Source organism: Tachypleus tridentatus, chromosome 7 (genome assembly GCF_004210375.1).
Source record: "Tachypleus tridentatus isolate NWPU-2018 chromosome 7, ASM421037v1, whole genome shotgun sequence".
In the NCBI taxonomy this organism is placed as follows: domain Eukaryota; kingdom Metazoa; phylum Arthropoda; class Merostomata; order Xiphosura; family Limulidae; genus Tachypleus; species Tachypleus tridentatus.
In genome coordinates, this window is record NC_134831.1 from 115593632 (window position 1) to 115662164 (window position 68533).

The 68533-nt window shown below is 35.0% G+C and overlaps 1 protein-coding gene across 1 annotated transcript; it reads right to left on the reverse strand.

Annotated features, from left to right (window-relative positions):
- Positions 1-26950: 26950 nt before the first annotated feature.
- On the reverse strand, positions 26951-59302 carry LOC143257784 (sodium- and chloride-dependent glycine transporter 2-like). Its single transcript, XM_076516817.1, has 11 exons — positions 59297-59302; positions 57844-58073; positions 54527-54659; positions 52068-52202; positions 50633-50736; positions 43585-43822; positions 38631-38759; positions 37255-37354; positions 36460-36569; positions 34475-34645; positions 26951-28801 (listed from the first exon to the last, which is right to left on the reverse strand). Exons 1-11 carry the CDS (start codon positions 59300-59302, stop codon positions 28646-28648), a joined length of 1512 nt encoding a protein of 503 aa, XP_076372932.1. The 3' UTR covers positions 26951-28645.
- Between the last annotated feature and the right edge of the window lie 9231 nt (positions 59303-68533).

Here is a 68533-nt window from a genome sequence, read left to right on the forward strand (position 1 = left end):
TCAGTAATAAAACCAACAATACTCTAACTTCAACTCGTTTCTTATTAATGTAACTAACTAACAAACTCAATAATCAAACCAACAATACTCCAACTTCAACTCGTTTCTTATTAATGTAACCAACTAACAAACTCAATAATCAAACCAACAATACTCCAACTTCAACTCGTTTCTTATTAATGTAACCGACTAACAAACTCAATAATAAAACCAACAATACTCTAACTTCAACTCGTTTCTTATTAATGTAACCGACTAACAAACTCAATAATCAAACCAACAATACTCTAGTCCATAGGTTTTGAAACTATGCTTCGCGGAGCCCTTGGGCTTCACCACAGTTATCTGGGTCTCCGCGAAGAAATTTTAGAATGTTAATTTTTTTCCTAAAATTATAAAATTGAATTAGAATACGCTGTACAAAAAAAGCAAAATATATCTTTAATACAACGCGTTTATCGCGTATTGGGCCTTTCAATATTTTATTTTGCCTAATGCTAGACGACTTTATTTCGCTCAGGGGAAGTTCTGGCGGTGAAAGTATTAATAGAATATCAATTAACTTACTCAGTAGCGCCACCTGTTGCTACTAGATGTGGCACCATCTCAAGATAGACTAGTAATTTTCGTATGAAAATCAGATCTGGATTAGCGGCTATATCCCGAACGAAATGAAACATGACGTCAAATCTGAAACATGTCCAAATATAAAACATTGTGATGAAATTAGATACAGTATCAATTGTTTCAATTTCAAAGTATGTTTATATAAAGTATAATTATATTCATGACAGTTATAATTGGTAATTGTTAGGTTTGGTTGGATTCGTTGTTGTTTAATAAGACATACCTGGCATCAATTATCTTTATGACGCCATACGCCCGTATCACATCATGTTTCATTTTGTTCGAGACTTAGACGCACGTCAGATCTGATTTAATATTTTGTTATTTGGCTTAAAAATATCTGTTGAAAAACAAAACGAAATTGTAAAAATAACAGGTTCACCTTTTCCTGTAGAAAAATGTATTGTTTTATTGGACTAGTCTTTTTTTGTTTGTCACAAATCTTTATTTCTGCCTTTGTTATGGTAACACTGACCTTAGGTCAGTGTGTTATTCTATGATAACAAAATTCAAGTGCTTGAACGAGCTTTCATTAAGAAGCTGTTTTGTGTCCGTGAAAATACTTTTGAAGTGTAACAGACACAAGAATGTGTTTTTAGGCAAATTAGCAATTAGCTGCCACTCTTATAATGAATAAGTGGCTGAAAATCAGTAATAAATCTGATACGAGTAAAAATCCTTAGGCCTAAACGAATTCATCGGCGTTATCGTCGAGTGAAGCACTTCAACTCAGGATGATGCAAGAAGCACAGAAACAACAAATAACAGAAAGTATGATGGAAGTTTTATTGTTTTACATGGACAGGTAATTTATCTGGTGCTAGAGACCGATTGTTTCTTGAAGTAAACTTCATCTGGTGCTAGAGACTGACTGTTTCTTGAAGTAAACTTCATCTGGTGCTAGAGACTGACTGTTTCTTGAAGTAAACTTCATCTGGTGCTAGAGACTGACTGTTTCTATTATTAGTGTATAATTTATTAAGGCTATGGAATGTTTTTTTTTCTTTCTGATGTGAAGCTTCGCAGGTCTAAAAAGTTTGGGAACCCCTGATTTAGCCTGGCCCGGCATGGTCAAGCGTGTTAGTACGTGCGACTCGTTTTCAAAGGGTCGCGGATTCGAATCCGGGTCGCACGAAATATGCCCGCCCTTCCAACCGTGGGGGCCTTATAAATTGAAGGTCAATCCCACTATTCGTTGGTAAAAGAGTAACCCAAGAGTTGGCAGTGGGTGGTGATGACTAGCTGCCTTCCCTCTAGTCTTACACTCTTAAATTAGGGACGGCTAACACACATAGCCCTCCAGTAGCTTTGTGTGAAATTTCAAAACAAACCTGATCTAGCCTAACTCATATCTTACAAAAATATCACTCGAATCACTTGTTTACACAACCATACAGTAAAGTAATCCAATAAAACTAATGAAAACAGAATAGTAAATAAAAAATAAAATTCGCTTTGTTACACTAATTTTCGTTCTGCTAATAACATTTTGGAATAAGTGATAAATAATTATATTATTTGAATTGGTAACTTACGAACCCTTAGTATAGAAATGTGGGGCCTAGAAACATCATTTTGTAGTTAAAATATTGCTTATTAATTTATTTTATCAGTAAAAACATGGAAGAAAAGACATGTCTTTAAAGTTTTCGGTTGTACAACATAACAACAAAATGAAACACAAAATGAAAAGAATTCAAGTAATTCGCTTACTGTGCTCCAATCATGTTGTTCTAAAATGTATGAGAACGCCATCTAGTTACGTTAACCTACAACACAAAATATATTTCCTTTGTTTTTACACTATTTTCTCCGGCTTCATAAAACGTTAATATTAGTAGTGTAGACTTTGATAACTTCCCCTGATTGCGTTCTCGGCAAAAACAAAACAAAACTAATAACAGTTTCCATTCTCTCCTCCTTTAACATTTTGACTGCAGTTGGCGTTTACCAACCCTTTACAAAATTTAAATACCTTACAAACTTTAAAGTTGGTTATAAAAACGTATGCTAAGGGATTTAAAATAAGTATCCAACCGTGACTGGTACCATGTAGAGTACACCACTCATTGACTCATGTCAAAGTGTTCCATATATTGTGTTTCTTTCTTCTGAAACCATAACAATGTCTGGATTATAGATGAGTCTACATTTGGAGCATTGCATTCAAACTGGAGTTTCTTACCTTAGGATGGACAATGAATTGTTGGAAAGGATTACTAGATGAAAGTTACTAGATGATACCTCGGATGGAAGAGTTTAAACTTATTGTTATTTCAAAAGAGAAAAGTCAGAGAAGATCTTGATGAAGTGATTAAGATCGTAAAGGGAATTCATAATGATGGTGTAACATTTGTAAAGGGAATTCATAATAATGATGTATCATTTGTAAAGGGAATTCATAATGATGATGTATCATTTGTAAAGGGAATTCATAATGATGATGTATCATTTGAAAAGTGAATTCATAATGATGATGTATCATTTTCTTTTCACATCTAACAGTCAGATGGAAGGACTACGGAGCACAAATGTAAGTTTCTGCAGGGAAGAAGCTATTTTTAACAAATGCATCTTTATTTTGTTGACAGGCTAGATGACCTCTTGAATGAGTTGGCTTCATACGTGGTTCATTTAGTTAATTTAAGGGGATTTCTGTTTTTAGAGTTTAGTTCAATTTAGTAGATAGAACAACCTAGATAGATCAAAAGGTTCTTTGTTTTCCTTTAATAATATATTCTTCAAACTTTAAGGACAACTGTATCCATGTCTGAATTAAGTCGTGACACGTGTGCTGTTTGTTTTTTGAATTTCGCACAAAGCTACTTGAGGGCTATCTGTGCTAGCCGTCCCTAATTTAGCAGTGTAAGACTAGAGGGAAGGCAGCTAGGCATCACCACCCACCGCCAATTCTTGGGCTACTCTTTTACCAACGAATAGTGGGATTGACCGTAACATTATAACGCCCCCACGGCTGAAAGGGCGAGCATGTTTGGCGCGACGGGGATGCGAACCCGCGACCCTCAGATTACGAGTCGCACGCCTTAACACGCTTGGCCATGCCGGGCCTTGTTTGTTTGTTTTTTTGAATTTCGTGCAAAGCTACACGAGGTCTATCTGCGCTAGTTGTCCCTAATTTAGTAGTGTAAGATTAGAGGGAAGACAGCTAGTCATCACCATCCACCGCCAACTCTTGGGCTACTCTTTTACCAACGAATAGTTGGATTGACCAGCACATTATAACGCCCCCACGGCTGATAAGGCGAGCATGTTTGGTGCGACCGGAATTCGAGTCCACAACCTTCAGATTACGATTCGAACGCCTTAACCCACTTGGCCTTGCCGGGCCACATGTTTTGTCAACAATAAACGTTACACCTAACACAAATGTTTATATGATCAAATTATATGAATACAGATACGAAATAAAACTTAACCTGCAATTCCCACAATCATTGTGATAAGGACCTGGAATGCAGCTAATCGGATACCAACTTTGTTTGTGGATTCCATGTTCTACACAGGAATCACCAAATGTCAAACATGGGTTCCATTTTATTCTCAAATATCACGAAATTTAAGTCGTGGATGCCATGTTATACTAAAGGTTTACCAAATTTCAAACATGAATTCCATGTTATACTTAAATCAACAAATGTGAAACATGGGTTAAATGTTCTACCCACGAAACACCAAATTTCTAACGTGGATCCCATGTTATACCCAAGGATCTACAATTCAAATATGGGTTCCATGTTATACCCTGGTATTTATAGATTAGTGATCGGTAAAAATATAAACTATTAGAGAAGTTATATTGTAAATACACAAACAATAGAAATAATGTAAGGCCTGGCATGGCCAAGCGCGTAAGGCGTTCGACTTATAATCTGAGGGTCGCGGGTTTGAATCCGGTCGCACCAAACATTCTCGTCCTTTCAGCCGTGGGGGCGTTATAAGTGACGATCAATCCCACTATTCGTTGGTAAAAGAGTAGCCCAAGAGTTGGCGGTGGGTGGTGATGACTAGCTGCCTTCCCTCTAGTCTTACACTGCTAAATTAGGGACGGCTAGCACAGATAGCCCTCGAGTAGCTTTGTGCGAAATTCCAAAACAAACAAACAAACAGAAATAATGTATTAAAAATTGTGAACGAAGATGTGAGCTACTGGGCAGACGCAGTGATTTGAATATGGACAGATGAATTAGGCTTAGTGAATACTGAATTTTAATTTTCATATAACGTAGATATCATTTTTATTGAAACTGCCATTAAAATATAAGTGATACATTTTTTCTTAAGTTTTCTAAATATCAATTGGCAATATGTATTTATAAAGTACTTTATAGCCAAAATTCATGTAATATTCGGTATACATTGTACCAAAATCAGTTCAGAACACATGACACTTCAATACTATTTAATAACTTGTTTTTTTCCGAATGTTCAGAAAACATTTGCGATTTCTAACAAAGGCAAATCTCAAATATTATATTTATACAGGTACCACATAGAGGTAACTCGATATACAGGTATTATATAGAGGTAGTTTCACGTACAGGTACCACATACAAGTAAGTTGGTAATGACAATTATCATTTCAAAGATGTCGTACAATAAAAAATGTTTAGGATATTTATCAACTAATAATTTCTCAGAATGTTTCTATTTATTAACCTCTTGGGTACAGGGTTTCCCCGAGGGAGAAAGTTAACACTATAGAGGAACCAACTTCTCTTGAAGTCTTTGAAGCCCACAAAACTCGTTTTCATTCTAGCTATAGAAAGACAGAACCTAGCGACAGGTAACAACCTGGCATGAAGCTACTTGGCACCTTGCCAGTTACGGGATATTGTATCTTGTTAGTGAAGTTTTAATTCAAATGAGACGTCTCCCAGACACAGGACCTTGAGTGTTATCGCGCGCTTGAGAAAACAAGGTGTTTATTACTACGTTATCGTAATCAAGACAACTAATAATTAAATAATAAGACATAAAAATTAACATTTCACATTTTTAATGAACCATTTGCTGCTTAATATTAACAAGGTGATCCTCCCTCACTGTGGGGAGCCATCTACCGGCAGAATAAATTATGGCAGTCGGGAGTGGTTGTGGGTTTGGAAGCATGAGTTTGGAGGTTTCTAGGCGGGTTTTAAAAGAAACCGTTTGACGCTGCCTGCAGAATTGGTAAATGTGGTACTTTTTGGGGTGGGGTTGGAAGGTTTTCGTTTCTATCTTGATATGATATAAACAGACCGAAGAAGTTAACCTTGGATTGCAAGCCCTAAAAGAAAGTTTTTATTATGACCATGTTGCTAGGATCGTCATGTTACAGACAAACAGCGAATCTAATAAAACCTTGTGGACGGCGGGATCTGGGGTTACCTATCGCCATATTTTATTCAGATTGTGAACAAGGAACTAACCAATCATTTCTTTTATAGACATTCGATCTCTGTAATGAAAGGTAAGTAGGTAAGAAGCATGTCTCACACACTATAATAAAAATATATCCCTAAGTTGCTTTATTATTACTATATAGAATGTAATAGAAACATGACATCCAACAACAAAGTCACTAACAATACGTTCTTGGGAATATTTCATTAACGATAAAAGTTCACCATCTTTAGCACTCTTCAACAGTTTGTAACTCATTAATTAAATATATGTAACACAAGAATTACTGAGATGTTAAAGAAATAGAGATTGTTTAATTCTTAGGCCAAGCGTGATTAACGTACCGGGATGCGTATTGGAAGGTTTGAGGTTCTGACCGAGATACTACTCAACACGATCCACATTTTAGCGTGAGACGCGTTACAAAACTGACGGCCAGTATTTTTATTCTGTTCAAGTTTATGGTTGATTCTGGTTGAGGAAACTAAAGTACCGCCCAACAAATACACAGATCAGTTATTTAATGTTTAATTGATTTCGAAAAGCGAATAAAAACAAAAAAAAGGTTTTGACGTAAATAATTCCCCAAAAAATATTTTTACTAAAACGCATATATTTATAGTTTTTGCTGCACTCGGAAAATGTCTATTATTAAATTTGTTCTTTAAACGCGGACCTAATTTGAATATTTATTAAAAACAGGTTTCTGTCGTAAGGCGCGTAGATACAGCGTTCAAGGTCAAGATAAAAGTTTAAACAAATAATGACGTACGAAAGAAAATGTTTTGAATCCCTCGACTAGTTTAAATCTGTGCCTAAGAAACATGTAGAGAAGAAACTTAGAGAACAGAGAAAATAAACTTGCTGTGTTTCTTACTGCGATAATAATGCATTAATCTAGTGTTACTGGAACAATGACACATCAATCTAGTGTTACTGAAACAATGACACATCAATCTAGTGATACTGAAACAATGATACATCAATCTAGTGTTACTGAAACAATGACACATCAATCTAGTGATACTGAAACAATGATACATCAATCTAGTGTTACTGAAACAATGATACATCAATCTGGTGTTACTGGAACAATGACACATCAATCTAGTGTTACTGAAGCAATGACACATCAATCTAGTGTTACTGGAACAATGACACATCAATCTAGTGTTACTGGAACAATGACACATCAATCTAGTGTTACTGGAACAATGACACATCAATCTAGTGTTACTGAAACAATGACACATCAATCTAGTGATACAGAAACAATGATACATCAATCTAGTGTTACTGAAACAATGACACATCAATCTAGTGTTACTGGAGCAATGATACATCAATCTAGTGTTACTGAAACAATGATACATCAATCTAGTGTTACTGAAACAATGATACAATCTAGTGTTACTGAAACAATGACACATCAATCTAGTGTTACTGAAACAATGACACATCAATCTAGTGTTGCTGAAACAATGATACATCAATCTAGTGTTACTGGAACAATGACACATCAATCTAGTGTTACTGGAACAATGACACATCAATCTAGTGTTACTGGAACAATGATACATCAATCTAGTGTTACTGGAACAATGATACATCAATCTAGTGTTACTGAAACAATGACACATCAATCTAGTGTTACTGGAACAATGATACATCAATCTAGTGTTACTGGAACAATGATAAATCAATCTATTGTTACTGAAACAATGATACATCAATCTAGTGTTACTGAAACAATGATACATCAATCTAGTGTTACTGGAACAATGATACATCAATCTAGTGTTACTGGAACAATGACAATCAATCTAGTGTTACTGGAACAATGATACATCAATATAGTGTTACTGGAACAATGATACATCAATCTAGTGTTACTGGAACAATGACACATCAATCTAGTATTACTGAAACAATGATACATCAATCTAGTGTTACTGGAACAATGACACATCAATCTAGTGTTACTGAAACAATGATACATCAATCTAGTGTTACTGGAACAATGACACATTAATCTAGTGTTACTGAAACAATGATACATCAATCTAGTGTTACTGAAACAATGATACATCAATCTAGTGTTACTGGAACAATGATACATCAATCTAGTGTTACTGGAACAATGACACATCAATCTAGTGTTACTGAAACAATGATACATCAATCTAGTGTTACTGAAACAATGACACATCAATCTAGTGTTACTGGAACAATGACACATCAATCTAGTGTTACTGGAACAATGATACATCAACGTAGTAATACTGAAACAATGACACAGCAATTTAGTGTTACTGGAACAATGATACATCAATCTAGTGTTAGTGGAACAATGACACATCAATCTAGTGTTAGTGGAACAATGACACATCAATCTAGTGTTAGTGGAACAATGACACATCAATCTAGTGTTACTGAAACAATGACACATCAATCTAGTGTTACTGGAACAATGACACATCAATCTAGTGTTACTGAAACAATGATACATCAATCTAGTGCTACTGAAACAATGATACATCAATCCAGTGTTACTGGAACAATGATACAACAATCTAGTGTTACTGGAACAATGACACATCAATCCAGTGTTACTGAAACAATGATACATCAATCTATTGTTACTGAAACAATGACACATCAATCTAGTGTTACTGAAACAATGACACATCAATCTATTGTTACTGAAACAATGACACATCAATCTAGTGTTACTGAAACAATGATACATAAACGTAGTGATACTGAAACAATGATACATCAATCTAGTGTTACTGGAACAATGATACATCAATCCAGTGGTACTGGAACAATGATACATCAATCTAGTGTTACTGGAACAATGATACATCAACGTAGTGATACTGAAACAATGATACATCAATCTAGTGTTACTAGAACAATGGTACATCAATCTGGTGTTACTGGAACAATGACACATCAATCTAGTGTTACTGGAACAATGGTACATCAATCTGGTGTTACTGGAACAATGACACATCAATCTAGTGTTACTGGAACAATGGTATATCAATCTGGTGTTACTGGAACAATGACACATCAATCTAGTGTTACTGGAACAATAGTGCATCAATCTGGTGTTACTGGAACAATGATACATCAATCTAGTGTTACTGAAACAATGATACATCAATATAGTGTTACTGGAACAATGATACATCAATCTAGTGTTACTGGAACAATGACACATCAATCTACTATTACTGAAACAATGATACATCAATCTAGTGTTACTGGAACAATGACACATTAATCTAGTGTTACTGAAACAATGATACATCAATCTAGTGTTACTGAAACAATGATACATCAATCTAGTGTTACTGAAACAATGATACATCAATCTAGTGTTACTGAAACAATGACACATCAATCTAGTGTTACTGAAACAATGATACATCAATCTAGTGCTACTGAAACAATGATACATCAATCCAGTGTTACTGGAACAATGATACAACAATCTAGTGTTACTGGAACAATGACACATCAATCCAGTGTTACTGAAACAATGATACATCAATCTATTGTTACTGAAACAATGACACATCAATCTATTGTTACTGAAACAATGACACATCAATCTAGTGTTACTGAAACAATGATACATAAACGTAGTGATACTGAAACAATGATACATCAATCTAGTGTTACTGGAACAATGATACATCAATCCAGTGGTACTGGAACAATGATACATCAATCTAGTGTTACTGGAACAATGATACATCAACGTAGTGATACTGAAACAATGATACATCAATCTAGTGTTACTAGAACAATGGTACATCAATCTGGTGTTACTGGAACAATGACACATCAATCTAGTGTTACTGGAACAATGGTACATCAATCTGGTGTTACTGGAACAATGACACATCAATCTAGTGTTACTGGAACAATGGTACATCAATCTGGTGTTACTGGAACAATGACACATCAATCTAGTGTTACTGGAACAATAGTGCATCAATCTGGTGTTACTGGAACAATGATACATCAAGCTAGTGTTACTGGAACAATGGTACATCAGTCTAGTCTTAAATGTGTACAGAAGAACATACTGTAGCAGATACCCGCTGTAAAACTTCAAGATAAATTTAGATAACTAGATGTATATATGAAACTATAGATGGCCTAGAAACAACTGTTTCATCAAATTTATTATTTTTCTCTTTCTGTTGTCTCCACCAAAAGAAATATGTTGAAACCAAAGGAATAACCATTGCCATTTAACAAAAAGCAGCACCAATGTATATCCATCTATTACTTCCACAACTGACTGAGGTGAAGCCAACTCAGTGATGTGCACAAAAATGTGGGGATGTCCCACACTTGTCCATTAAAATGTGGGAACTCTCCACATATATATTTGAAATGTAAAAATGTCTAATACGTCTCTAAATGTCTAGAGATACCTCAGAGATATTCGTTGAAAACTGAAGATATCCTAAAATGCTGATCAAAATGTAGAGATAACCCTATATCCATAAAATGTGAAGATATCATATATATTTCTTTTAAAATATGGAGATATTCATCTGATGTCTATAAAATTTTGTGTTGCGTTTTATACTATCAGCAAACTTAATGTTCATTGGTATTTAAATTAGAAGTTCTTTATTTCCGTCAGTGACCAGTATTAATAGAAGCTTATTATAAGAGTTTGGTTATCAAATCACCAGTTTTTTTGGAACTTCGTGTTAATCACGTGTTTAGTATTGATCTATGTTCTGAGAAGTTCAGACACTTCATTCGTTTCGGAATATCCAGCAAAAATATACACGTGCTTATAGCTGTCCCTCTATTAAACTAGAGTGAAGGCAGCTAATAGCTGTCCCTCTATTAAACTAGATTGAAGGCAGCTAATCAATGGCACCTCTGGCCAACTATTGAGCCACGTTTTTCTGACCAAATGGTGACATTTGACAGTCGTTTTTATAACGCACATATGAAACAAAAATGACAAGTTTGTGTCTGCTACAACGAGTCGCGAAACACGTTGCACATACATCACAGTCCGGGCACACCAACTACTGAGCCACATGCATCATAGTCCGGGCACACCAACTACTGAGCCACATACATCACAGTCCGGGCACACCAACTACTGAGCCACATACATCACAGTCCGGGCACACCAACTACTGAGCCACATACATCACAGTCCGGGCACATCAACTACTGAGCCACATACATCACAGTCCGGGCACACCAACTACTGAGCCACATACATCACAGTCCGGGCACACCAACTACTGAGCCACATACATCACAGTCCGGGCACACCAACTACTGAGCCACATACATCACAGTCCGGGCACACCAACTACTGAGCCACATACATCACAGTCCGGGCACACCAACTACTGAGCCACATACATCACAGTCCGGGCACACCAACTACTGAGCCACATACATCACAGTCCGGGCACACCAACTACTGAGCCACATACATCACAGTCCGGGCACATCAACTACTGAGCCCCATACATCACAGTCCGGGCACACCAACTACTGAGCCAAGCTCAATCCAGGCTCAAACTTTTGGGCTTGCAAGATCTTTTAGATGTTATATTTTAAAGCGGAGCAGAAAAATTAATTTATTTTGGAATTATAAGTTATGTACATAAGATAAATATAAAACAACAGCTAAAAATTAATACTTTGTGAACATGCGAATATCATTTGGTGTTTGTGTTTTTGAATTTTACGCAAAGCTACACGAGGAGTATCTGCGGTAGCCGTCCCTAATTTAGCAGTGTAAGACTAGAGGGAAGGCAGGTAGACATCACCACCCACCGCCAACTCTTGGGCTACTCTTTTACCAACGAATAGTGGGATTGATCGTCACTTATAACGCCCCCACGGCTGAAAGGACGAGAATGTTTGGTGCGACCGGGATTCAAACCCGCGACCCTCAGATTACAAGTCGCACGCCGTAACCCACCTGGCCATGCTGGGCTTATCATTTGATGTAAAATTAACTTCAGCATAATTTCAAACAAATTCCGATAGGGGGCATTACTCTTGTGGCCTTCTTTAAAGTTAAGTAAAAACAAAATGCAAGATAAATTTTAAACGTTACACACCTGAATGGTACTGACTCTGTTAATTATAATTTAACAGCAGTGTGTGCAAAAAAATAAACTTCAAACACTTTAGAAGTTAGAGAAGGAAACAAAAGTATAGAGGGGGTTAGGTTTATTTGATGGACTGAAGGGAGAAAATGTGTGCAACAAATTTAAAAGTAGGGGGAAGAGGGGTCGCCACACAACAAGTCACGTGTTTCACGTAACCTTAACCCACATTGGTTAATCTCAGATTTGACACGTTACCCGAAGATCACATCAAAATGGTGGCCTTAAGGCCTAATATAAACACTAATTATACTTTCTGTATAGTAATTTTCGCGCAAAGCTACACTATCTACGCTAGTTGTCTGTAATTTAGCAGTGTAAGACTAGAGGGAAGGCAGCTAATCATCACCACCTACCGCCGAATCTTGCAATACTCTTTTACTAACGAACAGTGGGATTGATCGTCACGTTGTAACGCCCTAACGGCTGAAAAGAAGAACATGGTTGGCAAGACGTGGATTCGAGCGCCCTCACAACCAGTCCACCAATTAACTAGCCTTTATGCTATCAGGAAGGAAAAACGTACACGAGTTTGTTTTAGAATGCTTACGTCAAGCTACATATTGAAGCTATCTGCACATAGCTGTCCAACAAAGACACACGAGATGCAACTAAACAAATCACTACTACAAATGAAAAAAGCCAACACAATTTCACAAACATTTTATTCCTACCTACGTAAAACCGACTCACGCACACCACAAATATACGGCATCCCCAAACCTTTTAAACCAGATTGTTCATTACGACCAATAATGTCCACTTATGAATCGTTTAATTACAATCTTGGTAAATACATAGCATGGACATTCTCCAAATATGTAACATCACCCAGCTCATTCATCAAAGACGTTTTTAATTTCAAGTCTAATCTAAATCAACTTAATCATAAAGCCTTAATGGCCAGTTTCGATGTTATATCCCTCTTTACAGAAGTTCCAACCACTGAAGCCTGCAAGATAGCCTTAGAACTCTATATCCGAGACCCTAACCCATCTATAGACATTCCCAGCAACCAATTAGCAACCCTCATAGAATTCACCACGATAAATACAAACTTCATGTTCAACAACCACAACTATATACAAACAAATGGCCTAAGCATGGGCAACCCAGTATCACCAGTTCTAGCCAATATTTTTATGACACAAGTTGAAACACAAGCAATTAACACAGCATTACATCCACCACTATACTGGTACAGATATGTAGATGACACGGTTGTGGGATGCAGATCTACAGAACACACACTTAATTTTTTCAATCACATTAACTCTATACATCCCAACATTAACTTCACATGTGAACAGGAAGAAAGCAATCAAATATCATTTCTTAACCTCAAAGTTACAAGAACCGACACACAATTCAAAACAGAAATCCACCGAAAAATCACCCATACTGGACTATACATTCCTTGGGACTCAGCACATGAAACAAAACAAAAACTCAAGATACTAAGAAACCAAATAAACACGGCCATAAAACTATTCTCACCAGATAAAATTAATGATGAATTAGATAAAATAAAACAATACTTCATCAACATCAATAAGTTTCCTCCACAAACCGTAGAAAACATTATACGCACATACCCAGACAGAAAGCAAAATCAACCAACTAAAGTAAATATATCTCACGAATAAAAACATCACGAAACCATATACTGCTGCATACCATATATTCCTGACATCAGCAGACAAATAACCAACATTTGGCAAAAACTAGTAACAAAATATGACATTCCAGTTAATACCAAATTTATTCAAAAACCAGGCACAAAACTGAGGTCTATACTATGTAAAAACTACACTGACAAACACCACACCAACATTATTTATAAAATACTTACCTATACAACAACTTAAACCCAAAATAAACCAATATAAAGGAACGCCTTTATACCTATATTAAATATAATAAAATAAATAATATAAAATTATACATTCAAACATCTAACACCGCCCTCTACATTCCGACACTCAGTTACACAACCCCTACCAAACATGTGGTCAGCTTCCGGTCAGTTACCTCTTTCTTTCTTTGTGAACCTGACGATGACCGAAGAAGGTCGAAACGTTGTTCGCTCTTCTACATAAAATATTTTCTCAACCCAAACTAGCCGTTTTTGTATATATGTAGCTGTCCCTAATTTTGAACTGATAGAACATTACTGTTGTTTGTTCGAATAATAGAGCTGTCACTCTTATAGCGCACCGACAACTTTAAAGTGCGGAGCGCGTTTTTTCGGAAAAGTGCCTCGAGCCATAAATACTCGAATTTGGAATCCAGGTAAGCTACCTAATCGACTATGCCCATTTCGTTCTCGACGTTGTGAAAACTCGTCCACAACGCTTTTCGCCCACCAATAGATTGCTTATTTCTACAAGCCCTCAATAAATCTCATTTGCATAACCGTGCTGAGTGTAGCCCAATGGTTAGAGTACCAAATTGTGGGTCTAAAAGTTTGAAGCTCGTGTCCCTTCACCATAACATGAGACCACGAGTGCGTTATTAGGGCGAGAGTCAAATACCACCACTTATTCAAATAAGACTAACCCGAGGGTTGGCAGTGGGTACTGTTGACCAGATGCATTTTTTATAGCACACTGCTTGCTCTTCAGAAAGTCTTTGCGACCATATAAAAAAAAAAGAAACGCCATTTCAGAGAACCATAAAGTGAATACTAAGTTACTAAAGAGGGTTAGTAAGCTATCAAAATATAGAAAAAAACATGATGTTTGTTTCTTAAAAAGCAGTTAGACCGTAGGAAACTAATACAAAGCAAATTCGGTTTAATCTTTTGGTGGCACTGCACGACTATGATTTAAAAAACTGAATTAACCTAAATAACATTGTTTGTGTTCTTGAAACACGTACTAAAGTGGATCACAAAAATCAAAGTTAATATCTAAGGTGCCTTTAGCCTCGCACAACCACCTGGTTCAGGTGTTTCACCCAAGTGTGGACTCGTTCTGTAGAACAATGTCATCGGTTTTGGATTCTTATCACAAGATTGAAGCTGTTATTCAAATGTCTACCGATATAGAACTAATACAAATATGCGAAAATGAAACAGCATCGTCTTTAAAAACCGGTCACTATATCAGTAAATATTCAGCCTTAATTAGGAGTGTTACACGATAACCAACACGTTCCCTCGTGACTTGCTGACACGATTCGTGAGTGAATAGAAAAAACTGCGGGGTTCCTTTACTTCTAAACCTTCATACAACAGGTCGTGATACATTACTCGGTTCTAGACCTTCATACAACAGGTCGTGATACATTACTCGGTTCTAGACCTTCATACAACAGGTCGTGATACATTACTCGGTTCTAGACCTTCATACAACAGGTCGTGATACATTACTTGATTCTAGACCTTCATACAACAGGTCGTGATACATTACTCGGTTCTAAACCTTCATACAACAGGTCATGATACATTACTCGGTTCCAGACCTTCATACAACAGGTCGTGATACATTACTCGGTTCTAGACCTTCATACAACAGGTCGTGATACATTACTCGGTTCCAGACCTTCATACAACAGGTCGTGATACATTACTCGGTTCTAGACCTTCATACAACAGGTCGTGATACATTACTCGGTTCCAGACCTTCATTCAAGAGGTCGTGTTTTACTACTGGGTTCTAGACTTCTATTCAAAGGGTCGTGTTTTATTCCAGACCTTCATTCAAAAGGTCGTGTTTTACTTCTGGGTTCTAGACTTCTATTCAAAAGGTCGTGTTTTATTCCAGACTTTCATTCAAGAGGTCGTGTTTTACTACGGGGTTCTAGACTTCCATTCAAAAGGTCGTGTTTTACTATGCGGTTCAATAGTTGTGAGTATATATAGGTGATGAATATTATAAGCGTTTTACAGTACGAATGTAGTGTGATCAGGCTTTATCATCGTACTTACTTTTAGCCGCGGCATTTTGGCTCATAAAACGACTTCGAGTTTTTCAATTCCAAATTTTTGGTTCATAGCTCCGTCATCATTTGACATCTGATATCTAATTACAGTCTTGGACATAGGATGTCAAATTCTTTCGATTGATGCATTTAACTCGTAGATTACTTTAATCTAATCCTACCTAAAAGAATTTCAGTTTGAGGGTAGGCTGGTAGAAATTCTGAGCGGTAGTAAAATCAAATCGGGTATATGCGTTTGCTATTGCTGGCGCACGAAAATGTGGCTTGTAAAAAGTCTCATAGGCTAATTTACTCTAATCCTGCCTACAAAAATGTTAAGTGTAGAGATTATTGAAGACTCTCTCTTGTTTAATTCTCCAATGAAGCATTGGCTCTAATAAAAAACAAACAGTAATAGTTTAGGTTCTTATTGAAGATAAAAATATATCAGTTTACCATAAACGTCGTTTTTTTTAATATTATACTGAAATACCTTTCTGTTGCAAAGAAAAAAAAATACTTTTTTGAAATATATTTTCGTAACTTACAAACAGATACGTTACCTAGTAGTAACATAACTTATAAACAGATACGTTACCTGGTAGTAACATAACTTACAAACAGATACGTTACCTAGTAGTAACATAACTTACAAACAGATACGTTACCTGGTAGTAACATAACTTACAAACAGATACGTTACCTGGTAGTAACATAACTTACAAACAGATACGTTACCTGGTAGTAACATAACTTACAAACAGATACGCCACCTGGATGTAACATAACTTACAAACTGATACGTTACCTGGTAGTAACATAACTTACAAACAGATACGTTACCTAGTAGTAACATAACTTACAAACAGATACGCTACCTGGTAGTAACATAACTTACAAACAAATACGCCACCTGGATGTAACATTGTTTAACTGACGAAACAACAAAATTAATTCCATGGTTGATTTGAACTGTTACTTTGAAGTAAGGATATTAAACTAGATCAATACGTTAAGATGGGCAGTAGAGGGTTAACTGTCGATGGTTTATAAACCAGAAATATCACTCATCCAGGGAAATAATAGGTGCAAAAAAATACCCAGTTTTGTGTAGTATTGGTTAACGTTCATGGGAAGCCCCTTGATACTGGAGGAACTGGAACAAAAAATACACGAACGAGATTAAAGGAGCAGAAATATGTGACAAGCTTTTCTTCTTCTGACAGTAGCTCTAACGTTCGGTAACGGGATTCGAAACCACGACTCCTGAACCATAACCACCAAGCCCGGGGAATATGACAAGCCAAAACCAAGCTAAATAAACGAACACCATTCATTCATTTATATTTAACAATAACAGTAATATCTGGTTCTTACTTACTGACTAACTTTAATATCACATTGTTATCCTTGTTGTTTCCTTGGTTTAAAGCTACACAGTAGGCTATCTAAAGTCTGTCTATTGCGAGGAATCGAACTTCGGATTGTTTCCGTTATAGATCCTCAGATTTACCTTTGAGCCATCGGAAAGTCGAGAGAAAATATCCAGACGTCTACATCGTCAAAGGTGTTCGGGTGTTTTCTACTACGAACGGTCTGTCTATATAATACAGTTGAGATGTTTACTAGCTGTATACCACGTTATCTGTCTGGTGTAAATATCAGACAGAATTTACATACCATACAGAGACCCAAACTTCTTTAATAAAGCAGTGTTCACATTTCATCGAAGATGCAGAAATTGTGAATATTATTTAACATTACCCATCCTGATATATTTTCAAATTCCAGTTTAACACCATTAGCATAGAGTTCAGACACCATTTTAACACTATGAGCATAGAGTCCAGACACCTGTTTAACACCATGTGCACAATGACAGAGTACAATGACCACAGACTGAAGACAAGTTTACTGTGGTGTGCTTATGAAATAAAAACACGTAAAGATTAGAATAAACTGATTCATTAGTTGTGTACCCTTATTATTAACGGTGTTTTCGACCGTAATCCCAATAAAACTTCACAAGATTCGGCTAGCATAAAATATTTAGGTCAGCTCTAAATCCAGATAATAAGCTAAAAATGTAAACTAATCAAAACATATATACAGTTTTTTTATGATTCTGCAATGTCGTAACCTGTGTCCTATATATTGGAAATCTTCATTTAATAACACTTTGAAATATTAGTTTATTAATGTTTGACTGTTTTGGTTTGTTTCATATCTAACAAAGTAATAAATTAAAACTACTAATATATCGTTGTTTTTATTTAGAACTTAAACATTTCTATCTGATCTACTTACTGTAAACCTCTCACAGATGATTGGAACATTATCTTGTTCAAAACGCGTAAAAAAATATTTTTACATTTTGGTCTGTAAATACAGCAAACTGTCATAAATCTCAGTGGCACAGGAACCTTCATTAAATTAATTACCTGAGTTATGTGCACTTTAACTCATGGTAATATACGTAATTCAAAAACAAATCCACATTTTTCTATATTATGTGACGATAACCAATGGTGGAATTTTTTCATAATTTAAGTAATTTATACGTATTGTCATGGTAACATTTATGGATACAGAAAACCACGAATCCTTGTCATAATAAACAGTGTTGAAATTTGATATATATATATATTCTTTGGGACTGATTTTCAAAGGTTAACAATAGATACAGAGGACCACCAGTAAAGTCTGGTATTTGTTTATAGTGTTATGGTTATTGTAACAAAGTAAACTTCGTTGACATAAACTTTATCCTCACACAAACTTTAACCTGGAAAGTCAATACAATTACGTAATTGTTTACAAGATTTGACTATATTTGTTTATGCTAAAATCTGCTAAGTGACCTTTAAGATTAAATATATACAAGTTCAGTAAAGAGAGATGTCTGAGAAACTTCATCTCTTACCCACGTTTCGATTGTTGACCGCTGGTAGTAGTGGTTAGCACGAGATGTTGGTATAACGAGCCAGAGTCGTGATAATAGGTGACTTAACAGGATTTAGGGTTAGCATTTTGAAGACAAACTAAAACCGAAAAGATTCAGTAATACTCTAAATTTGTTCAGTAAAATATCAACCCGAAAAATATACTTGAATCCATGTTGCTATTCTTAAAAAAGAAGAAAGAAAGAAACACGAAATAGGCTCACATGACATTAGTGATACTATGGCGATAACCAAGTGGGACACAGCCTAGGTAAGTTTGAAGTCATTCAGTACTCTCGGAACCAGGCGACCGACTGACCTACCTCGTAAAAGAGAGGAAACACAAAACGTTAGGACTAGTTTGCAACCGCTAGCTAACGCAGTGTTTACACTCTGGGAATACAACGCCCTAAATACAATGTTTGGAGCTCGTGCTCTTCCATCGACTGCAGCAAATTACTTTATCCGTTGTTTTCTGTACAATAATGAAAGGATTAATTTAGTTCTTAATTTTCCACCAGAGGAATTCGATACAATTGTAATAAGATATTAAACCTGAGAATCTTTATGTTTACTTATTATAAAAACAATAATAACTACAACATCGAATTACAGTATAACACTTATGACAGTAAACAATGAACAAAAGTTTCTTAATTAGAAATGGTGTCTATTCTCCAGACAACTTACTAAAGTGTGTATTCTCCAGACAACTTACTAAAGTGTGTATTCTCCAGACAACTTACTAAAGTAAATATCGTCTAGGAGACAGCAATATTTACTGACTGAATATCATAGAGTAAATAGCCATACTTACTAACTGAATATCGCACAGTAAATAGCCATACTTACTAACTGAATATCGCACAGTAAATAGCCATACTTACTTACTGAATATCGTACAGTAAATAACCATACTTACTAACTGAATATCGTACAGTAACTAGCCATACTTACTAACTGAATATTGTACAGTAAATAGCCATACTTACTTACTGAATATCGTACAGTAAATAACCATACTTACTAACTGAATATCGTACAGTAACTAGCCATACTTACTGACTGAATATCGTACAGTAAACAGCCGTATTTACTAACTAAGTATTCACTAGATTAAATTCTGTTATTTACAAGTTTATTACAAGCCTTTCGGGCCCGGCATGGCCAAACGTGTGAAGGCGTGTGACTCGTAATCTGAGGGTCGCGGGTTCGCATCCCCGTGGCGCCAAACATGCTCGCCCTCTCAGCCGTGGGGGCGTTATAATGTCCAAGTCAATCCCACTATTCGTTGGTAAAAGAGTAGCCCAAGAGTTGGCAGTTGGTAGTGATGACTAGCTGCCTTCCCACCACTAAATTAGGAACGGCTAGCACAGATAGCCCTCGAGTAGCTTTGTGCGAAATTCAAAAACAAAACAAAAAAATACAAGTCTTTCTAAGTCCACCACAGGTATCAGTCACTGAGTTTTAGTTGCGACTGTTGTTACTAGGGTTATTATAGAGTTCGTTTAGTTTTTTCTTGGTTTACTCCGGGGAACATACACGTAAAGTACAAATGTGGGGGTTTACTACGATGTGAACCCTCGTTGACCTCATTAAACGTTTTTTAATAATTTTTTTCATCCCCAAATGGCGTGCGAGGTTGTAACATTTACGGATTTTCTAATAACATGAGTCAGACAAACGAATTTCAACAAAAGTATCACTACTCAGTTATTTATTTGCAGAGTAAATTAGCGATTTTCAATTATCAATCAGTTCCTTCCATTGAATGTTGTGTAATAGAAAAAATAAAATTTATTAATCGTCATGTAACTTGTGGATCAAAGCAGTTGTTAACAGTATATAGACAAATATATATAAAAAAGGGCTGTTATGGATTGAGAACATTTTGTATGTAGAGGAGTGAACAACATTTCGACCTTATTCGGTCATCATCAGGTTCACAAAGAAAGGAAGAGGTAACTGACCGATAGCTGACCACATGTTTGAAGGGGGTTGTGTAATTGAGTGTATAGATGTAGAGAGCATGCTTACTTAGGTGTTTGATTATATTTATTAAAATAGGTATAAAGGTGTTCCTTTGTATCGGTTTATTTTGGGCTTGAGTTGTTGTATAAGTAAGGCTTCTTTAATTTTCCATTTGTTTATGTTTGTTTATTTATTTAGTACTTGGGTATGTTTTATGGTTATGTTGTGTTTATTTGATTTGCAGTGTTCGAAAACGTGTAAAGGTGACTTTTTGTGTTCTCAACCCATACCAGCCGTTTTCACATGTATATGTTTTCTACAAGCGGGTTTTCTCGTCATCACGGAGTATATTGACAAGTGTGTAATTTTAGGGTTAAGTAAACAGAAATGGTTTCTAATGTTTTTAGGCAGTTTTAGTATTGTCAGTAACAGACAAGTAACATCTACTTAACTCTATTTTTAACTGAGTTGTTTCACCTCAGTTATCGTCCTGTTATTATTAATTCACAGTGTTTGTTCGAAGTTGTATTTTTACAAAATGGTTTTGTCTTTTCCTTACAGATTACGGGTTCAGATACCTGCAGAAAATAAGTTTCTTATGGCGTTGCGTAACAAAAACTACCCACACGTCACTTTTTGAACAATGTGATATATTCGAATATATTCAGTTGAAACGTATAACTTGTAATTTGTAGTCGTTGTTGACGGAAGTTACACTTAAAGTCATGTTTGTTCTATTACAATTAAAGTGTTTTATCGCACTGATTACGCGTCTGCCGATTCGAGAGTGGTGTTTCTACTCGCCGCGGCCCGGCATGGCCAAGCGCGTAAGGCGTGCGACTCGTAATCCGAGGGTCGCGGGTTCGCGCCCGCGTCGCGCTAAACATGCTCGCCCTCCCAGCCGTGGGGGCGTTATAATGTGACGGTCAATCCCACTATTCGTTGGTAAAAGAGTAGCCCAAGAGTTGGTGGTGGGTGGTGATGACTAGTTGCCTTCCCTCTAGTCTTACACTACTAAATTAGGGACGGCTAGCACAGATAGCCTTCGAGTAGCTTTGTGCGAAATTCCAAAACAAACAAACAAACGCACTGATTAATGGGCTGCTAAAACATTGAACTACATCACTACATGTGCAGTATTTTTTGGTTTGGATGAGCTAGCTTTTAACTTTTAGTAATCTCAAATACGTGGAATGTTTGGATAGTTTTCTATTAAGTACCGCAACATTAGTAAAGTAATTTGTTTTTAGCTACACAATGGACTACCTGTGCTATGTCCATCACAGGTGCCCCCCGCTAGTACAGCGGTATGTCTCCGGATTTACAACGCTAAAATCAGGGGTTCGATTCCCCTCGGTAGGTTGAGCAGATAGCCCAATGTGACTTTGCTATAAGAAAAACAAACCATCACAGGTATCGAAATCCGGCTTCTAAAGGTGTGAGTCCATAGACATACCGCTGTGCCACTGGGAGGCGAGTGAAACACCCAAACTGTCAGTTATATCTTCAAAGGTTCAAGAGTGTTTGTGTTGAATCCTAGACACCAAAGTTTCTGAAAAACATACTGTCCGGAAACTCTGTAGAATATATTTTTGTTACTTATTAAAATGTTCATATATAGTTACCTTTAAGTCATGGTTCTATTTGTTTCTAGTTAAGTACAACTATAAATAATGGGCTATCTGTACTCTTCCAACCACGGGTATCGAAACCTAGTTTCTAGCGGTATAAGACCGCAGACTTACTGGGATTTCTCCAAGCCCGTTCCCTTGGCTGTGGTTTCGCTAGATAGTAGATAGGGACAGTGGGAATCTCGTTAATACATTCACGCTGTGCCACTAGGGGGATTGATAATTCAGAAGTATAATTTTAAAATTGAATTCTACACCATGACACCATATACACAATTGTGTGACAATTATTACCTGTTCAAATAAGTTTGGTTTATAATATTCACAGTAAAACAGCCTGCATAGTTAAGTTTAAAAACAATTTGGCCAAAGTTTTGGCATATTCAACTTTGTGTACAGAGTTCAAAAGTGACGTGTTAAAGGTTGAATAACTTAATATTTTTCAAGAAGCTTGTTTATACTGCACTCTCTGATGGTCACGTGTCTATTTTCAAATATTGTTCATTTCGCCATCTACCGTCTGTTGATCATATTTCTATATCCACATGTTGTTCATTGCGCCCTCTACTCTCTGGTGGTCACTTGTCTCTACTCAAATGTTGTTCAGTGCCCTCTACCGTCCGTTAATCACGTTTCTATATTCATGTTCTGTTCATTATGTCCTCTACTCACTAGCAGACACCTGTCTATATTCAACTGGTGTTCATTACGATCCCTTGTGTCTGTTCATCACATTTCTAGTCTCATGCTGTTCACTGTGGTTGCATGCATAACTATATTCACCTGCTGTAAACTGCGCCATCTACTGTACAGATGCCACATGAATACATGCTGTCATAATGGTTCTTTTTTATACCAGTTATGAACAAAATAATTGTCATTTTACACCTTCAAAGACACAAATATGGATCATAAATACACGATATACGTCGTACCGAGAATATGTATATATATTCAAACTTAAAAAAAATGTAGAAAAAATATGGGAAAATAGATCAACATTTGAATCAAATTCCTTTTTCGATATTAAAACAAATATATTTACTGACACCAGCGTTTTCTAATACATTTTTTATTCTTATTTTTACAAGAAGTTCTGCTGAATAACATGATTAAATACAGTATGAAAGCCTATATTAAACCAACGAGTTATCTGACTTTACAATAACAACAGCTAAAGTACTGTTCAGAACCTAATTATAAGAGTATTCGTATGAACATCAACATATATACAGCATTAATACTATGTTGTTGGATTTTTTTACATATATTTAAACAACTTCCTTCAAATAACAGAAGACTTAGATATACCATAATATAATTAATTAAATTATATCCTTCAGTAATCAGCATATGGTTGATCAATGGTTAGTTTCTTTTGACTTACACTATTCCCGCTAAGTGTTAACACCAGCAATTGAGCACATTATTTGGTTAACCCTGAAACAACATGGACGTAGGATTAAATAGAGCTGCAGAAAAATTAACAACAAATTAAATTATGTGTTTTGCCTGTAGAGGGCTTGCTTTTAGTTATGCCAGAGGAATCCACCAAAGTTTATTGTTTGTTTTATTAAAGCCAGAGCTAAGATTCATTTGTAAAATGTCGAGCAATGTTTACCGAACTTTCACGTCACACCTTTGTTTTAAATATCTGTCAGAAAAGTTTTACTTCCAAGATGTCATAATAGTTTATTTTTGTTTCAGATATTTATTCAAACGAATAGGTTATTAACCAGATGAGGTGTCGGGTATTATATGTTAAATAATTTAAGTGGGCTTAGGAATAAATGTCTGTCAATGTTCAGGTAATTCAAGTAGTTTTGGAAAAATGTGGATTTTGGTATTTGAGCTGAAACTGAAGAGATGCGCTTACATAACCTGCGATTTTTAAGTTGTTTCCAGCGCTTTAGGGCCCAATATGGCCAGGTGATTAGGGCGCTCGATTCGTAATCTGAGGGTTGCGGGTTCGAATCCCCGTCACATCAAACTTGCGGGTCCTTTCAACCCTGGGGGCGTTATAATAAGTGGTCAATTCCATTATTCGTTGGTAAAAGCTTATCGCAAGAGTTGGTGGTGATTACTATCTAATCTGCCTTCCCTCTTGTCTTACTCTGCTAAATTATTAACGGCTAGCGCTTTGAAGACTGTCGAAAATTAGAAGAAACGACCGTACTGGTCACATTCTACGTGGAAACAACTGAAATTATCATAAATGACTCAAAACCCACAAACGTTTTTTTTTATACAAAATTATCGAAAGTTAAAAACAATTCCCTTACTTTCCTACCCAAAAACTAACTGTACGGATCCTTTCCCATACTTTCTTACCCACAAACTAACTGTACGGATCTTTTCCCTTAATTTCCCACCCACAAACTAACTGTACGGATCTTTTCCATTACTTTCCTACCCACAAACTAATTGTACGGATCTTTTCCCTTACTTTCCTACCCACAAACTAACTGTACGGATCTTTTCCCTTACTTTCCTACCCACAAACTAACTGTATGGATCTTTTCCTTTACTTTCCTACCCACACACTAAATGTACGGATATTTCCCTTACTTTCCTACCCGCAAACTAAGTGTACGAATCTTTTCCCTTATTTTCCTACCCACAAACTAACTGTGCGGATCTTTTTCCTTACTTTCCTACCCACAAACTAACTGTAATGAATATTTTCCTTACTTTTCCTACCCACAAGCTAACTGTGGCTGAATCTTTTTCCTTACTTTCCTACCCACAAACTAATTGTGCGAATCTTTTCCCTTACTTTCCTACCCACAAGCTAACTGTACGAATCTTTTCCCTTACTTTCCTACCCACAAACTAACTGTATGAATCTTTTCCCTTACTTTCCTACCCACAAACTAACTGTACGAATCTTTTCCCTTACTTTCCTACCCAAACTAACTGTGCTGAATTTTTTCCCTTACTTTTCCTACCCACAAACTAACTGTAATGGATCTTTTTCCTTACTTTCCTACCCACAAACTAACTGTAATGAATATTTTCCTTACTTTCCTACCCACAAGCTAACTGTAATGAATCTTTTCCCCATTTCTTTCCTACCCACAAACTAATTGTGCGAATTTTTTCCTTACTTTTCCTACCCACAAGCTAACTGTAATGAATCTTTTCCTTACTTTTCCTACCCACAAACTAACTGTATGAATTTTTCCTTATTTTCCTACCCACAAACTAACTGTAATGAATTTTTTCCTTATTTTCCTACCCACAAATCCAAAGGTTATGGATCTTTTTCCCATTACTTTCCTACCCACAAACTAACTGTACGGATCTTTTTCCCTTACTTTTCTACCCACAAACTAAATGTAATGGATCTTTTCCTTACTTCTTCCTACCCACAAACTAACTGTGCGAATCTTTTCCTTACTTTCCTACCCACAAACTAAATGTAATGGATCTTTTTCCTTACTTTCCTACCCACAAACTAAATGTAATGGATCTTTTCCTTACTTTCCTACCCACAAACTAAATGTAATGGATCTTTTTTCCTTACTTTCCTACCCACAAACTAAATGTAATGGATCTTTTCCTTACTTTCCTACCCACAAACTAACTGTAATGAATTTTTTCCTTACTTTCCCACCTACAAACTAACTGTAATGGATCTTTTTCCTTACTTTTCCTACCTACAAACTAACTGTAATGGATCTTTTCCCTTACTTTTTCTACCCACAAACTAACTGTATTGAATCTTTTCCTTACTTTCTTCCTACCCACAAACTAACTGTACGGAATCTTTTCCCCTTACTCTTCCAGCTACAAACTAACTGTAATGAATCTTTTTCCTTACTTTTCCTACCCACAAACTAACTGTAATGGATCTTTTCCCTTACTTTCTTACCCACAAACTAACTGTAATGAATCTTTTCCTTTACTTTCCTACCTACAAACTAACTGTAATGGATCTTTACCCTTATTTTCCTACTGACAAACTAACTGTACGAATTTTTTCCTTACTTTCCTACCCACAAACTAATTGTAATGAATATTTTCCTTACTTTCCTACCCACAAGCTAACTGTAATGAATTTTTTCCTTATTTTCCTACCTATAAACTAATTAGAATTTTTCCTTACTTTCCTACCCACAAGCTAACTGTAATGAATTTTTTCCTTACTTTCCTACCCACAAACTAACTGTATGAATTTTTTTCCTTACTTTTCCTACCCACAAACTAACTGTACGAATTTTTTCCTTACTTCTCCTACCCACAAACTAACTGTGCTGAATTTTTTCCTTACTTTCCTACTCACAAACTAACTGTACGGATCTTTTCCCTTACTTTCCTACCCACAAACTAACTGTACGAATCTTTCCCTTTACTTTCCTACCTACAAACTAACTGTACGGATCTTTACCCTTACTTTCCTACCCACAAACTAACTGTATGAATCTTTTCCCTTACTTTCCTACCCACAAACTAACTGTACGAATCTTTTCCCTTACTCTCCTACCCACAAACTAACTGTACGAATCTTTTCCCTTACTTTCCTACTCACAAACTAACTGTACGGATCTTTTTTCCTTCCTTATCGTTTATCCTTTCGAAGAAATTATCTCTACATTTCTTTATCTCTTTGTTTATTCTTAAGGATAATCGGTTTTATATTTCTTTCCATCTTTGTTATCCTAACAGGATTGCAAGAACATGTAATTACTTTTGTTCAGTTTCCTTACAAACCTTTAATACTAAATATCTGTGTTTGATATCCTTACTGAAAAATAACTGTACTTAGAAAAATATCTCTTTTCTTGTGAAATTCAAGAATACATATTTATCTCTCTTCTGAAATCACTGAGATGTGATAATTATAATACAAGTATTGCTACAGAAGTTATATGGAACATATCCATTTTCTTTCGTATCTTTAAAGGAATTTAAAATTACATATAAATATCTTTCCTCTGATTCATGACTGTATTATCAGTATGCAAAAACTATCTAAAAACAGATTTGTGAATCCTGATAACAAATGTCTTCTTATTTGCAAAACTTTTAAGGAAACATGTCTTGTATTCCAAATTAAAATGGAGGTACTTTAAATTATGCAACGACACAAATTCACTCGTGAAAAGTTTTGAAAAATATAGTTAAAAATAAAGACACAAATCAGACTAATCTTCAGAAACTAACGTTGTTAGTTTCCTTTGGAGCAAAGCCACATTGAGCTATCTGCTGTGTATATCGCAGGGAATCAAAACCAGGATTCTAACGTTGTAAGTCTGCAAACTTACTGCTGATCCCACCAGGGGACTGTGGTCAAAGTATGTCATTGAAGTCCATGAAATAATTCTGGTTACTTCCATTTCGACTTAATATCTGTTTGGTAACAACTACAGTTTTTTTTTGTCGTATTAACTAACTAACCAACTTGGCAGATATTTTGGTTTAATATAAAACAAGCCCAACAGGTGCTAGGGAGACAAGTAGGGGGCGCTTAGAATCTGTTGTTCCCGTTCTGTCTTTTTCTCATATTTCTCCAAACGTTATATTTTACATACATAATTATATGTAACACCTAGAAATTATATGAGGGTTGGTTTTTTTACTGTAACAGAGAAAAATAAGTTCATTTAATATATTTTTTTGTACAAATGTATTCGGTTCGATTTCTGAAAAGTTAAGAAACGAGTTTTACGTTTGTGAGAAGGTTATGAGATACGGATTATAAAGATATAATAAACAAGTTAAACAGAATAAACACGGAATTAGAAAACCATAAACATGTTTCTTGTACTTGTTAATAATTGGTTTCAAACACTTTGCTCGAATCTTATGAGTACTGTATTTCAATTTGTCTATTCTACAAACTTCTAAACGTTCTTTCGTAAAAGTTATTTAAACTGAAAACACACGAGTTACATAAATCAAATAAAACATGTTACATATCACTCGCCCATGGTACGTTTTAAAGTTTCATTGATTTCCCCTTATTTCATATAGATGATTCCAAGCTGTAGGTAACTTTCGTATGAGAATCCATGGATAATACTTCACCAATCACTCCGTTCTCTTCTGTATCACCTGATTTCAGCATTGTATCGACAGCAGGGCCCCAGTCATTCCTGGGAGACAGAAGAGTCAGGAAACGCTGGAAAACAAACAGCTAAAACGTCACGTGCTGAACAGTTCAAAGTTGTTTAAACAGACACGTAATATTTTAGTTCAGAAAAAGTTCATTTATTCTTCAAACAAATATGATATCAACGAAAACTGAAACCATTATTCCGAATCGGCAGACATTTCATCTCGGTTGAAATACAACAAAAAATTATTGTCAGATTAAATCCATGACTCACTCCTCAACTAGAACCAAACGCACAGTTGTCACATTAATCTATGACTCACTTCTCAACTAGTACCACACACACAGTTATTAGATTCAATCTCTGACTCACTCCTCAACTAGCACCACACACAGAGTTGTTACATTCAATCTCTGACTCACTCCTCAAATAGTACCAAACGCACAGTTGTTATATTCAATCTCTGACTCACTCCTCAACTCGTACCAACGAACAGTTGTTACATTCAATCTCTTACTGACTCCTCAATTAGTACCAAACTCACAGTTATTACATTCAATCTCTGACTCACTCCTCAACTAGTACCAAATGCACAGTTGTTACATTCCATCTCTAACTCACTCCTCAACTAACACCACACACAGAGTTGTTACATTCAATTTCTGACTCACTCCTCAACTAGTACCACACACAGTTATTACATTCAATCCCTGACTCACTCCTCAGCTAGTACCACACACACAGTTATTACATTCAATCTCTGACTCACTCCTCAACTAGTACCACACACAGTTATTACATTCAATCCCTGACTCACTCCTCAGCTAGTACCACACACACAGTTATTACATTCAATCTCTGACTCACTCCTCAACTAGTACCAAATGCACAGTTGTTACATTCAATCTCTGACTCACTCCTCAACTAGTACCACACACAGTTGTTACATTCAATCTCTGACTCACTCCTCAACTAGTACCACACACAGTTGTTACATTCAATCTCTGACAAACTCCTCAAGTAGCACAAAACGCAGAGTTGTTACATTCAATCTCTGACAAACTCCTCAACTAGTAACACACACAGTTATTACATTCCATCTCTTACTGACTCCTCAACTAACACCAAACGCACAGCTGTTACATTCAATCTCTGACAAATTCCTCAACTCGTACCAAACGCACAGCTGTCACATTTAATGTCTGACTCACTGAACTAGTACCAAAAAACAGTTGTTACATTCAATCTATTACTCACTCCTCAGCTAGTACCAAATACACAGTTTTTAGATTCCATCTCTGACTCACTCTTCAACTAGTACCAAACGCACAGTTGTTACATTAATCTCTGACTCACTCCTCAACTAGTACCAAACGCACAGTTATTACATTAATTTCTAACTCAAGTTGTACCAAACGCAGAGTTGTTACATTCAATCTCTTACTCAGTCCTCAACTAACACCAAACGCACAGCTGTTACATTTAATCTCTGACAAACTCCTCAACTAGTACCAAACGCACAGTTGTTACATTCCATCTCTGACTCACTCCTCAACTAGTACCAAACGCACAGTTGTTACATTCCATTTTCTCACTCACTCCTCAACTAGTACCAAACGCACAGTTGTTACATTCAATCTCTGACTCACTCCTCAACTAGTACCAAACGCACAGTTGTTACATTCAATCTCTTTCTCACTCCTCAACTAACACTAAACGCATAGCTGTTACATTCAATCTCTGACTCACTCAACTAGTACCAAACGCACAGTTGTTACATTCAATCTCTGACTCACTCCTCAACTAGTACCAAACGCACAGTTGTTACATTAATTTCTAACTCAAGTTGTACCAAACGCAGAGTTGTTACATTCAATCTCTTTCTCACTCCTCAACTAACACTAAACGCACAGTTGTTACATTCAATCTCTGACTCACTCCTCAACTAGTACCAAACGCACAGTTGTTACATTCAATCTCTGACTCGCTCCTTAACTAGTACCAAACGCACAGTTGTTACATTAATTTCTAACTCAAGTTGTACCAAACGCAAAGTTGTTACATTCAATCTCTGACACACTCCTCAACTAGTACCAACTTACAGTTGTTACATTCAATCTCTTACTCACTCCTCAACTAACACCAAACGCACAGCTGTTACATTCAATCTCTGACTCACTGAACTAGTACCACACACACAGTTGTTACATTCAATCTCTTACTCACTCCTCAACTAACACCAAACGCACAGCTGTTACATTTAATCTCTGACAAACCCCTCAACTAGTACCAAACGAACAGTTGTTACATTCAATCTTTGACTCACTCCTCAACTAGTAACAAACGCACAGTTGTTACATTCAATCTCTTTCTCAATCCTCAACTAACACTAAACGCACAGCTGTTACATTCAATCTCTGACTCACTGAACTAGTACCACACACACAGTTGTTACATTCAATCTCTTACTCACTCCTCAACTAACACCAAACGCACAGCTGTTACATTTAATCTCTGACAAACCCCTCAACTAGTACCAAACGAACAGTTGTTACATTCAATCTTTGACTCACTCCTCAACTAGTAACAAACGCACAGTTGTTACATTCAATCTCTTACTCACTCCTCAACTAACACCAAACGCACAGCTGTTACATTTAATCTCTGACAAACTCCTCAACTAGTACCAAACGCACAGCTGTTACATTCAATCTCTGACTCACTTCTCAGCTAGTACCAAATGCACAGTTGTTACATTCCATCTCTGACTCACTCCTCAACTAGTACCAAACGCACACTTGTTACATTCCATCTCTGACTCACTCCTCAACTAGTACCAAACGCACAGTTGTTACATTCAATCTCTGACTCACTCCTCAACTAGTACCAAACGCACAGTTGTAACATTCAATCTCTGACTCACTCCTCAGCTAGGACCAAATGCACAGTTGTTACATTCTATCTCTGACTCACTCCTATACTAGTACCAAACGCACAGTTGTTACATTCAATCTCTGACTCACTCCTCAACTAGTACCAAAAGCACAGTTGTTACATTCAATCTCTTTCTCACTCCTCAACTAACACTAAACGCACAGCTGTTACATTCAATCTCTGACTCACTCAACTAGTACCACACACACAGTTGTTACATTCAATCTCTGACTCACTCCTCAACTAGTACCAAACGCACAGTTGTTACATTCAATCTCTGACTCACTCCTCAACTAGTACCAAACGCATAGTTGTTACATTAATTTCTAACTCAAGTTGTACCAAACGCAGAGTTGTTACATTCAATCTCTGACTCACTCCTCAACTAGTACCAACTTACAGTTGTTACATTCAATCTCTTACTCACTCCTCAACTAACACCAAACGCACAACTGTTACATTCAATCTCTGACTCACTGAACTAGTACCACACACACAGTTGTTACATTCTATCTCTGACTCACTCCTCAACTAGTACCAAACGCAGAGTTGTTATATTCAATCTCTGACTCACTCCTCAACTAGTACCAACTTACAGTTGTTACATTCAATCTCTTACTCACTCCTCAACTAACACCAAACGCACAGCTGTTACATTTAATCTCTGACAAACTCCTCAACTAGTACCAAACGCACAGTTTTACATTCAATCTCTGACTCACTCCTCAACTAGTACCACACACACAGTTGTTACATTCAATCTCTGACAAACTCCTCAAGTAGCACCAAACGCAGAGTTGTTACATTCAATCTCTGACTCACACCACAACTAGTACCAACGTACAGTTGTTCCATTCAATCTCTTACTCACTCCTCAACTAACACCAAACGCACAGCTGTTACATTCAATCTCTGACTCACTCAACTAGTACCACACACATAGTTGTTACATTAATCTCTAACACACTCCTCAAATAGTACCAAACGCACAGTTGTTATATTCAATCTCTGACTCACTCCTCAACTCGTACCAACGTACAGTTGTTACATTCAATCTCTTACTGACTCTTCAATTAGTACCAAACTCACAGTTGTTACATTCAATCTCTGACTCACTCCTCAACTAGTACCAAACGCACAGTTGTTACATTCAATCTCTGACTCACTCCTCAGCTAGTACCAAATGCACAGTTGTTACATTCTATCTCTGACTCACTCCTCAACTAGTACCAAACGCACAGTTGTTACATTCAATCTCTGACTCACTGAACTAGTAGCACACACACAGTTGTTACATTCAATCTCTTACTCACTCATCAACTAACACCAAACGCACAGCTGTTACATTTAATCTCTGACAAACTCCTCAGCTAGTATCAAATGCACAGTTGTTACATTCAATCTCTTACTAAATCCTCTACTAACACCAAACGCACAGCTGTTACATTTAATCTCTGACAAACTCCTCAACTAGTACCAAACGCACAGCTGTTACATTCAATCTCTGACTCACTCCTCAGCTAGTACCAAATACACAGTTGTTACATTCCATCTCTGACTCACTCCTCAACTAGTACCAAACCCACAGTTGTTACATTCCATCTCTGACTCACTCCTCAACTAGTACCAAACTCACAGTTGTTACATTAAATCTCTGACTCACTCCTCAACTAGTACCAAACGCACAGTTGTTACATTCAATCTCTGACTCACTCCTCAGCTAGTACCAAACCCACAGTTGTTACATTCTATCTCTGACTCACTCCTCAACTAGTACCAAACGCACAGTTGTTACATTCAATCTCTTTCTCACTCCTCAACTAACACTAAACGCATAGCTGTTACATTTAATCTCTGACTCACTCAACTAGTACCACACACACAGTTGTTACATTCAATCTCTGACTCACTCCTCAACTAGTACCAAACGCACAGTTGTTACATTCAATCTCTGACTCACTCCTCACCTAGTACCAAACGCACAGTTGTTACATTAATTTCTAACTCAAGTTGTGCCAAACGCAGAGTTGTTACATTCAATCTCTGACTCACTCCTCAACTAGTACCAACTTACAGTTGTTACATTCAATCTCTTACTCGCTCCTCAACTAACACCAAACGCACATCTGTTACATTCAGTCTCTGACAAACTCCTCAACTAGTACCAAACGCACAGCTGTTACATTCAATCTCTGACTCACTGAACTAGTACCACACACACAGTTGTTACATTCAATTTCTTAGTCACTCCTCAGCTAGTACCAAATGCACAGTTGTTACATTAATCTCTGACTCACTCCTCAACTAGTACCAAAAGTACAGTTGTTACATTAATCTCTGACTCACTCCTCAACTGGTACCACACACAGTGTTGTTACATTAATCTCTGACTCTCTGCTCACTATCAAACACAAGAGTTGTTCTTTGCATTCAATCTTCGACTCCACGTATTTATTAAGTTATGTTTGTAAACCACTTTTGTCAATAAGATAAAAATATATTGAACATGATATAATATTTATATTAAAACCTAATACTTGTCCTTAGTTGTCTTTATATAAAATTAAAATTTACCGGCGATAAGAGGAAGTTTTTCTTTATGTTTTAACAAACATTATTACTTTTTCGTTTTGCTACTTGATTTTTTCATATTCTACAAAAATGTTAATTAATAGGCATTATAACACATTAACTGAGAAACGTCTGTGAGAATTATACCCAACCCATAATCCTAGAAATTATAACACATTAACTGAAAAATTTCTGATATAAAGATATCCAACCCATTAAATATCCCGACTCACTTCTTTTACTGTGCCCTCTGATAGACGAATCATCTTCCAGATGAGAACAATAACAATTACACCAACTGGCTGGAAGGCAATGATCCAGCCCACAGCATTAGCCCATTCCGGAAATACATAGTCACCCGACTTCAATGGTTCGTAGTTGATCCAGTTGAAAAACAATATGAACTGGAACATTCATTAGAAAATTAAAATGTAGGTGGAACTGTTCTGATTTAATACTTGTAGAAAACATTACTAAAATCTGGTAATCTGTCATAATGACTGTGGAGTTTCATTGTAATGACTGTGGAGTTTCATTGTAATGACTGTGGAGTTTCATTGTAATGACTGTGGAGTTTCATTGTAATGACTGTGGTGTTTCCTTGTATTGACTGTGGAGTTTCATTGTAATGACTGTGGAGTTTCATTGTAATGACTGTGGTGTTTCATTGTAATGACTGCGGAGTTTCATTGTACTGACTGTGGAGTTTCATTGTAATGACTGTGGAGTTTCATTGTAGAAGATTAAACGCCTTCTTTGATAACCCGCAGTTTCTTCTTGGAGACTTTGTAATTTTCTATAAAGTATATTATCTTAACATATATTACTATATTAAAGGTTAAAACCCAACAATCATTCTCGATAACAATAAATACCCTTAGTTTCAGTGTCGTCATTACAAACGTTATAAAATAATCTTTTATATCCAATTCAAACCTTGGAGCTAAATAATTTACACAACAGAGCGACCACTTTCATAACTATTTAGGTAAAATTAATATTTCGTACCAAATAAAGCCATAAGACATTCGGTGAATAACTCTGAAGGTGTGTTGATTAGAGAAACTAAGTTATATTAGTCACTGAATTTGTACAGAACACCTGACAGATATTCCATTTAAAACTGCAAAAATATTCCATCCGTAATGTCCTAGAGTTTCTTTAGATAAAAACACCAAACGCTAAAATGAACACTGGCATTTGATAACTGTATTTTGTTTTCTACTGTTAACATTCTCAACTTGAAAGGACATCTTATAATTTGTACACAAAGTGTGATTACATCATAAATTATACCAATATTTTCTATTCTGAAGACGGCTGGTAACGGTACTAAAACTTTAATTAAAATAAAGTACAACCTTTCAACCTTATTAGGTCATCTTCAGGTTAACTAAATATCAATATTTTGTATCAGAATAGAAAAGTAGGCTGAAATTATTAGTTATACCTATAGTTTGTATAGGAATAGAAAAGTAGGCTGACATTATTAGTTATACCTATAGTTTGTATAGGAATAGAAAAGTAGGCTGACATTATTAGTTATACCTATAGTTTGTATAGGAATAGAAAAGTAGGCTGACATTATTAGTTATACCTATAGTTTGTATAGGAATAGAAAAGTAGGCTGACATTATTAGTTATACTTATATTTTGTATAGGAATAGAAAAGTAGGCTGACATTATTAGTTATACCTATATTTTGTATAGGAATAGAAAAGTAGGCTTAGATTATTAGTTATACCTATATTTTGTATAGGAATATAAAAGTAGGCTGACATTATTAGTTATACCTATATTTTGTATAGGAATAGAAAAGTAGGCTTAGATTAATAGTTATACCTATATTTTGTATAGGAATATAAAAGTAGGCTTAGATGATTAGGTATACCTATATTTTGTATAGGAATATAAAAGTAGGCTTAGATTATTAGGTATATCTTTTACATACGAGTTGTAAAAGAAGGCTTACACAAAAAGTAGTTTAAAAATTTTAATCAATAATTTTTTTTCAAGCCTTTCACTATTTACACCCAGAGCTATTTATCGGTAACTTATTTCATCCGTAAAGGAGCGCAACTGTTTTCTAGTTTGAGCAAGAAAGTGTGACTCGTGGTCAGACATTTTTCCAAACCATAAAAATATTGATACCTTACTCCGATTTAAAGTGACTTACATCATGATGGTGACCAGATTTAACACTACTACAAACACTCACAAGAAGAGTTGCAGGTGACAAGTACTTCCACATAGTTGACCAGAATAATCCCCAGGCCTCACTGCGTGGACCAATCATTAACTCGATGTCGTGTCGAAATCGGTCAGTACCTGAATAAAAATGCAGGTTTGAGATCAAAGAGAAAAGATAGACATTAACTATAATTAAGATCAAAGTAAACTTTGTTGTTGTGTTGATTATAATTAGTTAAGATCGAGGTAAACTTTGTTGTTGTGTGTTGTATTTATTGTAGTTATTTAAGATGAAGGTAAACTATGTTGTTGTGAGTTGTATTTATTATTAACGACCGTTTTAGTAAACGTTTTACAGGAAAATACGTAATTTAAAAACTTCGTTAAATCTGCTGGCATGTCAGTATCAGTGTGATCCACGAGTTCCTATTAATAAACATTGTATTGTAATTCAAAACACATTACAACACTGATTTTGTTCCCACCTATATCATAACAAACAAGATTATATTATTCTTAATACATTCATCCAAGTGACGTGTGTTATATAACATGCTGATATGACACCCCATTATAGCAATGAAAACATAGGCTTGACTTTCACCATACAAGTATTAAAAATCGTTAATACATAGAAACTTACCTCAGAAGGTTGTTTTTTTAATATTGAACTTTAAGGTTAAAGTTCATATTTCTCACTCTTCATGAAAGGAACATTAATTTTTGCTTCTCACAAAAAAATTGAAAGATAATCAGTATAAATTAATTAATTTATCTCAAGTGATTAAAGGAATGTCATGGTTATTCTAAAGAGAAAACTTACCATAATTCCAGGATATCAAAAGGCACTCGAGTATAGCGATAAGAAGAACAGAAAAATTGGCAGCATACTTGTCAAACAGTTCCAGCCAGTACACACCACCCTGAAATACGTATAAAGAATGTGTCACCCGTGTACTTGTCAAACAGTTCCAGCCAGTACACACCACCCTGAAATACGTATAAAGAATGTGTCACCCGTGTACTTGTCAAACAGTTCCAGCCAGTACACACCACCCTGAAATACGTATAAAGAATGTGTCACCCGTGTACTTGTCAAACAGTTCCAGCCAGTACACACCACCCTGAAATACGTATAAAGAATGTGTCACCCGTGTACTTGTCAAACAGTTCCAGCCAGTACACACCACCCTGAAATACGTATAAAGAATGTGTCACCCGTGTACTTGTCAAACAGTTCCAGCCAGTACACACCACCCTGAAATACGTATAAAGAATGTGTCACCCGTGTACTTGTCAAACAGTTCCAGCCAGTACACACCACCATGAAATACGTATAAAGAAAGTATGTGTCACCCGTGTACTTGTCAAACAGTTCCAGCCAGTACACACCACCCTGAAATACGTATAAAGAAAGTATGTGTCACCAGTGTACTTGTCAAACAGTCCTAGTCAGTACACACCACCATGAAACAGGTATAAAGAAGGCCTGTGTCACTAGTGTACATGTAAAACAGTTCTAGCTATTACATACCACTCCGAAACACGTATAAAGAGAAATGTTTTTGACTTTTTAAGTTTTAAAACGATTTGTCAGAATTAAATGTCATAGACATTAAATATTATTTCATTTGTTAAAATAATTTTAAAACTGTAAATATAGTTCTCAAGTACTATGCTAGCTTTAGACGTTAAATATTTTTCTCTATTGCAACACATAATTATTTTAAACTTTCAGTATTGTTCTTTATTGCAACACATAATTGTTTTAAACATTCAGTATTGTTCGCTATTGCAACACATAGTTGTTTTAAACATTCAGTATTGTTCTCTATTGCAACACAATTGTTTTAAACATTCAGTATTGTTCTCTATTGCAACACAGTTGTTTTAAACATTTAGTATTGTTCTTTATTGCAACATAATTGTTTAAACATTCAGTATTTTTCTCTATTACGACACATAATTGTTTTAAACATTGAGTATTGTTATTTATTGCAACACATAATTGTTTTAAATATTCAGTATTGTTATCATTCTTAGAAATCGTTTTAGACGTTAAGTATTGCTTTCTTATTTGTTAAAAATCGATGCGATAAAAGTTATATAGTGTTATAACAGTTGTTAAAATCAATGTTTCAGACAATCAAATGTTTTAATTGTTTTTATAAGTATTTGGTACGTTGAAAGATTACTTACCCTTGTGGTAAATATAATTCCTCCTGCGAAGCCTAATATTGATACTATGAGGACGACTATAGTTTTCTTTCCTCTGACATCAGGAAAACAGTCCAAAATTCCTGTTGTAACGCACTCTAGCAAGGTAAACTTGAAAAAAATACACCTTTCATTATTTGATAGACGAAGTACGTTCCTGTCATCACACGTAACCCTAAACGAACACTTGCGATTTGTTTTGTTTTTGTATTTTGGGCAAAGCTATATGAGGGCTATCTGCGCTAATCGTCCCTAAATTAGCAGCGTGAAGTCTCACCGCCAACTCTTGGGCTACTCTTTTACCAACGAATAGCGGGATTGACCGTCACACAATAACGTTCCCACGGCTGAAAGGGCAAGCATGTTTGTTATGATGAGGATTCGAACCCGCAACCCTCAGATTATGAGTCGAGCGACCTAACAACCTGAACATGCCGGGCCTGACTCTTTCGATGTTCCAACTTACGTCACTCAATTTGGAGGAGCGACTGACGTGGATATTTGTATATAAAAATAGGTAAATATCATTTAGAATACGTGGACAATTAAGATTAATCTATCGACTTCTAGAAGCTTCTGTATTAATTTTACCTAATATCAACCTCTCTCGTTGTTTATCAATGAGCAGTTTTTAATGACAAATCTCATACAGTACACAAGATGAAATACAATTTCATTTTCCTTTCAAGTTATAAAAGAATCGATTATTTAGTTTATCCAGTGGCATTGTTTTTTAACAATAATATTTGTGATTGTTTGTAGAGCCAACAATGTCAGACACCTTTTGCGTTCTTGTTTGTTTTTGTAACAATGGACGACATGGTTCACAGCCTTTCTCTTTCGCAACATCTGATTCTTCCCAGAAACGTAACAATAAACTGTAATGCATTTAACACTATTATTTAGTAGGACGTGTGATCATAAAAGCAGTGGATCGAACGAATGCCCACTTTTAGCGAAAATAGAGAAAACAATTTATGTCAGAAATGTATTAAATATATTTATATATATGTCTTCTAGAAATTCGAGAAGTTACGTTAGTCAAATCAAACAATATAGACATATAAATAGTGATGTAAGTACCATATATTAGATAGTTCATTACCATATATTAGATAGTTCATTCTGTAATTAACCAGCAGGTCTTTCACTACACACAAAAGTTCTCTCTTTTGATGCTAGATTTCATTAGTAATTCTCTACTCTCTTTCCCACATACCCTATCATGGGCTCAGTAGACAGCCTGATGTGGCTTTGCTCTAAGAAAACACACATAAACACATACTCTACCGGGAACAACCATTATACATGCTATTTTTATCTGATACGAACCACCTAGCGGAAGCAAAGATAACAGTCTAATTTTTGTGATGTTAACCAGAATAAATAAAAAAGAATCTGTCTAAATATTACTTATATGAGCCACCTAGCGTAAATAAAGTTTACAGTCTTTCAAATCCTGTCACCGAACATGCTTGCTTTTTCAGCCTTGGGTGTGTTATAATGTGATAGATAATTCCATATTTCGTTGCTAAAAGAGTAGCTCAAGAGTTGGCGGTGCGTGATATTGATTTGATGCTTTCTTCTAGTTTACTACTGCTAAATTAGGAACGGTTGGTGCAGATAGCCCTCGAGTAATTTTGCAAAAAAAATTCTAAAATGAAACAAATTTAGCCACTTAGACGGAAATAAAAGCAACATGTACCATTGATTGCACTAAAACTCTCTATTGTTTAGGCTTATATATTTTTTCGCTTGATGTGTTTCAAAATTTCCGTAAAAGAACTTGAAAATCAGGTTCGTTTTATGTCAAGAGAGACACCTATCTTTCGGATTTCCTTAGAAAAAGACACTAATTTACTTTCCTGTTTATTTTCACCTACATTAGTCACATAACAGAAAAAAAAAGTAAAACATGACACCGGAAGAAGTTAAATATAGGGAGCCTGGTCACAAAAGAACAATCCTTATTAATTAAATAGTTCTTGAAAATAACCAATGGAAACCTTTTGATAATGTTAACAATTATTTGCTGATGTCTCAGCTCTTAACACATGGCCTGGCATGGCCAAGCGTGCGACTCGTAATCTGAGGGTCGCGGGTTCGAATCCCCGTCGCACCAAACATGCTCGCCCTTTCAGCCCTGAGAGCGTTATAATGTGAAAGTCAATCCCACTATTCGTTGGTAAAAGAGTAACGGAAGAGTTGGCGGTTGGTGGCGATGACTAGCTGCCTTCCCTCTAGTCTTACACTGCTAAATTAGGGACGGCTAGCGCAGATAGCCCTCGAGTAGCTTTGTGCGAAATTCAAACAAACAAAAGCTTTTAACACAACCTTTCCGTTCTATACCAAGCTGCTAATATCGTGGCGCCTAGTATATAACACACGAACTAAAACGTTAAACATCAAAGGACGAATTTTCGTCTTTAAAACAATATAAAGTATTCCAAAACCGTAACATTGTGTTTTATTATAAACGTGGGATATTCTCGGAGAGACAGCGGTATGTTTATGGACTTATGACGCTAAAATACAAGGTTCGAATTTTTGCTTTTTATTGCTAACGATGGTCATTATCTATTGTTAATTACATTCACTGTGCTAAATATGTATATATATAAAGGGTTGAAGTCGAGTTAAGAGAAAACGAGAAATTTATAAGGTCTAAGCCCTTGGACTGAGAAAATAGAAAACCTAGCAAATGGAGGTAAATTAGTCTATTCTAAGGATATTCAAAACACAGATATCTTTTTTGACATAAAACAAACCTAATTTCTCAGTTATTTACGAAAATTTTGAAACACATCAAACGAAAAATAATAAAGACCTAAATAACAGAAAATTTCGGTGGACTCACCCAGATGAAACTTAAACAGCTTTAATAATCACTTTTTAACCACCTATAGAGTGCACGAAGAGAGACAAGACGGGAGTATGTATTAGATAAGATGGTTGATAGAGTATGTATCAGACAACATGGTGAATGGAGCATGTGTTACACTAGATGGTTAAAGGACCATGTATTAGACAAGATGCTTGAAGGACCATGTATTAGACAAGATGCTTGAAGGACCATGTATTAGGTAACATGCTTGATGGACCATGTATCAGACAAGATGCTTGAAGGACCATGCATTAGACAAGATGCTTAAAGGACCATGTATTAGGTAACATGCTTGATGGACCATGTATCAGACAAGATGCTTGAAGGACCATCCATTAGACAAGATGCTTAAAGGACCATGTATTAAACAAGATGCTTGAAGGACCATGCATTAGACAAGATGTTTAAAGGACCATGTATTAGACAAGATGCTTGATGGAGTATACATTAAACTAGATGGTTGATGGAGTATGTATTAGACAAGATGCTTGAAGGACATGTATTAGACAAGATGCTTAAAGGGCCATGTATTAGACAAGATGCTTGATGGAGTATATATTAAACTAGATGGTTGACGGAGTATGTATTAGACAACATAGTTGATGGAGTATGTATTAGACAACATGGTTGATGGAGTATGTATTAGACAACATCGTGAATGGAGTATGTGCTATACAAGATAGTTGATGGAGTATATATTAGACAAGATGCTTGAAGGACCATGTATTAGACAAGATACTTGAAGGACCATGTATTTGACAAGATGGTTGATGGAGCACGTATTAAATAAGTTGGCTGTAGAAGCACGTATCAAACAAAATGGTTGTAGGAACATGCATTAGACAAGATGGTTGTAGGAGCATGTATTAGATAAGATGGTTGATGGAGTAGATGTTAAATAAGTTAATTGTAGAAGCACGTATCAAACAAAATGGTTGTAGGAGCATCTATTAGATAAAATGGTTATAAGAGCACGTATCAGACAAGACCTTTTCATTTTTTATAGATGCTCAACAGTAAATGTTTGAAGCTTGTTTGTTTTTATCAACGTGTATTTAGGTCTTCTTGGTTGCTGTTTGTTTTACCGACGTGTATTTACAATGTCTTCTTGGTTGTTGTTTTAATCAACGTGTATTTACAACGTCTTCTTGGTTGTTGTTTATTTTATCGACGTGTATTTACGTCTTCTTGGTTGTTTTTATCAACGTGTATTTACAACGTCTTTTTGGTTGCTGTTTTTATCAACGTGTATTTACAACGTCTTCTTGGTTGTTGTTTTTATCAACGCGTATTTACAACGTCTTTTTGGTTGTTGTTTGTTTTATCGACGTGTATTTACAATGTCTTCTTGGGTGTTTTTCTTAACGTGTATTTACGACGTCTTCTTGGTTGTTGTTTTTATCAACGTGTATTTACAACGTCTTTTTGGTTGTTGTTTGTTTTATCGACGTGTATTTACAATGTCTTCTTGGTTGTTTTTCTTAACGTGTATTTACGACGTCTTCTTGGTTGTTGTTTTTATCAACGTGTATTTACAACGTCTTTTTGGTTGTTGTTTGTTTTTATCGACGTGTATTTACAATGTCTTCTTAGTTGTTTTTCTTAACGTGTATTTACGACGTCTTCTTGGTTGTTGTTTTTATCAAAGTGTATTTACAATGTCTTTTTGGTTGTTATTTGTTTTATCGACGTATATTTACAACATCTTCTTGGTTGTTGTTTTCATCAACGTGTATTTACAACTTGTTATTTGAGAGTTGTATCGAAGTGTATTTACAATGTTTTGGAGGAAGGTTATCAAAGTATATTTATAACGTTCTTTTTTTGGGGGGAGGGGGTATCGACGTGTATTTACAACAAGTGGGTTACTTCGCTGCAGCAAATTCTTACAAACTCTGGTGTTAATGTCTTTTTGTTATGTATAACAGTTATAGATCCCGAGTATTTTACCATTTAAAATAACTGTGTACGTGACATTAGCTTTCTTTGGATGACAATAATACATTTATCATTTAAACGTTTATTAATGACATACATAAATTAATTGCCTACCTGGCTATCAAGTCCTAGGGTTAACAACATGATAAAGAACAAAAATGCCCATAATGGTGCAACTGGTAATCGAGCGACAACCTCTGGATACACAATGAACGCCAAACCAGCACCCTGATTCACCACGTGCTCTACGTCTACGTTGAGCTCATGGGCCAAGTAACCAATCACAGAGAATATAACAAACCCAGCAAAAATACTAGTCAGAACGTTGGTGGTAGATACTATTAAAGCGTCTCTGAAATGAGATAAAATTCAATAAAAATAAAAATGAGACAAACACTCATTACGTTAATGTATAGAGTATAGTTTCAAAGAAACGAATGTCGTACAAAGGAACCGAAGCTGAGTATAACATTTTTCATTCTTGGATTACTTACATATCTTCTACCCTGAATACTATAACCATATCTTTTTTACAAATGTTCCGGCAGTCCAATGTATCCTTTTATTTAGGAAACATGTACAGGTGAAGAGTGTGTGACAATTCACCTAAATATATTTAAAAGATTAAATATTTTGTGTTCCCTGAGCAAATAAAAATTCAATTTTTCATGCTACATACAACATTACAATAATCAACTTGTTCCATTACTATAACAATTACACCACAACTCTCTTCTGTAACAGCAACAAAATACTGTAACAATTACAACATAACTCTCTTTTGTAACAAGAACAATATACAATAACAATTACAACACAACTCTCTTTTGTAATAACAACAATATACAATAACAATTACAATATAACTCTCCGTTGTTATAAGAAAAAAATACTGTAACAATTCCAACGTAGATCTATTGTTTAATGAGAACAAAATACTATTGCAATAATAATACAACTCTCTTTTGTAATAACAACAATATACTATAACAATTATAAAACAACTCTCTTTTGTAATAACAACAAAATACTACAACAATTACAACACAACTCTCTTTTGTAATAACAACAATATACTATAGCAATTACAACACAACTCTCTTTTGTAATAACAACAATATACTATAACAATTACAACACAACTCTCTTTTGTAATAACAACAAAATACTATAGCAATTACAACACAACTCTCTTTTGTAATAACAACAATATACTATAACAATTATAAAACAACTCTCTTTTGTAATAACAACAAAATACTACAACAATTACAACACAACTCTCTTTTGTAATAACAACAATATACTATAGCAATTACAACACAACTCTCTTTTGTAATAACAACAATATACTATAACAATTATAAAACAACTCTCTTTTGTAATAACAACAAAATACTATAGCTATTACAACACAACTCTCTTTTGTAATAACAACAATATACTATAACAATTACAACACAACTCTCTTTTGTAAAAAAACAACATACTACTACAATTACAACACAACTCTCTTTTGTAATAACAACAAAATACTATAACAATTACAACATAACTCTCTTTTGTAATAACAACAAAATACTATAACAATTACAACATACCTTTCTCTTGTAATAACAACAATATACTATAACAATTATAATACAACTCTCTTTTGTAATAACAACAATATACTATAACAGTTACAACATACCTTTCTCTTGTAATAACAACAATATACTATAACAATTATAATACAACTCTCTTTTGTAATAACAACAAAATACTATAACAATTACAACACAACACTCTTTTGTAATAACAACAAAATACTATAACAATTACAACACAACTCTCTTTTGTAATAACAACAATATACTATAACAATTACAACACAACTCTCTTTTGTAATAACAACAAATACTATAACAATTACAACATAACTCTCTTTTGTAATAACAACAACATACTATAACAATTACAACACAACTCTCTTTTGTAATAACAACAATATACTATAACAATTACAACACAACTCTCTTTTGTAATAACAACAATATACTATAACAATTATAAAACAACTCTCTTTTGTAATAACAACAAAATACTGTAACAATTACAACACAACTCTCTTTTGTACTAACAACAAAATACTGTAACAATTACAACACAACTCTCTTTTGTAATAACAACAAAATACTACAACAATTACAACACAACTCTCTTTTGTAATAACAACAATATACTATAACAATTACAACATAACTCTCTTTTGTAATAACAACAATATACTATAACAATTACAACACAACTCTCTTTTGTAATAACAACAATATACTATAACAATTACAACACAACTCTCTTTTGTAATAACAACTATATACTATAACAATTACAACACAACTCTCTTTTGTAATAACAACAAAATACTATAACAATTACAACACAACTCTCTTTTGTAATAACAACAATATACTATAACAATTACAACACAACACTCTTTTGTGATAACAACAAAATACTATAACAATTATAAAACAACTCTCTTTTGTAATAACAACAATATACTATAACAATTACAACATAACTATCTTTTGTAATTGAAAACAATATACTATAACAATTATAAAACAACTCTCTTTTGTAATAACAACAATATACTATAACAATTATAAAACAACTCTTTTTTGTAATAACAACAAAATAGTGTAACAATTACAACATACCTTTCTCTTGTAATAACAACAAAGTACTATAAAAATTATAACATAACTTTACTTTGTAATTACAACTGGGTTTCCAATAAACCCATCGTCAATTTCTATTGCACATTTTTTAAAACAAAGACAATTATTTGTTTAGGAGAGTAGATATTTTATTGATCGAAAGATTAGAATGAACAAGATTGTGCTTAACACATCAGTTATTTCCTTCAAGATTTTTCACTTATGTGAAAATAGATTCATTTTATACGAAGTAATAAGGTTTAAAATCACAAGATAAATGTAAGACTGTAAGGAGTCGTAAATGATTTTTGTTTCCTTAATGATTTTATAAGTTATAAATATTATTACTGTGGAGTTACAAAATTTACAAAATAAAAACGTGGGAATTTGTTTTAATGCGGAATAATAATAAAAATGTGATATGATAAAATTGTCTATGATAAGAAAAGATAAGATATTAGAAAAAGAAAAAGCTGAAAATTTAAATTTTATTCTGGAAACTAGATGGCGCTTACTCGATATCAATGGTATTTCCAGCAAAACTAAATTGCCATCTCGACGAGTACTTCTTAACCTGGGTTCAATCAAACCCCAGGGGTACGGTGAGTCAGTCTCAGGGATTCAGGCGAAGGTCAAGACACACACACTGTGTATGTGACCGTTCCGTTTACCCCACTCGCATGATTCGTGACGTCATGCTCCACTTGGCCATCATTGGCTGCGGCTGATCACGTCACATCACTTGGCCTTAACATCTGTGCTGCAGGGAACTTCATGCGCTTAGCAGTCGACTTGTGACTGTAGTAATCGTGCGCCATTTGTGATTTTTTCCTAATCTTTCAATCCCTTCACACTAACTATGTCGAGCAAAAACAGAAAGTGGTCGGATGAATACATACAATATGGATTCACGTGTATAACGGAACATCATGGGAGTCAGCGTCCTCAATGCATGATTTGCAATGCCAAGTTGAGCAATTCTAGTCTAACACCGGCAAAACTAAGAGAACACTCCCTAAAGCTGCATGGAGATGGGAAATACAAGAACACAACGCTTGCTGAATTCAAGGTAAAGAGAGCCAGGTTCGATGAAAAGGCTACTTTGCCTGATCTCGGCTTTGTACCCATCGACAAACCGATCCTCACAGCATCGTACGAAGTTGCGTACTTGTTCGCAAAGGAGGGCAAACCACACACCATTAGTGAAGCACTCGTGAAACCAGCTGCGTTGAAAATGGCGAATATCATACTGTGAAAAGCTGCTGAAAATAAGTTATCCCAAATTCATCTTTCAAGTGACACCATCAACAGCAGAATAGATGACATGAGTGATGACATCTTGGCTCAAGTAGTTGCAGATCTGATTTCAAACCCAGCAAAATTCAGCCTTCAACTCGACGAGACCACCTACGTTTCCAATCTAAGCCAGTTTGTTGTATTCGTGCGCTATGTGAAGAACGACGAGATAAAAGATTTTTTATTTTGTTGCCTCTTACAACAATAACTAAGGCAGCCGACATGAAGAAACATGTGGATGGCTTCTTCAGAGACAACGATCTTTCGTGGGATATGGTTTCTGCAGTTTGTTCGGACGGAGCTCCAGTCATGCTGGGACGAAACTCTGGTTTTAGTGCGCTGGTGAAAACCGATGCACCACACATCATTGTAACGCACTGTGTTCTGCACTGGCATGCATTGGCAACGAAAACCTTGCCTTCAAAACTGGCAGAAATATTAAAAATTGTAGTGGAATATGTGAACTTTGTGCGAAATAGTGCCCTGAAGCATCGCATCTTCAAAGAGCTGTGTAATGAAATGGGCTCTGAATTCGAGGTACTTCTGTATCATTCTAACGTTCGGTGGTTATCCCAGGGAAAGATGCTGAATCGTGTTTTTGCCATGCGTGTGGAATTAGCCCTGTTTTGGCGAGAGCACCAACATTGTCATGCAGATTGCTTCGAAAAATCTGAGTTCATTCTCATTTTGGCGTACATGGCCGATATCTTCAATAGTCTCAATCATCTCAATCAACAGATGCAGGGAGGTGGAGTCAACATCATCGAAGCAGAAGAAAACCTGAAGGCTTTTCAAAAAAAAGCTACCGTTATGGAAACGACGAACAGAAAATGATAACTTCGCAAACTTTCCCCTGCTGGACGACTGTGTAAGTAAGATCGAAGATGTGTCTGAAATCGGAGACATTTCTGTACCCGGGGAACTGAAGCAAGCAATTGCCATGTACTTAGATGAGCTCGCAAAGTCTCTCAACGGATACTTCCCCACCAGAGAGTCATATCCAGCATGGGTGAGACAGCCGTTCACGTTTAGTGTTGCGACAGCAGATGTCAATGATGAATACCTCGACGAAATCATTGAACTTCAGCAGAGCCAGGTTCAACAGCAACGCTCTCAACGTTTTGGTGTCACCAAATCGTAGCGTACCCTCTTATTGCAAAGAAAGCCCTTGAGATACTCATACCGTTTGTTACAACGTAACTTTGTGAGCAATCCTTTTCGAGGATGGTAGACATAAAACGAAGAAAAGGAACAGACTTTGTTGTGAAAATGACATGAGAGTGGCACTTGTCAAGGTAAAGCCGCGCATTTCTGAACTTGTCCCTGAAAGGTAACAGTAAAAGTCACATTGATTTGCAGTAAATATTCATTGATTTATGTTTTTGTGTGAAATTCACGTTTTGTTGGTTTTGTTCTTTGAACACAGTGATATTGTGTGCAACTGATGCATGGTTCATTTTGTGCACCAATAAAATATCTACTTATGTTTTGAATTTGAAAAATCATATTTTATTTTTCCAATTACGAAGGGTTCAGTGAATGCAGGTACGAAACTTCCGGGGTTCAGTACCTCCAACAAGGTTAAGAACCACTGGTCTGGTTCAGTACCTCCAACAAGGTTAAGAACCACTGGTCTGGTTCAGTACCTCCAACAAGGTTAAGAACCACTGGTCTGGTTCAGTACCTCCAACAAGGTTAAGAACCACTGGTCTGGTTCAGTACCTCCAACAAGGTTTAGAACTACTGGTCTGGTTCAGTACCTCCAACAAGGTTAAGAACCACTGGTCTGGTTCAGTACCTCCAACAAGGTTAAAAACCATTAATCTAGACAAATGGAATCAGAGAAGTAGCTTATGTTTGACGAAAATAGATTGGTTAGTTTGAACATTTCTTTTATAAACTACAGAGTTTAAGCAGAATTAAACTTATATGAATGACAAAGTGCATTCACGAAGTTTCGCTGATACAGAATGAAACAGTAAATTAATTAGTAAAGGCAGACGGCTGCACGATTGGAATATAAAACACTAGAACAGTTAGAAGTATCTTCAAGATTAGGAGTTAAAACTGGAGTTTAACAGGAGTGTGACAAATCAGAAAGAGCTGTAGTTTATGTTAGAGATAAAATATTGGTGTTTTATTAATAATAATGTCATGAAGGGCATTATTTTAACGTTAAACAACGTTATGAAACCACCCTATACAAATATAATATAATAGTTACTTGTAACAGTTGTAGTAGAAGGGGTTGTAAGAGGACAACGTTATTAGACAACCTCATACAAATATAATATAATACTTACTTGTAACAGTTGTTGCAGAAAGGGTTGTAAGAGGACAACGTTATTAGACAACCCATAAAAATATAATATAATACTTACTTGTAACAGTTGTTGTAGAAGGGGTTGTAGGAAGACAACGTTATGAGACAACCCTATACAAATATAATATAATACTTACTTGTAACAGTTGTTGTAGAAGGAGTTGTAAGAGGACAACGTTATTAGACAACCCCATACAAATATAATATAATACTCACTTGTAACAGTTGTTGTAGAAGGGGTTGTAGGAAGACAACGTTATAAGAGCACCCCATACAAATATAATATAATACTTACTTGTAACAGTTGTTGTAGAAGGGGTTGTAGGAGAACAACGTTATAAGAACACCCTATACAAATATAATATAATACTTACTTGTAACAGTTGTTGTAGAAGGGGTTGTAGGAAGACAACGTTATGAGACCACCCTATACAAATATAATATAATACTTACTTGTAACAGTTGTTGCAGAAGAGGCTGTAGGAGGACAACGTTATGAGACCACCCTATACAAATATAATATAATACTTACTTGTAACAGTTGTTGTAGAAGGGGCTGTAGGAAGACAACGTTATGATACCACCCTATACAGATATAATATAATACTTACTTGTAACAGTTGATGTAGAAGGAGTGGTAGGAGGACAACGTTATGAGACCACCCTATACAAATATCATACTTACTTGTAACAGTTGTTGTAGAAGGGGCTGTAGGAGGACAACGTTATGAGACCTTCCTATACAAATGTAATATAATACTTACTTGTAACAGTTGTTATAGAAGGGGTTGTAGGAGGACAACGTTATGAGACCACCCTATACAAATATAATACTTACTTGTAACAGTTGTTGTAGAAGGGGTTGTAGGAAGACAACGTTATAAGACCACCCCACGCTGGACTAAGTGCAAAGAAGATCTGCACAGCTGCGTCTCCCCACACCTAGTATTATTATATATAAAGAAGTATCATTATATATAGAGAAGTATCATTACGTTTTTAAAACGTACTATATTACAACACACTACGACTCTACAGGTATTCCTATTATTGTATTAACTTCATGTTTGTTTTTCTTCTTGGCATCAATTACGAAAGAAAAGTGTTTTTTGTTTTTTTTGCATTCATATAGGAAAAATATGTATATAGAACTCCTAACACTAGTATCAATTATATATATATAAAACTCCTAACACCAAAATCACTAATATGTATATAAAACTCCTAACACCAAAATCACTAATATGTATATAAAACTCCTGACACTAGTATCACTAATATGTATATAAAACTCCTACCACTAGTATCACTAATATGTATATAAAACTCCTGACACTAGTATCACTAATATGTATATAAAACTCCTAACACTAGTATTACTAATAAGTATATGAAACTCCTAACACTAGTATCACTAATATGTATATAAAACTTTTGATACTAGTATCACTAATATGTATATAAAACTCCTGATACTAGTATCACTAATATGTATATAAAACTCCTAACACTAGTATTACTAATATGTATATAAAACTCCTAACACTAGTATCACTAATACGTATATAAAACTCCTGATACTAGTATCACTAATATGTATATAAAACTCCTAACACTAGTATTACTAATATGTATATAAAACTCCTAACACTGGTATCACTAATACGTATATAAAACTCCTTACACTAGTATCACTAATATGTATATAAAACTCCTGATACTAGTATCACTAATATGTATATAAAACTCCTAACACTAGTATCACTAATATGTATATAAAACTCCTAACACTAGTATTACTAATATATATATAAAACTTTTGATACTAGTATCACTAATATGTATATAAAACTCCTGATACTAGTATCACTAATATGTATATAAAACTCCTAACACTAGTATCACTAATATGTATATGAAACTCCTGACACTAGTATCACTAATATGTATATAAAACTCCTAACACTAGTATCACTAATATGTATATAAAACTCCTAACACTAGTATCACTAATATATATATAAAACTTTTGATACTACTATCACTAATATGTATATAAAACTCCTGATACTAGTATCACTAATATGTATATAAAACTCCTGATACTAGTATCACTAATATGTATAAAACTCCTAACACTAGTGTTTCTAATATGTATATAAAACTCCTAACACAAGTGTTACCAATATGTATATAAAACTCCTAACACTAGTTTTGGTATCGGAAATATTGACCATTTCTATGGTGAATATTGAAGGAAAACATCACCGTACCTGAGGCTTCGCAAGTCGACTCCAGACGGGTGTAATATACCAAAGAATTCCCTCTTTCGCCCCTGGAAGGGTGACTCCACGGATTAGCATGATTACCAAAACCACGTATGGGAAAAGAGCCGTAAAATATACCACCTGAATAAAACAATAAACTAGATTATACCATAGTACCTGTTTAAAACAATAAACACATTTATACCATAGTATCTGAATAAAACAATAAACTCTATTATACCATAGTATCTGAATAAAACAATAAACTCAATTATACCATAGTATCTAAATAAAACAATAAACTCAATTATACTATAGTATCTGAATAAAACAATAAACCCATTTATACCATAGTATCTAAATAAAACAATATAAACACATTTATACCATAGTATCTAAATAAAACAATATAAACACATTTATACCATAGTATCTGAATAAAACAATATAAACACATTGATACCATAGTATCTGAATAAAACAATAAACTCACTCATTCCATAGTATCCGAATAAAACAATAACACATTTATACCATAGTATCTGAATAAAACAATATAAACACATTTATACCATGGGTGAAATTCGAAAACCAACATACTTATCAATATAACAGTACTGTCTGTTGTATGTTCATGTAACTACTTATCATATTGTGATAGAACTCTTGCTTAAATGATACAGGAAAAATATTTTATTACGCGAATTGCAACCCCCAACTTAGCGAAATGTTTAACCGGTGTGCATGTAGATTTGGAATAGGGGTCACAATTTTACCGTTTTACCCCAGTTTCCCGTCACGGGGGACTTTATTGTTCTTCATTCTCAGAGTGCATATATGACGTAATGAATACGTCACACGCTCCTCTAATGCACTGTCACCATCTATATAAATATAAAAGTCTGTTTTGAATTTCGCGCAAAGTGACACGAGGGCTATCTGCGCTTGCCGTCCATAATTTAACAGTGTAAGACTAGAGGGAAGACAGCTAGTTATCACCACCCACTGCCAATTCTTGGGTTACCATTTGGACCAACGAATAGTGGGATTGGCCGTTATATTATAAGCCCCCACGGCTGAAAGGGCGGGAATATTTGGTGTGACGGGGATTCGAGCCCGCGACCCTTGGATAACGTGTATAGTGTTTTAACCACCTGGCCATGCCGGGCCAATTTGAGTTTAATTCACTCTTGAAACAGAACACTTTCCAAAGAGCATCTGGTATACGTACATCAGAAATAAACTAATGTAACGTTATATATGTGTATATACATATATATACTCGTATAATTTGTCTGCTGTGCTACTAAGTAGTGATTTACCACTATAATGGAGGCTGGAATGTCAACTTCAAGAGGTAGGCTTATATTACGTACTCCCAAGTGGTAGTATCTTAGTTCATGTGTTGTTTTAATTTTCTCTAATGTCTTCTTCTTACAGCGGCAACTCTACGGATTTACCACGCTAAAATCAGAGGTTCGATTCCCCTCTGTAGAATCACCATGTAGCCCAATGTAGCTTTGCTATAAAAACACCCACTCTTCTCTTTACTTTAAAGAGCACTTATATTCCCTCCACTATATGTCAGCAGTGAAGGGTGAAATAGATGTGGGATGTTGTAGACTTGAGTACCCACATCTCGCTCTTCTAGCTTCTACATCTTTTGTTTATCGTGTTCTTATTAATTATTTTTATGAATTTCTTCACGTGATACTGGCGTACGAAGGTTAAGACAGATGGAAGGTGTATCCCCACCGCAATGTGGGTCCTAGTTCTTCAGTCACCTCCAAACCTAAGGTATATTTTATATTTCAAATTATAGCCTGTACCATGTGGGTCCTTTTGATTTTGCAATGTCTTTTATTCGACTTTAATTTGGGTTTTTTTTATGAATGTATTAACAGCCCTCTCTAACAAACTTTCTAAACGTAATTAATGTTATAAATCGTTAAATAGAACTCTAAGCCTTATAAGGACCAGGATACCATTTTTTAAACAGTTAAATTTTTATGTAGTTTACTATATAGGGAAAAAAAAGAATTATAGTATACGAGAACAATAGACGAACAGTATATGATTATATTTAAAATCACTAACTTTCTGGAATATAGAATTACAAAACATGGAAATGAACCTTCATCTTATTTACTCTTGGAGCAAATCTATGGGAATCGAAACCCGACTTTTTGCGTTGTAAGACCTTTAAGCTCACCTCTCACCTACGTGAAGAAAGGCCTCGTGAGTGACACGCACTTTTGTATAACAATTATACCTGTATCACAAATTGAAAATGACTGTTTTCATCAATGGTTTCACCCCTCGAGGGACTCTGCCATTGAACCATCAAATTTCTGTGTGAACACGTAGATAACAAAAATAGATAATTGTCAGAACCTTTCTAAATTTAATAATTACGAAAAATGCTTCACTTTAACAGTAGGCCTAGCTTAGTGCATGAATCGTACCTTGCCTGATGTCTGTACACCTTTACACAAACAGCCAAAGACTATAATCCAGGCTAAGAGAAGACACAGAGCTAAGTACCACTTAACTTCACCACTTTCGTCTATACCACTTGATACGTCCAGGACGTAACGTCTGAAAGTTGAAAAAACTGGTAAATATTCATTTCTATTGTTTCTGTTCTAAATTATGAACAACACAGAACAGTTTTCTATTCTTCCTTCATTCCATGACCCCTTGCGGTAGACGTTATTGTCAACGCTAGAATTGAGGCTTAAATGATATTTACTGTTAATAAAATATAAGATTGTAATTTTTGGGTTGAACAATAGATTGTTTAGAAAGCAATATAATGTTTGTGCAAATTTAGAAAACATAAATATATCCAAGTTCGCTTGACTTGTATCCATTCTTTAAAAAAATAAAAATATTTGTCCATGTAATGATTTATTTGTTTATAATTTCTACGTGGATGAATCATGATTTATATTTATTTTCAATATTTTGAGCATAGCGCCATCTCATGCTGTTATGAAGCATTATTTGTACTTGTTTCACACATATTGATCGTGACGACATCTCATGTAATTTTTTCAAAAGAATGACATATGTACTTTCTTCTATTTTTTATAAACTAATGTTTCAAATGTTATGTTTTATATCGCATCATCTTGTCCTAAATCTTCTATAATATAAATTTGATACTGAATTTCTTAATAATGAACCCATATTTCATTTGTCTCTCTACTTTTGGTTTCTTCCTTTTTCAAGTCTTGTTTGTTTGTTTGTTTTGGAATTTCGTACAAAGCTACTCGAAGGCTATCTGTGCTAGCCGTCCCTAATTTAGCAGTGTAAGACTAGAGGGAAGGCACCTAGTCATCACCACCCACCACCAACTCTTGGGCTACTCTTTTACCAACGAATAGTGGGATTGACGGTCACATTATACGCCCCCACGGCTGGGAGGGCGAGCATGTTTAGCGCGACGCGGGCGCAAACCCGCGACCCTCGGATTACGAGTCGCACGCCTTACTTCAAGTCATATTAGTGTTAAAATGTTATGATAAAACCACGTTAACTATAAATATTGGTCTCTTCTCTATTCTCTTTAATTTGTCTATTGCTGATTCTAAGCTAGTGGATTCCAAAAGTACTATGTTAAATCCATTTACTGTCTCCCAAAAGTCACTGTCCAAGAGGACTTTCGGGCAATGCCGAAACTCGTCAATTGGGCTGGACGATAAGAGACAAAAGAAACGTAGAAAGAAAAAAGAAAGAAAAACAAAAATACGTGCAGTTGACGTGATTTTTATTACAAAGTTTTAAGATTTTTGTTTTCTAACGCTTTGCCATCTTTCAGCGTTTAATGTTGTAAATGTAAGTTGAATGTACATTGTTTTCTAACGCTTCGCCATCTTTCAACGTTTAACATCGCAACTGTTAGTTGAATGTACATTGTTTTCTAACGCTTCCCATCTTTTAACGTTTAACATTGTAACTGTTAGTTGAATGTACATTGTTTTTTAACGCTTCGCCATCTTTCAACGTTTAACATCGTAACTGTTAGTTGAATGTACATTGTTTTCTAACGCTTCGCCATCTTTCAACGTTTAATGTTGTAAATGTTAGTTGAATGTACATTGTTTTCTAACGCTTCGCCATCTTTCAACGTTTAACATCGTAACTGTTAGTTAAATGTACATTGTTTTCTAACGCTTCGCCATCTTTCAACGTTTAACATCGTAACTGTTAGTTAAATGTACATTCTTAATTTCAAAATTAACACATTTCGCGACTCAACACAATTATTCGCTAAGAATCATTTTTATTTTATTTTAACAATTTCAGTACTTTTAAATATTGTTATCACTCATTGTTGTAAACTAAAATTCGCAATAATATTTAGCTTTACTTTATTTTAGGTTCGTTGTTGGTCGTACACGAACGACAAATTTTTCCTTTTGACGTATGATATCTTCCAATGTTTTATTCGCAAGAAAGTACGTCCTCCAAAATTATTTGATTTATTATAATAGATAGGCAGCAGTCCATATTTATTATTATAGGAAGCAGTCTACATTTATTTTTGTCGTTATTATTTTAAAATCAAAATTATTCCCTTACATTATAAAATATAGAACAAATAATGAATAAAATATTTTTGATATTGTGAACCCGGTTGGAACTATAATACATAGGTTAACAGTTAGGTCAAAACCCTAATTTAAAACTGCTAATTTGTAAAAGGAAAGGTAAAATTTTAACAGCTCCAGTCGCCTACGTGGCTACTTTTAAACGAATAGCGGGATTCACTGTCACGCCTATGACTACACCCTAAGTGATAGTGTAGAGCCAATTCAATAGAATATCACATATTGAGCTTTGGTCATATTATTTGTCGCAGCCCAGAATGCCAAGCCCTGCGTTAAATGAGCACGAGAGGTATATACATTTAAAAGCCTTCAAATATTTTTCTACAGTGAAATATTCTGTTAAACGATATGTATTTACTACGAAACACCACAAAATATTCATGAATTTAATTATTTATACAGATTTAACAGAAAAACAACATTGTCAGATTTTGAAATAACAAGAGCCAGACTCTAGCTAGGTGGCGCTATTAGCGTATTACGTTTGTTCTATCCCACACACAGAACTCGAGCTAGGTGGAGCTTTTAGCGTATTACGTTTGTTCTGTCTCCCACACACAGAACTCTAGCTGGGTGAAGCTTTTAGCGTATTACGTTTGTTCTGTCCCACACACAGAACTCTAGCTAGGTGGAGCTTTTAGCGTATTATGTTTGTTCTGTCCCACACACAGAACTCGAGCTAGGTGGAGCTTTTAGCGTATTACGTTTGTTCTGTCCCACACACAGAACTCTAGCTGGGTGAAGCTTTTAGCGTATTACGTTTGTTCTGTCTCCCACACACAGAACTCTAGCTAGGTGGAGCTTTTAGCGTATTACGTTTGTTTTGTCCCACATACAGAACTCTAGCCAGGTGGAGCTTCTAGCGTATTGCGTTTGTTCTGTCCGACACACAGAACTCTAGCTAGGTGGCGCTTTTAGCGTATTACGTTTGTTCTGTCCCACACACAGAACTCTAGCTGCAAATGACAACAGTTCCATTGCTTTACCCAGAAAAATACGAAAGTCAGAAAATTACTGAATAAACTAATTTAATCGTGTTTGTTTTGAAGCGGAATTACACATTTGTTTTTCGTGATTATCACAACATTCACAGAATTACACAAGTGTTCCAACAGCCCTCAATACTCAGATAGTTAGTATGAAAAGCGAAATCAAACAGAACTTACAGGAAATAGTCTTCAGCTGGTGTTTTCTTTTCCATAAGTTTAACAGTGGCTCGAAGACCCAAAGACATTGAGGTTTCATAGTCGACACAAGTTTTATTGTAATAAGTTCCATTTTGTTTGGAACATTCGTCAGCTGCTTGGTACGAATAGCAAACTAAACAAAGATAAAAAATAATTAACTTCAAGAAACAGCTAAACAAAGTTTGAAATATTGAACTCCAAAATAACAGCTACACAAAGATCAAAAGATTGAACTCCAAGAAACAGCTAAACAAAGTTTAAAAGATTGAACTTCAAGAAACAGCTAAACAAAGTTTAAAGATTGAACTTCAAGAAACAGCTAAACAAAGTTTAAAAGATTGAACTCCAAGAAACAGCTAAACAAAGTTTAAAATATTTAACTCCACAGAATCAGATGGCTATGAATACTAATAAGAAAGTATAGAACTTTCATTACTTAGTTTTACTTTAAAGTTGTTAAACCAGAAGTCTGCCACTCAAGAGCTGTGTAATAAGTGGCTTTAGTGTTTTTGAAAAACTGATCTATTTAGCTGTAATGATTGTGTTATAACTTGTAATACTAGGGTGTGATTATCTTATAACTTGTAATGCTAGGGTGTGATTATGTTATAACTTGTTGTATTGCTAGCCTATGATTGCGTTATAATTTGTTGTAATGGTAGTGAAAACCTGTTTTACAGATTTTATGTTATACTGGCAAATAACTGTGTTCAGTTGGGTGTAATGCTAGTGAAGAACTGTGATATATAATGTAATGTACTAACAGTAGAGAAGCGTGTTATAATGTGGTATAATACTAGTAAAGAACTGTCACCCTGCGTTATCTTTAGAGGGTGATCATAACAATTAATACAACTAACTGTCATCCTTTGTTATCTTCAGACGGTGATCATAACAATTAATACAACAAACTGTCATCCTGTGTTATCTTCAGACGGTGATCATAACAATTAATACAACTAACTGTCATCCTGTGTTATCTTCAGACGGTGATCATAACAATTAATACAACTAACTGTCACCCTGCGTTATCTTCAGACGGTGATCATAACAATTAATACAACTAACTGTCATCCTGTGTTATCTTCAGACGGTGATCATAACAATTAATACAACTAACTGTCATCCTGTGTTATCTTCAGACGGTGATCATAACAATTAATACAACTAACTGTCATCCTGTGTTATCTTCAGACGGTGATCATAACAATTAATACAACTAACTGTCACCCTGCGTTATCTTCAGACGGTGATCATAACAATTAATACAACTAACTGTCATCCTGTGTTATCTTCAGACGGTGATCATAACAATTAATACAACTAACTGTCACCCTGCGTTATCTTCAGACGGTGATCATAACAATTAATACAACTAACTGTCATCCTGTGTTATCTTCAGACGGTGATCATAACAATTAATACAACTAACTGTCATCCTGCGTTATCTTCAGACGGTGATCATAACAATTAATACAACTAACTGTCATCCTTTGTTATCTTTAGACGGTGATCATAACAATTAATACAACTAACAAACTCCCTGTGTTATCTTCAGACGGTGATCATAACAATTAATACAACTAACTGTCATCCTGCGTTATCTTCAGACGGTGATCATAACAATTAATACAACTAACTGTCATCCTTTGTTATCTTTAGACGGTGATCATAACAATTAATACAACTAACTGTCATTCTGTGTTATCTTCAGACGGTGATCATAACAATTAATACAACTAACTGTCATCCTTTGTTATCTTCAGACGGTGATCATAACAATTAATACAACTAACTGTCATCCTTTGTTATCTTCAGACGGTGATCATAACAATTAATACAACTAACTGTCATCCTGTGTTATCTTCAGACGGTGATCATAACAATTAATACAACTAACTGTCACCCTGCGTTATCTTCAGACGGTGATCATAACAATTAATACAACTAACTGTCATCCTGTGTTATCTTCAGACGGTGATCATAACAATTAATACAACTAACTGTCATCCTGCGTTATCTTCAGACGGTGATCATAACAATTAATACAACTAACTGTCATCCTTTGTTATCTTCAGACGGTGATCATAACAATTAATACAACTAACTGTCATCCTGTGTTATCTTCAGACGGTGATCATAACAATTAATACAACTAACTGTCATCCTGTGTTATCTTCAGACGGTGATCATAACAATTAATACAACAAACTGTCATCCTGTGTTATCTTCAGACGGTGATCATAACAATTAATACAACTAACAAACTCCCTGTGTTATCTTCAGACGGTGATCATGACAATTAATACAACTAACTGTCATCCTGTGTTATCTTCAGACGGTGATCATAACAATTAATACAACAAACTGTCATCCTGTGTTATCTTCAGACGGTGATCATAACAATTAATACAACTAACTGTCATCCTGCGTTATCTTCAGACGGTGATCATAACAATTAATACAACTAACTGTCATCCTGTGTTATCTTCAGACGGTGATCATAACAATTAATACAACAAACTGTCATCCTGTGATATCTTCAGACGGTGATCATAACAATTAATACAACAAACTGTCATCCTGTGATATCTTCAGACGGTGATCATAACAATTAATACAACTAACAAACTCCCTGTGTTATCTTCAGACGGTGATCATAACAATTAATACAACAAACTGTCATCCTGTGTTATCTTCAGACGGTGATCATAACAATTAATACAACTAACAAACTCCCTGTGTTATCTTCAGACGGTGATCATAACAAATTAATACAACTAACAAACTCCCCGTGTTATCTTCAGACGGTGATCATAACAATTAATACAACTAACTGTCATCCTGTGTTATCTTCAGACGGTGATCATAACAATTAATACAACTAACAAACTCCTGTGTTATCTTCAGACGGTGATCATAACAAATTAATACAACAAACTGTCATCCTGTGTTATCTTCAGACGGTGATCATAACAATTAATACAACTAACAAACTCCCTGTGTTATCTTCAGACGGTGATCATAACAAATTAATACAACTAACAAACTCCCTGTGTTATCTTCAGACGGCGGTCAAAACAATTAGTACAACTAACAAACTCCCTGTGTTATCTTCAGACGGTGATCATAACAATTAATACAACAAACAAACTCCCTGTGTTATCTTCAGACGGTGATCATAACAATTAATACAACTAACTGTCATCCTGTGTTATCTTCAGACGGTGATCATAACAATTAATACAACAAACAAACTCCCTGTGTTATCTTCAGACGGTGATCATAACAATTAATACAACTAACTGTCATCCTGTGTTATCTTCAGACGGTGATCATAACAATTAATACAACTAACTGTCATCCTGTGTTATCTTCAGACGGTGATCATAACAATTAATACAACTAACTGTCATCCTGTATTATTTTCAGACGGTGATCATAACAATTAATACAACAAACTGTCATCCTGTGTTATCTTCAGACGGTGATCATGACAATTAATACAACTAACTGTCATCCTGTGTTATCTTCAGACGGTGATCATAACAATTAATACAACAAACTGTCATCCTGTGTTATCTTCAGACGGTGATCATGACAATTAATACAACTAACTGTCATCCTGTGTTATCTTCAGACGGTGGTCAAAACAATTAATACAACTAACAAACTGTCATCCTGTGTTATCTTCAGACGGTGATCATAACAATTAATACAACTAACAAACTCCCTGTGTTATCTTCAGACGGTGATCATGACAATTAATACAACTAACTGTCATCCTGTGTTATCTTCAGACGGTGATCATAACAATTAATACAACTAACTGTCATCCTGTGTTGTGTTCATACAATAACATTTTCCAATAGTTAAACAAAAATGTATTATACATAAAATTTTGTATACACTAGAAGTTGTTCACTGTTAATTTTAAATAATAAATTAAGTTTTAAGTTACAAATGAGGAAGTGTTTCTCGAACTATGAAAGATTTATTTGAGGTAAGATAAAGTGAATTATAATTATGTTATCCATTAATTTTGGAATAATATAAACTACTGATCTTAGATTTAAATTGTCCAGATAAATATCACGAAGTAAATATTTAATAAACCCGGATAAGCCAAAATATCTTGTGTGAATTATTTCTTTCGGCACTAGCAACAATCACGTCACCAGGAAGGATTTCTTTAGTGGTAATAACGTGTAAGGCCACACAATGTTCTATCTGTGCACTGACCACCATGGCATGGAGACCGGATTTTAACGTTTTAAGTCCACAGACCTACAGTGATAAATTCTCATGGTCAACACAATAGATTACCCAAAGTGATTTTGCTCTAAAACAAACGATAATTGTAAAAAAGAGTTACATTTTATTTTAGCTTTTTTATTAGAGTAAAATTACGTGGTTACGAATATGGTTTATGAATATAATACAAATACTTGACTAAATGAAGGAACTGTAATGAAGGAACTAGACGGTAATAAGTGAAATGTAAATACAATTAAATTATGTTTTAAAATAACATTTATGGTTTTTACTCTTTTAGGTTTAAAAAAACAACAACTTCTACGCCATCTCGACTTTGTAAGAATTAATGATCTTGCTATAACCGTCTTTGAAACGTATTTAAACGCACCATCAGGCTCCATTCTGGACCACAGTTTTCCCAGGGTAACCTTCTGGTCCAAGAGGCAAAGGTGTAGAACAAAGTCCATGCAATAATCATGTTATAGTAAAGCATTACAGTACACGAAACCATAACCATACCGTACCCGATTCCTGCAACACGAAAAGAGAGAGAAAAAAAATGTATATTAGTTTGTTATCTAGATATTTAAATACAAATGAGTTTCGGTTTACAAACTATAGAGGTCCGGCATGGCCAGATGGTTAAGGCACTCGACTCGTAATCCGAGGGTCGAGGATTCCAATCCCCGTCGCACCAAACATGCTCGCTCTTTTAGCCGTGGGGGCGTTATAATGTGAAGGTCATCCCACTATTCGTTGGTGAAAGAGTTGGCCAAGAGTTGGCGATGGGTGGTGATGACTAGCTGCCTTCCCTGTAGTCTTGTACTGTTAAACTAGGGACTGCTAGCACAGATAGCCCTCGTGTAGCTTCGCGCGAAACTCAAAACAAACAAACAAACCAAACACTAGCATGCATACATAAAGATGACTTTTGAAACACAAGGAAAACAATGTTTAACGGTAAACAGTAACGTCCTTATCACTGGAACAGTAAACATTAAACTCATAAAACAAAAATGTTACAAAAAATAAATATATATTTTTTTCTTTTTGAATTAAGCACAAAGCTACTCGATGGACTGTCTGTGCTCTGCCCACCAAGGGTATCGAAACCCGGTTTTTAGCGTTGTAAGTTCGCAAAATATTTTATTACCAAAACGTTATCGGTTAAATTACGACAGAAACATCCCCCCTCTATCTTTTTTCTCTCCCCCTTTCTAGTGTCTTCTCTTTGTTGCGATGTAATTAGATGACCAATTTTTTTTCCATTTCTAACAAAAAAATAAAACCCCACCCTCTCTACCACCACCTTCATGATCAACTCTCTAACGACTGCATCAGTTGGTGTTCAGAGTCACGATTATTTACAGCAAGGCGTGTAGTCAGTGAACAATAGACTTTTAATAGTAAAGATCCCTTAGAATATTTTGATAAAACGTTTAACAATCGATAGTTTTAAATGCTTAAATACGTAGCCAATCGGGTAACCAAATATTCTTTTCCTTTTGTATTTCGCGTAAGTTCTGGATTGTTGAGAGAAATATGGTAATCGCAATAGTTATATTTCGCGGGGGGGGGGGGGGAAATAATTTACGTTACTTTTGTAGCCCATAGCCTTTCGTGAGTGAATAAATAATAGACACTTATTTGGACTCTCTTCTCTTAAGTGAATTCACTAAGGATAGTGTAAAACCACACGTATACTTGTTGTTACAAGAACTGGTCCAAGTTTCGAACTAAAGACGTTGTTTTGGTAGCAGTTTCCTAATCTCAATTTGTGAAAGTGTCTTCGCTTTGTTGCGAAACAATACCATGAAGTCCAGAATTTCATGATATTATTAAAACATTTGTCTTGCTTGAAGCTGTTTGTGTAATACGACTCTTCGTCGAATTCATTGTGGCAGAAAATAATTATAATTTTTAATGTTGACCTTTTGACTTCCACAAACTTCTAAACAAAATCTTTCAGTTCCATAGTTTATTCTATAATTGATTTAGTCACTGTTCCATGACAAGACAAATATCTTACAACCAAAGATAAGTTTAAATGTGTTTAATACCAAACGTATTATAAACTAGAAACGTATATAAAGTGTGGGCCGTATAAACATACAGGTGTATTAGATATTAATAAACGTAAACCAACTTTACCTTTCCATGGAAAAAGAAAACTTTTAAAAGTGTGATATCATTTGACCCACACCTGTGTAAAAAAAGACTAGCAACTCTGCTAGCTGGGTGGTTACCCTGAAACAGTGGGCAGAAACGTTCGAAGAGAGCAGCTGGACCCACGTTAGCGTACTGCCCAATGGCCAGCTCCATAAACATCAGAGGAACTCCAGCCAGAATCATCATAATAACGAAAGGAATAACAAACGCTGCTGAAGAAACAAACAGAAACGTTACGTTGTGCAGAATATAAGGTATAAACTACAAAATGAACAGGGAGAGATGATCCATCAATTATGAATGTTTTTTCTCAAGAAACGCAAAATTATTTATAATATTACATTGAAGAATCACGTTTAGGACACAAGCAAGACATGGAAGAAGAAACGTTAGTGTTTACAGTTGAAGTTGCAAATATCCATGTTTTGCAATTCTGTGATATTTTACTCAAACTGCCCAGTAAAAAATATCAGTTATGCGATATTTTGCTCCACACTGCCCAGTAAATATCAATTATGTTATATTTTATTCCAAATTGCCCAATAAAAATATCAGTTACGTTATATTAAACACCAAACTGCCAGGTAAAAAAAATATCAGTTATGTTATATTTTACTCCAACCTGTCCAATAAAAAAGATCAGTTATGTGGTATTTTACACCAAACTGCCAAGTTAAAAAATAATGGTTTTGTTATATTTAACTCCAGCCAACCCAGTAAAAAAATTATCAGTTATGTTATATTTTACATCAAACTTCCCAGTAAAAATATCAGTTATGTGATATTTTACACCAAACTGCCAAGTAAAAAATCAGTTATATTATATGTTACTCCAAACTGCCCTGTAAAAATATCAGTTATGTGATATTTTACTCCAAACTGATCAATAAAAATATCAGTTATGTGATATTTTACTCCAAACTGCCCAGTCAAAAATACCGGTTATGTGATATTCTACTCCAAGTTGCCCATTAAAAAAATTCAGTTATGTGATATTTCACTCCAAACTGCCAAGTAAAAAAATTAAGTTATGTGATATTTTACTCCAAACTGCTCACTAAAAATATCAATTATATTTTAGAAGAAACTACCAAGTAAAAAAATATCAGTCATGTTATATTTTCACCAATCTGCCCAGTAAAAAAACATCAGTTATTTTATATTTTACACCAAAATACCCAGTAAAAAAATATCAGTTATAATACATTTTACTCCAAATTGCCCAGTAAAACAAATATTAGTTATATTATATTGTACACCATACTGCCAAGTACAAAAAATATCAATTATGTTACAATTCACTCCAAACTATCCCGTAAAAAAATATAAGTTATGTTACATTTTACTCCAAACTTCCCAGTAAAAAAATATAAGTTATGTTAAATTTTACAGCAAACTGCCAAGTTAAAAATAATGGTTTTGTTATATTTTACTCAAACTGCCCACTAAACAATATTAATTATATTTTACAGCAAACTGCCCTGGAGAAAGTATCAGTTATGTTATATTTTACTCTAAACTGCCCAGTAAAAAAAAATATCAGGTATGTGAAATTTTACTCCAAACTGCCTATGTAATATTTTACTCCAAACTGCTCAGTAAAAAACATCAGTTTTGTGATATTTACTCAAGCTGCCCAGTAAGAAAAATATCAGTCATGTTATATTTCACACCAAAATGCCAAGTAAAAATATTAGAAAGCCTCAGATATAAACAGAGGTAACATTTTACACTTATTATATAGCATTCAACTATGAATGAATTTATTCTGTTACTGAAAGCATAAATTACGTAATAAAACCTACTAAAATGATATCTTTGGTGTAGTGTTTGTGGACCAACCTATATTTAAATATTTTCAGTATACGAAAGTTTTGAGTCTGTCTCGGTTGCTACCTAGAGTGAATGTTAGAGTTTGAGTTTGTAGTGTTTGGAATATCCAAGTTGCTACTACTTGACTGCTAAAGTTTGACATAAGTTCAGTTCTTAGCTTAAATTTTACGTGTTTGAAGTGGAAAATTACGTACGTTTCTAATAATTTTAGAATTATAAATATTTACTTTCTATCGGTATCTTCTTTCCTGACATTATACACTCCTAAATAAGCTTGCTCAATTATTTTCCGAGTTCGTGATTCGTGATTACGAGAAACCCACTTGAAGTAAAAATATATCTCAGGACGGCTGATACGGATATGAACACTTTCACTAATAAAGCAGAGAACGACGTTTCGACCTTCTTAGGTCATCTTCAGGTTAACAAAGAAAGCAACTGACCGTTACCGGACACATGCCTTAAAGACAAGAGTGTAAATGGTAACATTCAATTGCAAAATCTTTTATTTGTTAACCTGAAAATGACATGAGAAGGTCAAGATGTTGTTCTCTGCTTTAAAGTGAAGTGTTAGTACCCATACAACCCGTCCTGAGATATATTTTCCGAGTTATTTTAGTCCTTATCTACGAATTAGCTTTGATAAGAGTGTACTGATACTTTCATAAGGATATTTCTTTATGTGTTTAAAGAAACCACCTCCCTGCAAATTATAAAACAACACGACATTCTGTAATCCTAGATTTAGAAAAAATGAGCTTAGAAAACAGTATTAGTGTAAAACCTGTGTTATAATTTCAATAATATTAGCGAGGATAAACCTTGATATAATATTATCTAAACAATAATCCCATTGTTTAAAACACAAAGAGAAATAGAAGACGGAAAGTTTTCCTTATGATTTGTGACTTTAGAATCAATAAATTAGCACAGACATTTTCCTTGCTAACACTTTTTACCATAAAATGCACCAAATAATGTCCTGTTTTGTTAAGGTTTTCATAGAAACAGAAAATGGATAGATTATATTCATGTATAATCAGTGACTTACGATACTTAATGGCAGATAAGATGTTAGATCATTAAGTATGTATCCGGCAAGGCTTTACTATGTATACTTCTCAAGTAGAAAACAATATGACATGTTAGCCAATTAGATGATCCACACTGTACTGTTGGCCAATAAAATATCTTTACTCATATCTTGGTTCAATCTAGTTGCACATACTTCCCACTTAACACCAGATATTAGAAAAAACCTATAATAAATGACTACACGATAACTAAGTGTATTTGAGTGTTTTTAATTATTAATTACTTGTTAAATTGTATAATAATAATCAGAACTTGTACTAAAACCTGATATTCTACACGTTATTCACAACTCCGGATACTGTAACGGTTTATAAGTAATATTAAGATCTATATTTATATATATGTTATAAATAGGGCCAATTAGAGAGGGGAGGGCCATTTGGCGCGAGTCTTAAGCTCAAAGGGAACCTCAGTGAAGATTATAAAAGCACTTGTAAAATGTTAGTGTTTATTGATATATACATGTTAAATAAAAATACTCATATTATATTCCACTTTTCTATAGGACTTATGCTTGTCTTATTTTGTTTTCATATCTCATTGTTTCTGTTATTTTTATTATAGCCAAGAGCCTCAAAAGATAGAAATGACCAGGACCTCTTAGAAGGAAAGTCTACTTTAAAACAATCAATGCTACTGTTACAGTCTAGAGCTAACACTAAGAGTTGTATTTCTATGCGTTACTAACCACCACCGTTGCTGTAACACAGATAGGAAAACGCCAAATATTTCCAAGTCCAACTGAGTAACCAAGTAGAGAGAGATGAAGTCATATTTTCCAGTCCAATTTCCACGTTCAATCTCTTCTTTCTTATTGACACGCCCATCATGATCCTTCGCCTGACCAACACAGAAAGATATTTCGCTGTTTCCTGGTAGGATTGTTTCTTCCAAGTTGACCTTGTACCAGAAAATAACATAGTATTTGACAGGGGTGAGTGTTTTCATGTACTGGCGAAAACACATAAGACAATATATGGCAAACGTAGAGAAAAATTACTATAAAAGCTAAACCTGTAACATTAAAGATACTTATTTTATTTCTGTGTCGAGTGACAAAATACTAAAATTTAATAATATCGTTTAAGTCATTGTTATTTGGATTTCGCGCAAAGATACACCAGGGCTATCTGCGCTAGCCGTCCCTAATTTAGCAGTGTAAGACTAGAGGGAAGGCAGTTAGTCATCACCACCCACCGCCAACTCTTGGGCTACTCTTTTACCAACTAATAGTGGGATTGAATGTTACATTATAACGCCCCACGGCTGAAAGGGCGAGCATGTTTGGTGCGACCGGGATTCAAACCCGTGACCC

Bases quoted from the DNA above. Each gene is read 5' to 3' on its own strand.
- LOC143257784 (XM_076516817.1), bottom strand. The intron at 34,646-36,459 runs GTGAGTGTTTGT...TGAATGTTCCAG, and splicing joins TGTCACCTGCAACTCTTCTT to TTCATATTGTTTTTCAACTG. The intron at 28,802-34,474 runs GTGAGTCGGGAT...TTTGTTTTCCAG, and splicing joins CAGAGGGCACAGTAAAAGAA to CGTTTCCTGACTCTTCTGTC.